The sequence below is a fragment of the Solea senegalensis genome, linkage group LG21 (assembly GCF_019176455.1).
Source record: "Solea senegalensis isolate Sse05_10M linkage group LG21, IFAPA_SoseM_1, whole genome shotgun sequence".
NCBI classification, from domain to species: domain Eukaryota; kingdom Metazoa; phylum Chordata; class Actinopteri; order Pleuronectiformes; family Soleidae; genus Solea; species Solea senegalensis.
In genome coordinates this window covers 8,430,936-8,503,024 of record NC_058040.1, presented here as the reverse complement: position 1 = coordinate 8,503,024, position 72,089 = coordinate 8,430,936, and the positions used below count along the sequence as shown (strand labels likewise).

Genomic DNA, 72,089 nt, shown 5'->3' with positions numbered 1-72,089 from the left:
AATATGATTAGCTAATCCTGCAGGAAGAGACGAAATACTGTGCCTTTCTTACGACCAAGGTAAACTTTGTTGAGGACGGGGAGTTAATTGAAGTGTCACTCCATTCCTGATTTGAATGACGTCTCGGACAAATGAGAATCACTGCTCCCTTCTCCTTCACTCCCCCGCTCTGCATAAATCTCTGTTTGGAGGTCACTGACTCTGAAAACAGCATCCGGTCAGTTAGTTCACACCAATATCGTCGACAGTCTCCAGCATGAAATGATCCCTCAGCTTTATCTGCTGCCAGTAGGCTTGACTGACATGTATATTAGCTCTTTTCTCCCAGGGCTCTGAAAACACATCATATTTTCTCCAACTTTCATTTTTTTTTCCCTTTCAGATTGTGGCCACACTGCGACGTCTTTGTTGCATACTAATTGCGCCGTCCTCACCTCTGAGAGGGAAAAAAAAACCACGAGACATCTATGCAAGGAACCAACTATTTTTCACCCGCTCTGTCGCAATAAAAAGTGTCACCTATAAGACAAGTTGCTGAATATCTAAGATCCGGCGTCGTTGGTGAGTAATGAGTGCAGATCAAAGCGCGGATGAAATGTGATTGTTTGGGGACAGAAATTCTACATGGCAATATAAACACGGCCCCCTCCCCCCCATCTGCAAACACCTTTTGCTTCTCCCAGCCTCGGGTGATAAGCCACAGCTCAACCGTTGTCTCCCCTCTCTCCCTATTCTAATTCCACAGCAATCACCTTTGCTTTTGTTTCTCAATTACATGACAAAATCAGGCCTCTCTCCCTGCAGGATATCAGACGAATCCTCTGATGCAGCACTCAACCTTCACGCTCCGACTGCCGAGATCTTAGATAATGTTATTTCTTGCCTTGAAGAAAAGATGCCTGCACATAAAAAAGGGTATGACATGTAAAAATCTGAAAATACTGTTCTGAGGGAGAGAGAGACTCACATGTGTCTCTAGCAAACGTGTGTGTGTGTATAGATTTACCACTTGATTGCAGGGTTTGGTAGAGGGAGAGAGTTTTAAAATACCTGCACAACAAACGAGCTGAATTTGTGTCATCCTCTTAATTATATCTGAATACGCGGAGACATGTCTCAAGGAGAGTGAGCCACGCGCAGAAAAGGAAGGAAGAGCTTTCGTAACCCTGCGTGTTTATGTAGTGTATGTGTGATGAGATATGGTCGGAGTTTGGCTGTGTGTGTGTGTGTGTGTGTGTGTGTGTGTGTGATGCAGCCAGAGGATGCATGAGTTGCACTGGACAACAGAGGGAATGGCATAAAAACCTCAGCAAGGAAAACTATGGCTGCAAAAATACTCCTTCTCATATTATTTTTATTAGTTGTTGAAGTATTCGTAGTAGTAGTAGTAGTAGTTTGTCTTGCACCACATGGTGCCCAACCACTAAAACTATATATACATACATATATATATCTATATATATATATATATGTATGTATGTATATATATCACTATACCAGTTATATATATAACTGGAAAAGATACTGCCTTCTTGAAACACAAAGGCATTTTATGGAATGCCTGTGTACTTCTGCACTTTACTCTAGTCACTAGTTCAACAGCACCACAAAATAAAGTGCCATCATACAATTCAAGACCTTTCTAAAACAACCACAAAGAGAGCATGTGATCGTTATTTTTTGTTGTACTAGACTGTATTCATAAACTCTGCGTACGTAATAAAGTGGCACCTGAGTATTTCGGAATAACTGCTTATTTTGTGCCGTTCAGCGCGGCGGACGGAAACACCTTGCTGGTGAGGTCAGAGGAAAAAAGGTTGGAGCTGCAGTGGAAAGACAGCGGGGCTGCTCAAACTGTGGCGAGAAGAAAATATCCTCCGAGTGACCGACAAGTCAGACTTTGTGGAGGATGGGGCTCCATCCCGAAGAAGACCACATCTGGTCCACAGAAATCTGAGGCTGCAGTAGACACACATACACACACACACACACACACACACACACACACACCAAAACATAAATAGTTGAAGACTGGAAACAAGTAGCATGGTCTGATTTCTGCTGAGGCTGCAGGTTGTAGGGTCAGAATTTAGTGTTGACAGTATAAATGGAGGTGGGACAGATTCTCTGACACACTTTGGGCCCAGTTGCACCAGTCAATCATTATTTCAATGCCAGACACAGACTTTTTTGTCCAGCTTTCAAACAGAAATGTTTCCAACTGCTGTGAGAGCAAAGAGATGCTCGACCCAGGCTTAGTTACTTATTGCCGTGTTACTATGATGTACATGGGAAGAGAGAACGTCGTCTTCCATGTCGCTTCATATTCAAGTAGATTGTGCTGTAGCTCGTACGTGTGGAGTCTACACTCACAGCACTGCTCCTGCCAGCTGTGTCTGTCTACATGACATCAGTTATAGAGTGTTTAATATATTTTATGATAAGCAGCACAACTGTTTACCCTCATTCAGAGCCAATGAGAGAGAGAGAGAGAGCACAGGGAAAGTACAGCCCACACTGTACATTATTTCCACACAGTTGTGAACTTCACAGTAAATGACATAATTATTTAGGTACAGTATCTATGACAGTAATTCACTGTATATAAATACTTCAGAAAGTTATTTCATCAACCATGAGTCTGCTTAACATCCCTGTTCACATAGCTGACACGTTTAACTGAGTCATTGTCTATCTGTTACATTTAGGCTTCACTATATTGAGGTAATGGTTGCCAGACTTAACATTGGCCATTACCTGCTCCTCCACACAACACCTATGAGAAGGAGGTGTAACCTTCTTTCCTCTGAGGAGCATCAGGGTGGAGAATGCCATAGCCTCATCCTGGTGCCTCGTTATTGATGTCTCCTGAGGGACGACCCTAGATAATATAGTCAGTGGGTCGGAGTCGACAGTTGGCAACCACCAGAACATGTGACTGAAGCCAGCAGTCTGGGTCCCGTCTGCACCTGATGCAAGTCTGATCCGAGCAGAACCTTAAACGTGATACTTATCGATGAGGAGTGCACCGCCGTAACTGCCAGTTTCTATCTGATGTGGTAGTTCCTGATTCTTCCTCCCACTGCCTCCCCAAGTGGTTAAACACACATGAACAGATAAGGGAGTGTAACCATCCTGTGGGGGGATTAGAAATTAGATGCAAATGTGCATTGCATGTAATTGCACACGTGAAAATATATCAGCACAAAGAGCACCTAGATGTGCAAAGAAACGCACACTAACTGACAGAGATGTCTCGCAGGTGCAAGAGGGGCCGAGTTGTCAGAGCAGATTCTATAAATATGAATATTAATGTCTAGTACTGAAGCTGTACTAGACATTATGCTAAAACCACTTTGTCTATCGGCACTGCTATAACAGTTCCTTGTTATTGCTCTCAACTGGCCAGTTATATACGTACAGTTTATATCTATATCTATATATATATATGTATATGTATATGTATATATATATAGTAAAGCAATACTTTACTTTACTTTGTGAATTTCTCTGTGAGATGAATAAAGTATCTATCTATCTATCTATCTATCTATCTATCTATCTATCTATCTATCTATCTATCTATCTATCTATCTACTGGATTGTATAAGACTGTATTAGTGTTTTTTTTTGTTATTTGTTCAGGATTTTTTTTGTTGGTATGACCTGTTGCACAAAGTCTCCAGGCCCTGCTGGTATGTGTGTCTGTGTGTGTGAGTTCTTGTATTTGTGGCCTTGTGAGGAGTGAGAACATTGCATAGCATGTCGCAAAGGGTGTCACATAGTGCGTCACTTAGCGCGTTGCATAGTGCGGACCTTGGTCAGGGTCCTGTAGTATCCCACTTCACCATCAGGTGGCGGGAATTGGAAGCATTCATACAAAAGAAGAAGAAGAGAATGATGCTACACCTCCCTCGGAAAGGTTCCAGCAGTTCATCAGCTGAAAGGCCTGTCGGGCAGAGGAGTCAGGGTGTCAGCCGGTTCGAGGGTCACCAGGTCGAGGCTCGGACGACTATCCTTGACGATTATCCTACGTCTTCTGTTGTCAAAATGTTTTTTTCTGCTTGGTGGGCGGGGTTTAATACTCCACCTACTTGAGTTTGCACAGGCGCTGTCCATGTGCACCCAATGCACTCTTTGCCTGGGGTGTTCCAAACCTGAGCTGCATGTGCAGCCTGCGTGTTCATGACGCAATTCATGTCACGTGCGTGGGTCCATGCGCGATGTGCACAGTAGTATACCTTTAAGGTTAGGTTAAGATAAGGGGCTATGGAATAAATGATGTCTTCATAGGGTCCTCACTGTGAATGAAGCGCAAACATGTGTGTGTATTGTGAGAGAAAGACAGAGTGGGTCGGGGATCTGACAGAGTCAGAATGAAATCGGCTAAATCTGCCCGTCAATAAGCAGCTTGGGTCTGTGCCAGGAGGGCTACACGCGTCCCTGTAGTGATGCAGCTCCACTTAGAAAAACAAGAGATACATGTGGATCTCAAATTGTGAGTGTGGGCATCTGTGTGTGTGTGTGTGCGTGTGTGTGATTGTGTGTTTGTGTGTAATGCATGTGTCACATGGAACTTGGTTCTCCTTCCAACAAGGATTAAACTCAGATATAGGCTCATCTAATCACTGGTGGCCCAAATGGAGAGAGGAAATCCAATCCCCAACACAACAGAAGCAAATATGCACCACAGATCATGGCTGAATGAGGAACCACCCCTCTGTCAGCTTGTTTCATTCATCTAAATGACTCAATACATCCTTTCCCGAGTGCATGTAACTACCGTGGATGTCGTTATCCTTTGTAAACTAGTAGCCCCCTCTTCAAAACACGGCGACGCACGATGGTGGCTTCCGTAAAACAAGGCCCTTGCCTATAATGTACACATAAAAAGCTTAGTAGCTTATTATTTTTATTAGATCATTATAGTATAAAGTGATAAGACACTTTCACAACACATATTAAAGTATATTCAATTTCTGATAATAAACTTCATGTAAGACACCGGACCTTTACGTGTGTGTGTGTGTGTGTGTGTGTGTGAGGACAGTGGCTCTAGCCTTACAGTAATGTACAAACAGGTGCTCAATTACAATAAAACACGCTGTGATTTGTGTTAATATAAATCCGTTTATAGTACAAACATTTCAAATGTGGGATAATTAAAACTAAAGAAAGTTGCTACTTGACAGGGGAGATTTGAAAACCTGATGTAATGAAGGGATGGGAATGTTAAATGGCACAAATATACTGTATGGATGTAAAGTATAGAAATAAAAGTGGTTAAAAAAATATTTATTGTTAAAGGCGCTGTAACAACAGACCACAGCAGAATTAAAAGGAATAGCACAAGGGAGGAAAAGAAGAGGGAGCTGTAGCAGATATGGCTCATCTGTGATTGAATTTTGCACAGACAGTGGCCAGATACACCTGGGTTCCTCTGTTCATCTAAATCCAGATATTACCCCTGAATATCAAACATGCAGAAAGCTGACAAGCTGCCTCCAGTCTTTCTGAGATAAGGTGGAGCTAAAAAGAGGGGAAAAAAATGCTGTCTTTGTGAGGTACTGCCCTTCTGACATGATTACACTGTATGTAAAGAGAGAGTGTGGACAGCAGGACGTGTGTGTGTGTGTGTGTGTGTACAAACATGCACAGAATCAAGAAGAAATCATACAAAAACACACACACCCACACACAATTAACGACAAAGGAGTTGTTCTTCTGATTCTTTCATTTAAAGCATCCTTGCACTCAGACCCGAGAGAGATGTGTTCATCATCAGTGGCAAAATGAATGTCTAAGAAATGTACGTAACCGTCGAACACTATAGAGCGCTTTGCTCATTCAAAGCAGATATGATTACGTCGCAGCACAAGAGCCATGCAGTTCTGCAGAACCACTCAGAGCCGTCATTGTTGATGTAAACCAAAGGCTTCACAAACCGGCTGAGTCATTAACATGCTGTTTTTTCTTTCTGCTGCACTGCTGTTGGCATAATTCTCATCTAAATTCCATCCCAGTCGACAGCACACAAATTAATCAATGCCTCGAGCTTATATATATTTAATGCTTTCTGTATAACAAATATGGGGAAAGAAAATAATGACTCCCAGCTATTTAAAGTACATAGACATAAGCCATTTCTACGTGTACCTGCAAACAGCCCTGAAACCTCACAGTGAAAGAACTGCACTGAGATCAGGAAGGTGTAAATTCAGCACTTATTTTTCCAGAGTTGTGTGTCCATGATTACTAAAGCATCCAGAAACCATTCATATTTTCCTTGTTAAATGCAAAATTAAGATGGATATTTGTATTCCTTTTCTTAAATGGGAATAGACGAGCCTGAATGTTTTTGAACTGACATTTATCTGTTTTTGTGATACACTGTGAAAAGGAAATACACGTGCAAAATATAGAAATAGTTCTTTTATGGTTGAGACATATCTGTTCAGTGTGTGATTGATTTCCTTTATCCTTTTCTTAAAAACAAACATATGACACCACATGAATATCCCTTAGTGAGTATAGCCAAACAACAGCAGATATCGCGTATCACCACCAGATGTTGGTGAGCACTAGCAGATGCTGTGTGGACACATGTTTCTTTGGTCCCTCTATCGCTGTCCTCTGCCACGGCAGGTTCACCACGGGCCGATCAAACATGTCGCAGGTGTCAAAGTCGTTGTCTTTCCTCTTCACTCTTGTAGTAGTAGCAGTTTCTTCGACTGCTCGACTGCTAGTGTCCACACCAGAGCTCTTAGTTTTCAACTTTTCCAACCTGAAAAGATTACAAAGAGGATGCATGATACCACCACATTCCTCCTTTATAACCTCAGTGTTTGTCTCTACTTCCTCAGATATTGGGAGCCAATGTTCTACCCCTGACCTGTCCAGGGTCGACCCCACCTTTGTCAGCTGGGATCGGCACCAGCGCCCCCTCGTGACCCTCATGTGGAGGATAAAGCTGTAGAAGATGAATGAGTGATTTGGCTCCAGTTGCTGATCTTAGGATAAATCTGGCACGCAAAGGTGAGGCGTTTCATAATCTGTAAATAACTCAAAATGTCCATTGGCCCACTTGTTGCTGGTTTTTCCATGGCTGGGCACGTTTATGGAAAATGTCCAAATGAGCCCACCAGAGAAGCCAGACGGAAAATATCTGGAAAGTTCTCCAGGAGTAAAACTGTGCATGCACCGTACGATTTTCAGCCCATTTTGAGCCAAATTTCAGCTCCCTCACAACCAGCTCCTGATCTGCAGTCGTATGGTGTGATGAAAATGAACGTGTTTCAAATTGTGGACGCCCCTCGTGAGAGTATCGCGTCCGAGCATCGGACCGTAAAGTGTGCGCACATAAATCGTGACCTTTGGCTTTTCATCGCATGCGATTTAGTTCAGCCGTGCAGTTTGAGCTGGAGGTTTTTTCCAGCTTAAGTGTGCAGAGTGTCCCGCCTCCTGTATGTCGCACATTGCCTGAAGTCTTGTCATTTTTTATTGTTCAGTCATGGACCAGCTCAGTAAGGTAAGAAGGCTTCATCAGCTGTATTAACAACATTGTTTTTTCCCACACTCACTCAACCACTTTCCTATGAAGATATAATAACAACACTGACTGCTGTTAATGGGTTGCACACACTCACTAAACCCTCTCTCATTATGCCTCAGTTCACACTGTCACCTCACACAATTAAACCCAATTATGTCGTAGGATGACTGTGTTCACTGCAGCGGATGCAATTTTGGAAACCCTCAAATATCAAGAAAACGGCGCCTGTCTTTGCCGTGACATTCAGCACAGACAGTCATCAGATCGATAACTTCATAACGATTTTTGACAGAACTGGGGGGAGGATTAGACCTGGGCAGACCTGTGCTGCAGCTCCGTCTCACCAATTCAGAAGACAGAAGCAGAGCGCAGCCAGAGTCTGGATCCAGACGCCGCAGCAACATTACAACCATTCCCACATTTTTCTCCGATATAATCTCAACCTACATATAGCTGCTGCAACCCCCAGCAGGTATGAGTGGTGTCATTTGCACCCAGTTACATCACCTGAAACACAGGCACCTGCCATTTGGTCATGCAAAATTTATGAAGGTAAACTTGTTTTTTTTTTTTTGTTGAGCTGACTGTTTGTTTCTGTGTGTGCACTGTGTGTGAGCATATATGCTGCAAGGGTGAGGATTAAAGCAGTGCTACCTCGGTGTAATTAGCAGAAACCCTAATACACACCAACCAGCTCCTCATTCCTCACCTGACTTACTTCACGCTCACTCACAGACCTGCACGACTGATTCACGTTATCAAATTAAACATTCTAAAATATATTTCCTATTTTTTCACTTCTTTGCTCAAAACTGTCACTGACAAAAAAAAAGTGACATTTCAATTGGATTCATTCATCACAAACTGTGAAGAACACACAATATAAATCACACAAATGTGTTTATAAAATAACAGATTTATACATTTTATGAATACTGATCGACTGCAGTTTCTGCATAGATCACATTTTCAAGAGATATCGATTTGACAAATAAATCACAACTTTATTTTATGAACGGAAAAAAAACAGTCAAGCAATACTATCAGACCAGACTTGGGGAGTGTTTGTGTGTCACTGGTCAAGTGAAAAAAAGTCAAACCGCATGAACTTGATTAGAAGGCCGCAGGTTTAAGACCTCTGGTTTGTCCCATTCAAACTTTTGAAATAGCAGGTTTTTAGGCAGTAAAATGCACCTATGAAACTTCAGGAGTGCCAACCTGTTTGCGGTGTTGATAAAACACCGCTAAACTGTCACTGATATACAGCGACAGTTTAGGCAGCTGTCTAGGTGCTGTCCCTATGCCCCTAACTGATTTTCACAGAGGGTGCAGCACCGCTTCAAAGCTGCATAAACAGCTGCTTTATGTGACTGTATCAGACTGAGTCTGTGCTCCGGTCATGGAGGACGTACTGAACAAATATGTTTAATTAGGACGTGTCAGAATGGTCAGTTATGAGCTCTGTGTGACCTTTTCTTAACAATGTGTGTGTTTGTACGTCGGTGAAATACGTCCCCTGGCTAAATACGGCAACCGCTGGCCGCAGTCTGATGCGAAGTGGTACGAACACACGTTTGCTGACTTTATCCGGCACATTAGCTTCATATATAAAATCCTCTGTAAAACACTGTGCTCCACTGTGCAGCCACCAACAGCACACTTGTTCCTCCGCGTTGACATAATACCGCTCTTCCTCCCTCGCCTGCACTCTCGCAGGGACAAGGTGGAGCTAAGGTGGAGCTCTCCAAGTAAACTTACTGGTGGGCGGTAACATTCGGGGTGAAATGCGCATGCTGCCGTCATAAGTGCAGGGAATTCAACATCGAGTGTTTTATCACCTATACTTACACTAAGCGGAACCACGAAAACATGACGAGAACATGAGTATTCTTTTTCCACACTTTGGTCCCAAATATAAGTATTCAAATGGTTAAAAAGTTGATTTTGCATAATATGTCCCCTTTAATTCTCCTAGATCTATACAGGAAACCATATCTTTTTTTTTTCTTTTTGACGCATGGAGGAGAGGTAATCACTCTCTTTGCAACAACCACACCAAACATCAGGCCCAGCAGCTTAAAGTAAAAGACTGGATAACCCTGTTGCAGCCCAGTCTCCGGGAGTGACTGCTCTAAAGCACACAAATGTGTGATAACACCTGTCTGACATAAGAGATTGAACTTTATGGGCGCAACATTTGCATAGGCAGACGAGACACTTACACTCAGTAGAGGACAGATGCATTTGATTCATTCTGACTAATACTTAAGTCTCCTTGCTAGGCAACATCTAGTGGGCGTGTGAGACAGCATTAGGAATATTTTGCATGTTCTTTTCACATGAGAGTTTTCCTTCTGTTTTGTCTGGAACATATGGTGGGGCACCTCCACCCTTGTGCCAGTGCCTAAATCTAGGCCTGAGTCATAGGCGTCCACAGACACACACACACACACACACACACACACTGCAGATCTGTCAGTCTTTGTGAGACGACGATACAAGTTCTCAGCCAAAAAGGACATGCTCTCAGAAATGCCCACTCCCACAGACACACCATTTTATTTGTCCTTATAATTTGGGTTTACCTCGACTGACAAGTGTGGTGTCCTTTCACACACAGACTGAGGGGAGAGAAACTGCTGACATGGACACTTGTCCCATGAATTTTGTTCCAGTGACTGCTGGAATCTGCTGACGCCGCCGACTGTCTCGCGAAGAAATCTCAACAAAGAAGTGAAATGAAATGCCGACAAGTTCTGTGCTTCCTGGAGTTACACCTCGGCTTTAATATTTCATACCTGCTTCAATATCCTCTGTATATTTTATACTGATTACTGACATTACCAAACTTCCAGGAGACCCACGATTTAATTTCATGGATGCGATTTTTACAGCTGGTCACTTCTCTTTATAGCATATCCTGTAGTTACTGCGCAGACGTAGTTTCATTTAAATATTCAACTAAAAAATGTACTTGTCAGACATTCTGGATGGTTCCATACATGCATGTTGATTTCATGTTTACAGACAATATAGAGACATTAGTTTCTTCTTCATTTATCCATGAAATGAACTCATTGGTACTAATGTTGGTTTTCTTTACTGAAATGTTGGATTATACCGTAAGAAGCATATTCACAAAGTCCGCACCTATAAACACAGCAGTAATTAATAGGAGTAATTGTAAAATTTGTGCAGTATGTACTGTCACAATGAAAGATGGGGTTTGAGATGAGGAAACAACCAAGTCATGTGAGAGAGGTGGTCACACACACAAAGAAATATGGGTCACTATGTTGCCTAGAGACCCGTTCTTAAGATTTGACCAAAAGAATCTCACCAAAACGAAATGCAAGAACACCGGGCCTGTCATCTCGAGCAGAACATTTCCAAACATGAATGCTACACTGGCTTTTTTTTTCTTAGATAAATGTATATTAACAGTTTTCCTAATCCCCCGTTGCGAGAAACCAAAGTGCAATGTTGACTGTAGCCTCCCCCCTCAGGATGCATCATGCTTTTCATTTATTTCTCATGATTGCATGACAGCCTTTGCAGAGAGATGAAGTGTGACCTTGGAGAAACTGTGGCACCTCGTAGCGCTGTGGCTGCAATGGCGATATCTTTTTCTTTTTATGCACTCTATCCCCCTCAGATGATGATGATGATGGAATGTTACAAATGTGTGATTTTAAAAGAGGAGCATTATCCCCACAGTTGTTTCCCCTGTGTTTACTGTGGAGATCACAACGCTGTAATCATAGAACTCAGCTCACATAAAAATCTTCAGAGGCTTGTGAAGTGCCTTTGTAAAGGACAGTAACCTGTCATCGTACTCAGTATGCTGAAAATACACACATGTGTATATATGTATATATATACACACACACATATATATGTATATGTATATACATATATATATATAAATATATATATACATATACATACAGTCAATCTGCCAGCTTAAAATAGCATGTATGGATTGATATCAAATGAAATCCTGGCATCATTCATGCCTCACTGACGACAACCTAATGAGTTTGGAGGTTTAGAATAGAGTAGTCCAGGTCCTGTGAGGCTTCCAGATCTGGTAAGATGAATTGGCCCCATATAAATGGTCAGCGTAGTAATGGACAAGGATGAGAATAAAGGAGAAGCTGCAGCAATGATATGATCAGTGGCAAAGGTCCCATTAAAGGTGGGAGTGGAGGGCGGCTTTTGACAAAGGCTTCAGGGGGTTCTGAGGTGCAACTCTCCAGTCGAGGTTATTAAAAGCACACATCTCGTGGAGAACAATTTTAATCCTGTCATTTCTTAATAGTAGATGTTGCTGCTTGGATGCTTTTGTTAGACTCTGCCTGTTGGGTACAATCAGAAATCTCTGGAAGACAGGGATTTTGAAGCAAACTGGTCAGGAGGAAAAAAAAAAAAATCAAATGTTCCATAGTGATTGGATTGTGATTGTTAGCTATTCATGCTGGTGTCTTGTTTGTGTCGCTCCTGTGTCAGTGGAGATGCTTTAAGGGGAGCTGACAGCAAAATGGATTAAATAAAGTTTGCAGATGGAATACATATCAAATCTCCAGGCTTGCAATTGTGGTACGCAGCATTTGCCCGGCTTATGACTTCCGCTGAGGCTCTGGATCTATCATGGTCCAGCCTGCTCTCCTCCTTTTCTTCTCTGCTATTCAGATGTGGAAGAAGTGAGAGGGAGAAAAGCTAGAGGGAACAGGAAAGTGCTCTTGATCACCTGCTTTGTCTGTTGTGAGTCACCTTGCAAATACATGAATAGTAAATGCAGGAAAAGTAATCTGGTGGCGCACTGGTACATCCTTCTATTTGCATACCTGCCAGCCCCTGTAGTTAGCTCTAGCATTTCAGGACTTGGCACCTCAAATACTCAGCGATATGCATATATTTTGCCTCCCTTTTTCTGCAACACTGTGCGTCCACTTTTGTGTCCCTCAATCCTGTCCATGCCTCCCACCTTTCACCCACATGGTTTTCCCTTAGTGTCCCTCAAACATCAGGGAGTATCCCCCCCACACCCCACCCCGGCAGAATGTACTGTATGACAAGGGAGCAGGTGGAACAGAGAGAAAACGACAGATCTCTCGTCCTCTGTCCTGCCAGAGGCCCTCCTTATCCTTTCTTCCTCTCTCCTTCGTCCACCTTCCCGTCCTATCTGACCACATTTACATTCAAATCTACTCAGGCTGCATTCCACCTTCTCTTGCCGTGAAGGTCTCGCAAACCCCCGGGGGTGGGGGGTGGGGGGGAGGTTTAATGTCCCCCGCACTGATTCCTAATCCACAGCTATTTGTATAAAAATGGCCGAGCATTTTGCTGCGGGTCGTACAACTCATGTATTCAGCTCACAATCTCGTGGTTAATAAGTAAATGACCCAATCCACTCATGTTTCCTGTCCCAGGCTTGTGTGTACATCACACGTCTCGCTGCACTTAGCCGTTTTCTGCAAGACAAAGTCCCCAAAGAGACATGGCAGAAGCAAGTGAGAAAAGACTGTTTGTCTGACTGTTGTTGTTGTTATTGACGTGGTCCCACATGACATGTGAGCCAATGTCTCATATCTACCCATGAGCTATCATTATCTTTGCCTTCTGCTCTCTGATGAGTCTGCCCCGGCTCCTTGCTGAGGAGCTGGGCTTTATTTAATGGGCTCTTTCAGCTGTGGTTTGCTTGGCGGAAGCCTCTTACAAACCCATTTAAAGAAGGGTCTATGGATTTCATGGCTCCCTGGGCGCTCTCTACTTCTTTCAATAAGGTGAAGTCCAAGGCTTTATCCATCCGTCAGTGGGCCAGGGGAAAAGTGGAAGCAGCAGTTTTTAATCCCAGAGATGCCACCGTCTGCTGTATGCTTGGCTGTTCACAGATAGCAAGGGTCTCCTTGCATAGCGCTCACCTGGGGACTTTCCAGTTCATGTGGCAGAGTAGATTTATTGTTGCATAGATGGAGATAAAGACTAGGCACCTTGGACTCTGCCTGCAGACAGAAAGGATGGACGGAGAGACACAATGCAGATTGCAGGAGATGATCACACATGCAAAGTCACCGGCTTGTTAAATTCTAGTGTCACAATAACAACCGTTTGTACAGCAACCTGTTATAATAGCAGCTTGAAGTGTTTTACATGAATTGCATTTACACGGCGTAAAGGTCTTTGTGCACAGAGCTAAACGCTGACATTATAATACTAAAAAGCCATTATTGACAGCGTTTGCATGTATAGCAGGTGTAATGCAGCTCGGTTAAGCCTCTTAACATGGCAACAGTTTCTTATCAGTACAAACCAGATAGTTTAGCGGAGGCTGATGGCAATAAATTGGGGCAGGTATTTTCTCATAAATGAATATAATTTATCCACAGGGTGACATAAATGTGGCTGCCAAATTTAATGCCAGTCCATCCACAAGTTGTTGAGAATCTTCAGGGTGGAACGATGAAGTGGACCGACCCACTGGCACTTTATGAGGTCACTTTAAATAAGGTAGAACTGCTGTTTACAGCAGCCGACACAGAAAAGGACGCGAAAGCTTTTTAACATGACACTTGATATCGTTTTACCATATTCCTCCGTCTCAGCCGCCCGGCATCCAAACGAAAGGCTCAGAAGGTGAGGGCCAATCAATGTATGATTCGGTTAGTTAGAAGCAAATAAAGTGTGGTCAATTTTTCGACCTTTGATATCGGGAGTGAGGAACATCCACACCTCTCAGAAAATAAAAGAATTTTCTATTCTCAGACTCTTCACGGCACCCCGGAGGATTGCAAGGCCGTGGTTAATGGTATTAGGGGCAATCACTTCACTGAGGTCAGAGAATGAGGACTTGAAAGCAATAAAAATTTCACATGATGAGAGATATTGTCTGCCTGCGTATACGGTACATGATGGATGGATGGATAGATAGATAGATAGATAGATACTTATATAGTTGGTTCAAATCTATATCTATGCCCTATAGGTTGTGCTGGACAAAATGCATATGTTTTCACATAAAAACGTACAAAGCAGCCTAAATGCTCTGTTGTCTCAGGGTTGAATTAGCAGTAGTGAGTTATTACTCACTGATGGGGTGTAAGACGTTAACAAACACGACTTTGTATGTGTTTGCACACAGATCAGCCTCGGAGAAGCCGTCACAAGTTGGTCGCCATGAGGCAGATGAGGGATGAGCGGGAGTGGCAGAGGAATTCGTCATTCCTTTTTCGAAAGGTGACACCTCCAGCCACAATATCTACAAATTATCATAACCAAATGAGCTGTGAAAGGGTTATGCAAATCACCGGGCTGCTGCCAATTTAAGAGCAAACCGGTTTTGTCACGTTTGGCCCAGTTTCTTACATTTCTTCCATTAACGTTTGTTGGGCGACTGATTGGAGACGTCGGAAGTAAAGTGCATATTATTTTAAACTTAATCGACTGACGTTTTATGTTGAAGGTCGGTGGAAAAATAAGAGGGAGTTGTAGTGTCATAAAATGTTTGGAGCGTGCTGATGTTTCCCTCCAAATTTGGACTTAACAGTAAAAGATGCTCATAAAACATTTTTGATGATGCACATCGTAAAGGAGATATTTTAGAATAGAAAAAAACAGAACAAACGGACTCTCTACACTCTTATTGTTGCCTGCTTCTGTGTTCCAAAAATATACATATATACAGTATATATAAAACACTCTGACAAGTGCATTTTAAGTTTAGACCGCTGAACATTTCATTCACATTATGCAGCAGGTATGACTTTTGCTCACTCTGTAAATGCTGCATTACGATTGTGCAGCCTGTCCGCTTTAATCTGAGGGAAAATGACTTGAGACTGAATAATGCTCATTCTGCACATCACAGTTGCTCATGTGTCATCTTTATGGCTTCTCCTTTCCCTTCTTTTTATTTGCATATTATAATTTGAAGTCGGCTCTTGCCTTTGCAGCAAGATGACCTGGAGTTTGCATGTTCTCCCCGTATGTGCGTGGGTTTTCTCCAGGTTCACCAAAAACAATGCAGATTTGGGGATTAGGCAAAATTGGACACTGTAAATTGACCGTAGATGTGAGTGTGAGAGTGAATGGTTGTTTGTCTCTATTATGTGTGGCCCTGTGATGGACTGGCGACCTGTCCAGGGTGTACCCCACCTCATGTGGAGGATAAAGCAGTAGACGCATAAGTGAGTGAGTGACCGACCTGCTCGAATCCTGATTCGACGTGTGTTTCCTCCCACAGTCCACAAACATGCAGAGGTTAATTGGACACTCTAAAATAGACTGTGAGAGTGAATGGTTGGTTGAGTGAGCCTTTTGCCCTATGAGTGAATGAGTGAGTAATTTGGAGTCACAGAGAACTGGAGAAGGAGACACAGCAGCACACTATAGTCTGAAGGGTAAACACAGACAGACACATGTGTGAGTAATTTATTATCTCCCATTCGCCTGATTTGCATCTTTCAAAATGTCGAAAGACACACACACACACACACACACACACACACATAACAGGCCAGATCCAAGTCTGGTTGTTTTTTTAACCATTTTTTACTTATCATGAAGTCATGCAGCTACATGCATTAAACATTTTAACAAGGTTATTTAAACGTAATAGTAAATTCATAAATTTACAATCATCTCCCGCATTTATAGGCGTGTGCCTTGACAATTTGCTGCATTTAGCATCTCTGTGTAACATCATAAAAATAAATGCTGTGGGTTAGTGCTACACTGGGTTATCTCACGATGACTGCAGGGTCTGAAGTTCAGTCCCCAGCTCCTATTCCAGTGTGTCCGTGCAAGACACTTCACCACACATTTCTCCTGGATGTCGTGCTGGCAAGGTGTGGAGAGAAACAAGAGCACTGCATATCGATGTGATGTATGAATACATGTGTGAATGGATGAATGGCAAAATTGAAGTTGAGTTTTATGAAACATTTGCTTTGACCATTAACCATAATTGGAGCCTGAGCACAAATAGCAGGGGCCAAAACGGCTCCGTGCATTGCACCAGGGCTCTATAGCGCTCTCTAAGGTAAAACATGGATGGAGTAAGCCAAGATTAAGTTGCACTGAATTTCACAAAACTTGGTGGGAACTTGTAATAGCCCATGATGAACAAAAAAGTAAATTGGGACCATGGCCTCAACTTAATAGGAAGTTGGCCATTTTGCATCTTTACTGTTCTCAGTGAAGGATCTGTTGGATTTCTCTTTATGATGAAGTTGAGGTGGTGACCAGTTCTCTGACAAGTGCCTCAAATGTCTTATGGTGCTACAGCAATAAAGTAAAAGTCAAAAATTAAATTTCTGGAAGTAAAAACAATTCTGGAGAGGTGGTAAGACAACTGATGAATGAAATAACATGTTTAACCATAATTTAACCAGCAGAGCGGACAGCATCAAAACACACAGAACTCGCTTTTTTAACAGTTTTTTCCCGGCCACAGTCAGACTGATGGCAAATCAAAACCACTGAACTCTCTGCAAATTACCAGACACTACCTCACCTAACCATGTGTAACATTATGTGCAATATTCCCTCCCTGATAAATGTGCAATGTCAGAAATGTGCAATACACCCCATAATCTGCTGTATAACTGTATATTTCTTTATTTTTATTTCCCCACATCTTCAACATTTTTTTTATTTTATTTTATTATTACTTTTATACTTATATTTATATTTATCCTAAGTGTGTTTATGTTTCGTACTACTGACTCGTAGAACCCGCACAAGATTTCCAATGTGCCTGGACTTTCTGTTTAAGCACAAATGGCAAATAAAAACCTTGAACCTTGAACCTTGAACCTTGAATAATGTCACTGGAAAAAAAGTAAATTTCAATTAAGAAGATAAGAAGTCACGGAATGTCTAACAGAAGAATCCTTTAATTGTACAACCTGTTTTACTTAATTATAAACGCTGTGTTAAATTACTGTGTTTTGAGGTCAAGAACACAAATTCTTGAAAGAAAATAGTAGCTGTCGATACCTTTCCCATGAAAACTGGTATTCTCACATCTCTTTCTTATCTCCTTGTATCTCTTCTGTCCTCACATGGATGTGACCTCTTGTAATGTTTGCTGACCCGCACAGGACTCCACTGTGACTCACTTTCAGTCCTGGGAAACTTTTCAAAAGTGCACATTTGAGTTCACAGCGACACAGAAAGTTTAACAGTGAATTTGTCTCTCAAATGACACAAGTCAGTGAATCACTTTTATTTGCTAATATAAAATTCACTCTTATGTATGTCAACATGTATGGCTGGTGTTTATTTTTCTCCATCTGATCAACTATAACATTTTAAGGATATGAAAGGATTTCTCAGACCTCCTGTGGATTTCTGAGTAATTGCCAAAACAGTGCAGTCTCTTTGACCCTACATTTTATGTTATGACCTAGTTTTCTCTCCCCATACCTGCCCAATGCCCACTCTCACACACAGAGGTATTCAGATTTTTGGATATATTTCCTACTTTCAATTTCTCATTCTGAGCAAATTGTCAACTTATTTGTAAACATTCATTCATTAAATCATGGTGTTTTTCCACTAGCGCTACTTATTTTGCTTTTCCATTTGCGATAGCACCTGGTTCTTTTTTAGTACCTGCTAAGACGAGGTTCTGGGCTGAGCCGATACTATGCGCGACGTCGTCAGACTGCCGTGCACTAAAGAGGTAGACGCACAAGAATCACACTGGACAATGCCGCACTTTAGATCAGTTAAAAACACTTAACAATCCTGAAAACTTTTGGCATGGAAAGGTCTAAAATCTCATCATTTAACAGAGCAGTCTAGTGTATTTAGCGACAGCACTGCTGAAAGCCTGCGATCGCGAGGGGCGAGCCGCATGCTGCATCACAACCCCTGCCCCTGACTGTGTCAGACGGAGTCTGTGCTCCAGTCATGGAGGAAGTAACTGAATCTAATGATTCAGTGCATCAAAAACAACTGATTTCCAAGTCATAAGTCACTAGTTTGTGTGTGTGTGTGTGTCGCGTACAAAACAAAGTTGCGGCTGTTTCATACAGCCGTGACTCCGCCCACGTTGAGGAAGTACTACATTGTAATGGAAAACAATGTAGAGTCGCTGACAATGTAAATAGAGTCGAGTCAAGGCGAGGCGGGGCGGTACTGTGTGGTGGAAAAACGCCATGAGAGACTCATCATTTCAACTTCTCATTCAAACCAATTCAACGCAGCATGCCAGATTGGCTTCCACTCAGGCAGAAGGCAGTAATCCCACTGAAATCTCTTCAGAGATTCTTTATGTTTACTTACACACCACAACACAAAAAAATGAATATATTGTTCAACACTTATGGTCTGCCTCTCCAATCTGCATTCTGTGTCTGCACTGCAGAGCACTTAAATATCTTAAATGGCTGTTAGATGTAATGGTGATACATCAGTATTACTGCATCCTAAAAGTCAGTGCACCTTCTAAATCTGGAGAGCATCCCCATTCCTCCCACTCCCCCACTGCTCAGACCATCTGAATCCCTGACGACACGGGCTGTTTTTAGCCGCGGTGGCTAGAGAGAGGCCTGGCCCGGCATGCGGGGGAGGCCGTACCAGTGGGGATGTCCTGGTGCAGTCTGTCCTTACACTGTACGCTGGACTCCTGGCCATCCCATATTAATCAGATTTGCCGCAGCAGCCATATGTCCGAGCAGCATGACAAACCTCCGGCTGCTACCTGGCACCACCAGGATGCACTGTCGACGCAGTGTGTGCGCATATTTCAAACACAGTTCCGCTAAACACATTCCTTCAAAGATCTGGTGAGACATCAAGTTTATTTTGAAATAATTAACACTGTTTTTATGTTTTGCTTGAAGCGGGCAAACAAGCAGACATCAGAGGAAACCCTGAGAGAGGAGGAAGTCAGCTACGAGCCAGGTGATGATTTGTCACAGTGTATGGGAAATACATGGGGTTATGTACGTCACTGCAACAAGAGAACTGGCACTACCGAAGCTCTTTAATAAGACTCATACCTGTTTCCATCTGTCACCGAAAAGCACATTCATATTCTCTCATGATTCAGCTCCAAAGTTGTCTGTATCACGTTTTGTAGCGGCGCTGTAGAGAATCACAGACACAGGCACAGACAGCCGGTGTGTGATACAAAGAGTGACTGAATATAATTTCCTCTCTGACGGTTTTTCAGTTTGATTCCATCAAATATATGTATTCCAAAATCCATAATTCATTACCAAACCTCATGAGAGGCAACACCTGTCAGACATGATTAACTGTGTTTGTATCGTGTACACATTTAATTCCTCTCAGTGTCTCTGCCTGTAAATCAGGCAACAATCACTGGGAGGCCCACTCTGATTTGTGTCTGATGGTTTTTCAGGTATTTGAGTCAAAACAGATAGAATTATAGTTATTTTTGGGTTTGAGTCAACTTTTTTTTTTTTTAATGAATGTATTAAAACTTTTACACAAAAACAAACTTGAGCACAAACAAACAGCCCACATGCTTCAGTTTTACTAGGTACTCAGTTTGACTAAGCAGGGCAAATGTTCCTATTGCCATCTACTGTCTGCAAAAGGCAAAAAAAAAAAAAAAAGTGCAGCTCCCTCACAACTGTGTACACTATGCAGTGCAATGTAATATATAATAGAATGTAATATGTGATAAAAACAGACATATTGGTTTTTATATACAATTTGCAGTAATGGTGTGTTTTATACAAGAAAATACTATAATGCCAGACAAAGACAAAAAATACCAGTGAGGAATTAATCATTTATTGTGCATTATTCATTTACAGATCAGTGGTCAACAATTGGCCCGCCAGCATCAGTATCTGGCCCGACAGATGATTTAACAAATTTGATCTTAAATTATTTACTTATCTTCACAAAAGAAATTTAAATTTCATATGGAGTATCAGAGCTTTTAATCTGAAAAAATAGAATTGACAGTTGAAAAATACAAATACCAACACTGCTGTTGTCATGGACGGCCAGGTTTGGGGAGTTAATGTCCGTAAAATAACTACTTGCATGTGTTAGGCTCAAAGAAGAAGCAGTAATTCCTAAAACTGAAACGATGTACAATAAATATAAACACAAGCTTCAGACAACATCCACATTATTGTTAGTTTAAGGCAGCAAATGTAGGTTCTTGTTTCTGACTGAAGACATTTTATGGCACTTTTCCTGATGAAGATACGATGTTTTGGCCCAATATTCAAAATTGTCCCCTCGACCACATTTACTTGGTAGCATGACCTCATAGTCATCGATAAATAACCCTCAGCTCCAAGTGTACAATGAGTCCTGCAACAGATGGTGTGGCCCCCACCACAGAGCACTGATCTCCACATCGTGGAGTCAATCAGGGATTAAGATGAGGAGACAGAAGACACGGAGACAGACTAAAACCGCACTGAACAACTGCGGCAGGTTCTCCGAGATGTTCTCCACAAGTGTTGTTGATTTGAGTCGCGTGACACAAAGACTTATGCATACTCATTTTACAACATCCTTGACATGTGTGGAAACATCTGCAGACCGACTAAGACTATTCCATATGCTGAGTCTTGAGATAGTTAGTGACAAAAGAACTCTGGAGTCTACTGAGCATTTTTATTAATAATAATAAAAAGAACATCTCACAGCGGGAAAATTATGACAAGAACACTTCCATTCTCTAAATAATAATAAGTATATTCTTGTGCAACATATAGACGAACGCTCACTGAATGCTAAATTGCTCCAGACAAAACCTTTCAGATGATCTCACAGACACTCACTCTTCTCCTCTCCTCTCCTCTCCTCACTCACTACCATCCTCTGTGTGCCACGTCCCTCCTCCTCCTCCTCGGAGCTAAACCTCCACCCGCCCTCTCATGCATCCTCCACAGTGACATACATCTGAGCAGGACCCTGCACCTTTTGTCTTGGGCTCCCTCTTTGTTTGGCTGCCCATGGACAGAGCATGCAGCCTGCAGTTGTAGCAGCATCACTCACAGTGGCCACAGTGTTATGACAACACACAGCGACACAATGATGTTTATTTATACATATATATATATATACATATATATGTATCACTCTATTTATTGATTGATTTATTTGAAAAGGGAGGAGAGTGGATTAACACTCGATGTTTTGTTTTTGTTTGGATAAAGGTGGTGATAGTCGGCGGATCAGTAAATACAGTGGAAAGCACTGAATGTCACTGATGTATATTTGTAATTATTCCTGCATGATAATCACTGGATGTTGTTTCTAAATAATACTTTTTTTAGGGGTAATAACAATAAATTGATGGAAAAATAGAGAACACATTGTCATCCATTGTAGATTTTAGTCCATTTATTTGGGGGTCAATTATCAGTTGAAGCACAGGGTGTTTGATTGTTTTAAAAAGAATATTTGGGTGATGAAAACCCTTTATTATTATGGGGGACAATAATCAGTAGGTCAGTATGTAGAGAGCACTGGATGTCACTGATGTATATATGTAATTATTTTCATTTTCATGCATGATAATCACTCGTCGTTCTAAACATTATTTTTTATTTGTGTGGATAATAATAAATGGATAGAGACATAGAATAGAGTTGTCACTGGTGTATTTCTTACTTTTTCTTTTTAATAGATGTGAGTACATTTATTTAAATTTCATTTGGGGGACAATTATCAGTGGAAGCACTTTTTTTTAAAGAATATATTTTAATGTTTTAATTTTATTTGGGGGATGAAAACCTTATATCTGTGATTTATCTTTATAAATAAAACATGTATTGTAATTATTATGGGGGGACAATAATCAGTGATGATTTATTTTTGCAATTTCATGTTTTTGTTATAATTTTTATTTGGGGATGATAATCCATAGATGTGACTATTTTTTTTTAGATGTATTCATTTGTAGCAATTTGATCTATCTATCTATCTATCTATCTATCTATCTCTCTTGTGTGGTAATGTGTTTGGGTATGTGGTTGAGGTGTGAAGCAACAGCATCTTCATCATCACCAGCACCAAAGTGAACTGCAGATAACCTCATGACGTGGCAGACACACTATGGAAAGGCTGTATATAAAATTCAGGTTGCTCCGCGTGTATCTGCTGGTGGTCTGAGCCGCAGATAAGGCTTTGCAGGCTTTTTTCACCCCTGACTTCAGTCTAGATGAAGGATGAGCTTCTCACACAGAGACGTTGTCCATCCTGCTGCTGCTGCTGCTGCTGCCGCCGCTGATGCTCCTTCCTCGTCTCTTCGCAAACTCTTGTGCACCCTCTGGTGCTTGCTAGTCTCCCAAACTTCTTTGTGTAGCCTGCTTTGCAGATTGTCTTCCTTGTCTGTGTGGTTGCTCATTATTCAGAGACAGACGGATCTCAGGTCATCTGCAGCTGCAGCAAAGGAGAAGCAGGAAAGATGGCGATCATCCATTAGAGCGGCTGGGCGCACGCATGAAATACGAGGACAAGTTTCGGGTGGATCGCTTGAGGAGAAGACTCTACCAGTGAGTTTTTATCCCCTCTTTGCACTATATGTCCAGTTTCGGCTGAGCTTTCAAGGTCTGCGAGAACGTCGGCGTGGTAGATCATGGGATTTAATTTGGAGAGCGCCTCGTGAATGACCTGGAAAGAGCTGATCCCCCCCCCTTTTCTCCTTGTAGTCCAGGTCCAGGAGACTTGAGAGAGGAAGCCGGGGAGAATGTTTTTAGTCGGGTTGGCTGCTCCATACTGCCAAAGTCAAGTGGGTTCTTCTTGCTTTCCTCTTAAATATCCCTAAACCAGCCCCACCGCGTCCTGCTCGCTATGTCGCCTTTCGGTTTGTTGTCAAAGTGACACAAGGAAATGGACGCGGCGGTGTGAGACGGAGACGAGTGTGTCTTGTTATTCTGACATGTCTGGTCAGGGGGGGAATCACTGTGCGTCCGCCAGTGCGTGTTTTGTTGCGCGTTAGCTTCATGGAGAAGCCATTGCACGGATTGCTCTGCTCTCTCAACCAGCCTCCATTAGCGACACAGAGGAGCTGGCATAACCGTTGGTCCACTCTCACACACACACACACAGAGACACACACTGACACAGACACACACTCTGTGAAAGCCATGTCCAGTACGTGCTCCCCCTCCTTTCCTGCTCCTCTCAGTTTTAACCTCATCTGCTGTTTTAACTCGGTTCTCCACAGGGTTGGAGCTACGTGTCTTCTGGTGCCGGTGGTCAAATGAATGTAAGCGCACGTATGTGATATGTGTGTGTGTGTATATATCTATCTATCTGTAATTCCAGCGTGTTGTTTTTGTTCTTGGGGCTTAAAGTGCTACGTTGTTAGCCGCCTGCTTACTGTCACTGCTCTGGAGTCAGGTACATGTCACACAGGCTACTAGTGAGGGCTTCACCATAAAATGGAGGAAAGCAGATGAGAGTCTCCAAGGAGCGAGCCCAGGAGTCAGATAGACAAGAGCCCTGCTCAGGCAATGACAAAGGTTGTGTTGTAAGACTGGACGGCCATATTCTTCTTCTTCTTCTTCTTCTTCTTCTGCTACTTCTGCTTCAGCCTCATATTCTTCTACTTCTGCTTCTTCTTCTTCTTCTTCTTTTTTTCTTGGGAGCAGTGAGACCTTGAAAAAGTGAGACTTCAAGGTGGTTTTACTTTAGTGGTATTTTAACACTCCATTTACTTGAAAATTTCACATCCTACTTATACTAAGCCTGGCTTGCAAATATCCAGAGGGCTGCTTCTCCAAACCTTGATAGTTGATTAAGCGGGAATTTTCCACTTATCCTGGAGAACTCCGTTGCAGAACCTCTGTCACCCCCCTGAGCAATCCCGAGTAATTACCAAAACAATGCCAGTGTTTTTGTCGGTTTGTGGCCGTCTCTCTTTACCCGTGCTGTAAATCTGTGTAGAATGAATCACTGCCTGTGAGTGGCGCAGGAATGTCGCCGGGTGACACGAGAACAAAACACTCCTACAGTATACTGAGACAGTCGCGTGGCGCTGATGGGCTTGTGTTGAACTGATCTGGCAATGGCCTGAATGTAACGGATGTTCACCTCTATTCGTAAGATACACGCTGCAGTTTTAAAGGTCCAGTGTGTAAGAATTACTGACATCTAATGGTGAGACTGCAGATTGTTATAAAGGAAGACTCCCTTCATGCACCCCTCCCTTTAGGACATGTGTCAGGTTACTACAATGGCCTCCGCATACCAGAAGAGTTGTCTTTGTTTTTCTTCATTTGCGTCTCTACAGTACACTGAGAAGTAAACTATATACTTTTTTATTTTAAAGTGATTATGCACTCGTGCGAATGTACTTATGTATATTACGTTTCTCTAAGAAAAGTCTACATGTTACAGACTGGACCTTTAATTAAACCTAGTGAGAGAAAAAAAGTGGCATATAAGTTGCCATGGAGATTTACTCTTTGCAGTTAGCCTACTAACAGTCAAGCTTAAGTAATCCTGGTGCTTTATCTCTTTAGATAGCATCTCTCTGATGAGATTCCAATGTGTTTTTACACTTCATATTCTTATGTGTTTTTTTCATTCATATTAAAACAGTAACATTTTAAAATGCCGCCATGAGGGTGCATGTATCTATGATTTAAACCTGACTTGATAAAGCCACATCTCCTAATCCTGGCTCTGTGTATATACAAAGCCAGAATGGTCTGATCTGGCAAGGTTAAGCTTGGATTTCCTAATTCTGCGTTGGTGCCACACACCTCTCAAGCTTTTTAATTTGCTTATTCTAGTTGATAAGGTTTGTGATGACACTTTGTGGACATGTTTGTGACTGTTTGGTGGTTGAGGGACACCAAACAGTGAGAATTTTAATGCTGGATAATGTCGTGTTTTGGGGCCATGCTGGTAGTTAATGTTCAACAAAGTAGACTCAACACATACACACACTATCTCCTGTGTGCATGTGAATGTGTGTGAGAGTGAAGTTCTCAAGATGATCCTTTGTTTTTGGTGAAATCAGGGTCCAGTCTCTGTTATCTACTCTTTGACGCCGGCAACTTTTATAAGGAGGTGTGTGTGTGGTTTATAATCTGTAGAGTCTAATGTCTTCTCTGTTTACTTGGCTGCCCTTGTGTCTCTTACTTTAAGTTTATACTCGTTTACTTTGCATTTCAAGTGTGTCGCATTACGCGAGAATGTTTTTTGGACTCACAGATTGATCATGTATTGATAGGCTCCTCCGTACAACCTCAGGTAACTTTTCCCACATTGCATGCTGAACATGTTTGTCGACCTGCCTGTCAAGAAAGTGAGTGTGTGTTTGTGAGCCTTGGTGTGTTATTGTGTATTTAGCAGTTGTGTGTGTGTGTGTGTGTGTGACAGTGGGGCTGTGCACTGCAGTTCCCCTGGCCACTGTGTGAAATCTTGCTGACAAGGAGACTGTGAGCTTGACACACTGTGCTGCGACAATGCTGGGGCTGAGAAGAGCAATCAAAATGGTGGCGATGCTCCTTCTCTGGCGTGGCAGGGCAAACAGGTTCTCCAGGAGGAGCTGAATAGAGGACGGCTGAGCAGGAATCTGCTGCGGTCGACACATTTGTCTCACAGGCGGGTGCAATGGAAACAGTCAGGTGGATGGTGGATGTTCTTCAGATTAGCCTGGGTGATGAAAACATGGATGTGATTGTAATGTGTGTTATTTTTCTCCTCGGAGACAGATTGTGTCCGACCCAGGGTGCTGTGTCTTTGCACGCAGGGTTCCTGTTGTAACTTTCACAAGTCTACAACACATTCTTGACTCTTTCTCAATTGTAAAGTGTGGTCATGCTGCAGTAGTACTTGGCTAATATGTGCACACAGGCGTTCAGGTCAGATCCACGGTTAAGGTCAGGTGGGACAGGACTGTTTGCCGCTCCTGTAGAAGAGATGGCATTTCTTGTAAGGCTGATTTACCAACAAGGTTAAGTGGGCCCCAGACGCTCTGTGAGATCCCCCAAAGCCCTCAGATTCTCTGTGTGTGACTTGTTTTATTGTAACTTGAGTAAAGAATAGCCTGAAAGTGGACTGTGGATTTTCCCTAATGTTTAGGCAGTATCTTAAAGAGGGCAGAAGTGAAAATTGTAAAGGTAAAATGATTTGATGGACAGAAATTAAACAGTTCTTCTCTACTTCACTGTAAAGGGGAGTTAACCTTCTTCTTTTGGTCATAAAAAAAAATCAGTATGAATCCAAGACACCTCGCACTGAGGTGTGTAGCCATATGTCATCAACTGTGAAAGGAAATTCTCACACCAGTGCAGGTTCTTAGACAAGAAAAAATTATCCAGATATTTAAGGAAATTATCAGCTCATTAATCAATAATGACAATAACAGATTAGTAAATAAAAAATATTGGTTTTAAATCAATTTATTATTAATAATAATAATAATAGTAATAATAATAATAATAATAACAATAATAATAATAATTAACATTGAGCACTGAGGTGTGTAGCCAAAATGTATAGAATCAATATTTGTGTTTGTGTGTGTGTGTGTGTTTACACAACACTGCTTTGTGCCATGCTGTGTACTATAAGACACAGCTCTATATATATGAAGACTTTATAAAAAATAAAGTAGTTGGTTTTTGATTTTGCCAGTTTTATTGTAAATATTTGTATCTGGAGCGCTGCACTTAACCTGTGAATATAAAAGTTAAAACTAAAACTAGGCTTTCAAACAGGTCCTGCAACCCAAATTCAAAATATTGTCGAGCATCCTCCTCAAATACTCACTACACCCACTGCTACGTACATCAGCTCAATGTGTTTACGCCACAGACTATCTCCTCTCACGTATCCAAAGCGAGATTACTTTCCTGATCTTGCTGGATTTGTCAGCTTTTTTTTCGAGATCACCCAAGTGTTCCTAATAAAGTTGTGGCCCCACAGAGTGCCTATATCCAACAACATCAGAGCAAGCCGTCACAGTGGTCTGTCAACACTGTGTCTGAGCACGGAGAGCACAGAGAGAGCAGTAAATGCACGCTATGCTTTTTGAGAAATCAGGATTTTAGGTTTAGGTATTATTCTCTGTCTTCTGTTAATCAAGCTCCATTTTATGTATTAATCTTCCCCTAATGTTAATATAACACTAACTACATAGCAATAATATAATATAATATGTACCATTATATAAAAAATAAACAGACGGAGGCTGTAAATGAAGTTTTAAAATGTGAATACACTGTCTGTATTGTTATCAATGAAGCTGGAATTTGAATTCTTTTTTTTTCTGATGGCATTTGTGACTTAATGATGACAACTTGTGATTTTGCAAGTTATTCAGGGCTTACGCCACAAATGTAGACAGAGGATTAAACAAATGAGGCTTTGGTTATGGTTTGAATATTGGAAGGAAGCGGCTATGAAGCTCATCTCTCACGTTGGTTCTCTTTCTGTCTTTCTTACTTATACACGCACACGACTGCTCTTCCTCCCTCCCTCCATCCTTCTCTCCCTCCCTCCTTCTCATTCACTCTATAACACTGGGTGATGCACTCCTCCATTCTTCTCTACCTGAAGCAGTGAAGAAGACTAGGGAGGCACACAAAAGCAAATTGAAATGCTCCAGTGATTGCTTTCTTGACATGATGCATGGCTCATGAGATCCAGCCTGACCCTGCTGCTACACTTGTAAGTGGGCTGAAACAAACGGGCCCCACATCCACAACATTACAGTCATTATACTGTAGGACGGCAAAAGAACCGCTCAGTACTTTTCCCCTCGCTTTGACTGGGCTTCAACACACCAGTCACATGTTCCCTCTTGGACTTCGCTGCAAGATGTTGATTGTGTAGTCTTGTGTTGTAGCTTGCCATGATCGACTGGATAAGTCGAAGCCACATAAAGAGCAAACACAGCATCATCTCGGTTTAAAAGGGGACAGGGAAGTGGCTTGTTGGAGGCGTCATTCCAGTTTCTGTTGTCAGTTGCCACGTTACACTGCTGCAAAACTGGTTTTCCTCTCTTCTTCTCCTCTCCATCAACACGGCCTTTCAGACTGTCATGTCTGTTATTTGGCACACATTTGCGAAGCATGTAGGTTGTTAGTGTCACAGAAACATGAACCCTTTTTTACTACAAAGTGTTCGCGGTGATGTGTCGGTCCAGTGAGATCAATTCAAGGCATCTACACACCACCCTCAGGTTTCCAGCTGAACCTTAAAGAGACACAGTCTGGAGCTGCCTGTGGTGGAAAAAATCCTGAATTCTTTGGAGACGCCCGTTCTTTGGGCAGTGTGGTGCCACTGGACAAGGCCTTCATTGAGCTGGAACAGGAGTGGTCTTACAGAAGGGATCCACACAAGCTCAGCCTACGAAGCAACGGAGCTGTCCAAGGACGATTAAATATTTAGCAGCTTGGAAAGGAGGTCTCAGTGGTAAGTTAATATTGATGGGTCTCTCATCTTTCCCTTCTCAAAGCTGTTGAGCTGCCTCAAGAGGTCAGTTTGGTGAACCAAAAGAGGAACTTCACTTCTTCTCTTTGCTAAACTTTAAAAAGACTGCCTTGTCACAGCCTGGCTTTGACTTTTCGGCTCTCACTTATGTTTTTACGGCGTTGTGTCCTCCGTTGGTCACTCCTAAATACCCCATCTTGACTAGCTTGTAACCTCACCCACTCCTTGTAACTGTAGTAGCTTCCATGTCAGTCTTACAAGGAAGTCAGCATTGCAGGTTTGCTGGCAGTTGTCCACCGAGCACCACTTGCATGAAACTCTTGAGTGCATCTCACAGCCTTTTCCTGAACTTCTTTTTTTTTAGGTGAATCTGTGAAAAGAAAACAGGAATTAAACCAATATTAGACCTTTGACTCCGATTAAGAGCATTCAGTGGAAAACTAGCCATTAGTTTGGCTGACTTTAATGTGTGGTTTGATCACAGTTCATCGTGTGTGTTGTGTGAGATCACACTGAATCAATTTGAGATGGCGGCAGATTGATTCAGGAAGTCAGGAAGAGGCTTCTTTAGTGAGATGGATGAAAAGGCTGCATGGAATGTAAGGTTTCCTGAACTAATTGTCCTTGTGGAAAAACACTTCCTGGTCTCTCTCCAAGATCTGTCCTTGGGCATCCTTCACTTTCCTCACGCTCTTGAGATGTGTTTTTAGCTCATGAGTTGCATGAGTTCAGAGATTTTTAATTTTTTTTTTGCTGTAGCCCACTTGTCTATGGTATCTGATAGAATTCATCTGAATGTTTCTGTTCTAGCTCAAGGGAAGAATCCTCTCGAGAAAGCCAAATATATCTACCTATTCTTTCGAATAGGAAATTGTAAAAATAATCATGCCAGAGGCTATTAATTAAATTAAGCACTTAATACTTTTTGGATGGAAAATATGTAGCTGAGGGTTGCACTAAGTTTGTATCTGAAATACCTTTTCAGTGTGGAAGAAATGTGTTTAGGTCTCCAAGTGAAGGCCCTAAGGTAAAGAACATCTCGCATTGTTATCTCCAGAAAAGTACACATATCCTCTCAACACACTGTATGACTGGAGGGTTGACAGCTCCATATTTAGAGGCTCATTCCTCAAATTGCTTCGGCTTGTGAAGATCATCAGAACCACACTCTAGGTGGCCATCTTTGCAGCGAGCCAAACCACATATCTCACTTCTGCTTTTGCTGACTGTCATGAGAGTCAGCAGAGGAACCGACAGGAGAGGAAGCTGCTCACTCAGGTCTGTGCTCTTAAAGTTAAACACTTCCATCTGTGTAACAAGATAGCAGGGCCAGCAGAGACAGCTCCTCTCTGCTGAGCAGGACAGTCAAAGACCTTGAGGAGCACAAAATGGTGGATGGCCATGCCCCTGATACTCCAGCATGATTGGCTGCATCGCCTTGGCCACAGTGGGGCCTGCTGTGTGAAATGGAGTCCTCTGTGTGGTGTGTTGGCCCAGCCTCAGCTCTGATGCAGAAGATAATTCTGTCAGCCCCAAGAGAGAGGGAGAGGGAGAGAGAGTGAGTGAGAGCAGCCAAGTGAGGTGGCTATACTAAAAGAAGGGTGAGCAGTGTAGACTTCCAGAGAACTTAAGCCATGCATGTCTGCTCACTTCCAACTTTTCTCCTCACACAGCTGCTTCATTTCCTGTGCCCTGACTTCCTTTGTTATCTGCACCTTTTTTCATTTGGCGCTTCTTCTTTTTTTTCATTGCATTGATCAGATACACAGTAGTTAAGGAAAGAAAGAAAGAAAGAAAGAAAGAAAGATCTAAGCTCAGACGAAAAGGGTCATTTTTGGAATTATTAACAGGAATGAGGAGAGTGACTATGGGTATTCATTATCTAATCTTCACACACAGCTGGCTTTAGCTGAGGGATTTATCAGCCCCTTGTTATGTTGCTTTGTATGAATTTCAGTCTTCAAGGTCACATAACTATCTCTGAAGGCTGATTAACAAAAAAGTGAATGCAGAAGATGTAAAAAGTGTATTTTTAATGGTGCGTTTTTTCTCCATGACAACGTGAAGACAATAATCTCTCAGAAGATGGTTGTGAATGTTCATCTCCTCTGCTTGGTTGCTATCCTCGGTGCAAAGGAGGCCAAATGTTGCCACTGATTGCTCTCTGTTGCAGCTGTCCCCCTTTTCTGGAGGAAACACAAAGGCTACCCTTGGAACAAGGTTACTTGTTCCTTGATGGCCAGCTTCTTCTTTTTTTTCCGTGCAGCTTTTAAGAGAAACGTGGAAGAAAAGTTGCATGTCTTGGGTTGAAAAGAAAAATGTCCTTTTTTATAAAGAGAAGAGATGTGTGGGGATATTAAGTATTAAAGGCTTTCTGTGTGGGTGGTTGATGTCCGGTAACCACCTGTGATAGAGAGACGGGCCGACACAGGCACTGTTTGACCTTGCAGTATGGACAACCTGTAATATAAAGTAGAAAATTATACAAATTCTTTCATTCTTTCGGGCTCAGTATTGCAACTAAATGTCACGCTAATGACATTCCTCTCTTCCTCTTTCTCAAAGGCCTTAGTCAGGAGAATACTTTGAGGTCCAAAGATCACAATCCTCCAATCCCCCAGGCTCTACTCATTGTCATTTATTACTGAGGGAATACTTTTGTATTGTGTAATACCTTAACTTTGATGTTGAATCAGATGATCTTCTGCATGACATCGTAAACCAGCACCAAAGGCAGCACTTGTGTGTAGATATTCCTTCAGTAATATGGTGTAAAAAGAATGTACTCCTGTGTCTTTTTGCCTCACTTTCTTCCATTAAACCCGCATTCAGTCATTGATGATGGTGGTGGTGGTAACCTCACATGAACATCTTGTTTACCCAGAATCCTTAAGGGTCATCTGGGCCTGCTGCAATGAGGTGTCTCTTGTTATAGCCGCTGAATGTGACACTAGTGAAGGTCAGCCTGCAGACAGATAAGCAAGGCTTGCTTGATTGCAGTGTCTGAAAGGCTCTGAACCTGTATTTACTACTCATCTGAGACAGTCTGGTTTTCCTGTGCAGGTTTCCCCCTCAAAAAACAAAAAAAGTTTTGTGGGTTTTTCTCATTCCCAAAAGAAACAAAAAATGGCTGCTTTTTGTGTAGCCCGTAATACATTTGAGATTCAATTAGCTGCATTCATATTGTGACGATAACTACTAATTGTAATTGTTGCATCATAATGCTTATTCTGCTAATACATTGTAATATTACATTTTGTTTGGATCCCTGATCTGTCTCATCCATTATGTTACACTGTTTTGGTAGTTTTGCCTTTGCCCTTTCGAAATGAGTTGAACAGTTGTGTGACCCTCTTTTCCAAGGTTCAGCATGTTGCCCAAGCAAACTAAGACATGTGGTCTGGTGGAGCCGAGGATCGAATTTCAGCCCTCCACTTAGTGGACAACCAGCTCCTACTCCCGAGACACAGATGCTCCTCCACACCTAGTGACGACTCGAGTGAATTTGGACAAACCTTAGCTACTTTCCATAGTCACCAGTAACTTCCCTGTGAGTGAGAGTTACACCTCTCTCTCTCTACGCTCCATTGGCAGAGAGGTGGAGCAGAAGTTTACTTTCCAGATGGAGGCTGTGCACTGTGGCTGACAAAAGCTGCTTTCAGACTTGCACTTCAACGCTGAACTTTTTTTAGACATTACCTGGGAGGAGCTGTATATGTGAATGGAAATGTCCAAATAAGCTAAAAGGTATTTTACCCTGCAAGTGTTGATTTATCTCAACAAAATGATGTTTGGAACAATTAACACTAAACAAAAAATGCAATCCAAGGATTCGTGCGTAGAGTTTTGACCCAGTCTTGTTCCTTGAACAATGTGAAGGCAAACTTAAAGGCACCAGGACCTTATCTAGATAAGGTCGTCCATTTATGATGGATGTCCCTGTAAAGAGGAAACACTGTAGGGAAAAACTACCAAGAGGCCAAAAGCAACCTAAAAATAACTATAAGAGTCAACCCACTACATGCATTTAACAAGAGCTATATGTTGTACGTAATTTTAAGCTCAGTAGCAGGAAAATACCAGGAACACAAATTCTGACCAAAGAATGCCTGTTGATTTAGCAAGAATGTGGCTAAATTCCCATGACAGGAAATGTAACTTGTGATCTGATGTAATTATGGTCAACTATTTGATCTCCATTCAACACAAGCATGGACACATTGAGTATAGGTCATCACCGTAAAGAAAATGCCCTCTCTAACACAAATTGACTGAGCAAAAACGGGTGCAATATTTTACTCTGGCTGAAAACGGTGCATCTGAAACGGTAGAGTAATTGTTTTACCTGAATAAATCATGTCTAACCACAAATCTATTAAATGTTTATTATGTTTCTGGGAGCTCAGTGGCCACATCAATATTAAGGATGTTGAATACATTTAAAGCCAGTCTTCCAAGAGTTGGGTTTGTCCTCTCCATCTATCAATCCTTTATGTTAGTGGGACTAGACAGAAACCTATTTTAGTAAAAGCCATAGGACTGCACACTTGGAGCTCAGCAAATGCACTTTAAAGGACTGAGAGCATAAGGAAAAATATTCTATAGCCTGATGGGACAGAAGAGGTTTGGGTAGATTATATTGTCACTATGCAAGTACCATGAGAACAATCACTATGAGATAAATACAATATAACTTAAATAAATGCAATAACTACAACAATAAACAATAAAACACTGAGACTGGGGGAAACGTTCCAACACAACAATAACCAATGCAAAGGTACAGCCAACACATCTCTTGACTGTGCTTGAGTATCTGAGCCAAAGCCCAGAACATCTGCCCAGTGCTGAATTGGCTGTCAAAACGACTCTTGGGCATAATTGGATAAATAATGGCTGAATTTACTGAAAAAGTATAGATACTTTCTGTAGCCACTCTAGTTTAACAGTAGCAGAAGTGGAGATGTCACAGAACTGGCTCAGTAAAGACAATTCCAGATCACTTTCCATATCAAGTTTGCCAACATGAACCACCACGCAAGTAAGAAGAACCCTGTCAGACTGAATACAGCCGGGTGAAGGTGTCTTGGATTGTGTTTTTCTCCCTTTTATTGAAGAGTATTTTGCTCTCAATAAGTGTCTCTGCTGGGCTTTTGATGAAGGACAGCTGGAAGAAGGTTTTGGGTTGTGACTTTAGCTGGTTCATGGTTGACCTATTTTTACAGATGCCATATGCTTCCTGAAACTGATTTGTTTTTGGGATTAACATATGTGTTTTTTTAGCCAGGTGGCTGATAACATCTCGTGACAGTTTTGATGGTTTTGTGTGCTCAGACATTATTGACCTTTGTTGACGAGTGTAGCTGGTGATTCAGCTGAACCGTTGATCGTTGAATGTTGTTACTCAATCTGGCATTTTTTCATAATTTGGCCCCAAATATCGATTATTACTCAACATCTACAAACAATATCATCATAGTTAGCATGTGCCATTCAGTCTATAAGCTCAAGATAACTTAAATCATGTATGCCTACCATCTACAGGGCAATGCAACGTTTGTACCTCCATCTCTGGTTCAGTTGTTTGGGCTGTACGGTACTTTGAGCCATTCCCATGTGTTTCATTAAATTCCAGCAGATGTCTGATGAATGTTATGACAGAGCGTTGATACCGAACATGATTGATTCCTTGCGTGTCTTCTGAAAAGAGCAGTCCATTGATCAGCCAGGTGGGATCAATGTCTCATTTTCGGTGTGTTCACTCTTGCTCAAATGTGATTATTTTAAGGAGACTTCACAGACAGGGAGGGGCGAGGGCACCGACCAGCTCGCCGCTTTTGTCATCACGCGAGAGCCGCCACACCGTTGCATTGATACGCACATGCTCTTGAAAACTACAGGATGTTCGTCTGTCTGTTTCATGAAGTTAGCTTGTGGTATTGTCATTTAATACCAGTGTCAAACCCTCTTGGATCAAATGGGGTTTTAAGCATATTACTGCAGATGTACACACTGGCCACTTTATTAGATACACATGTTCAACTCTCTTTTAACACAAATATTCAACCAGCCAATCTCATGTCGGGAAATCAAAGCAGTGAGATGTGTAGACAGAAAGTTCGATATATGTGACTTTGGCTGAGGCATGGTTGTATGTACCAGATGGTGTGAGTATTTCGGAAAGTGCTTATCTACTGAGTTTTTACAGAGAATGGTCTGAAAAAAAGAAAATATCCAGTCATCTGGAGTTCTCTTGTAAAATTGCCTTGTTAATGCTAGAGGTCAAATGAGAATAACCAGACTTATTCAAACCGACTGAAATGCAACAGTAACTGTAGTAAATGACCACTCGTTCCAACCGAGATATGCAGAAGATCAATTCTGATTGCACAGGAAGTTCCACCTTGATGCAGATGGGCTGCAGCAAAAGAAGACCACGCAGGGTGCCGCTCCTGCCACCTTATTAGGTGTCCTTTGTACCTAAAACACACAAATATACAGTGTCATCCAACAGTACTGGAACAGTGAGGGCAATTCCTTTATTTTTGCAATAGACTGAACACATTTGCGTTTGACATCACAAGATGAATATGAGACAAGAGATCAACGCCTCAGCTTTTATTTCCAGGTATTTACATCTGGATCTGATACACAATTTAGAGGATAGCATTATTTGTAATGGAACACAACATTTTAAGGTGAACAAAAATATTGGAACAGATAAACCTAAAAAGGATTAAAGTGAATAAGACAGTTGTTGAGGTAGGTCAGCAGGTACAAATGTGTGCTCTATAGGGATGAAGTGTGGAGATTGACTTGGCCAGTCTAAAAACCTCCACTTCTTGCCCCCAGATGAACTCTTCTGTTGTGTTTGGGGGGGTCGTTATCTTGCTGCATGATGAAGGATCAGTTTGGCTGTTTCTGTAGACTTCTGAGTTCATGTTGCTGCTGCCATCATGTGTTACATCATCAATGAGGATTAATAAGCCCATCGCAGAAGAAGCCATGCAAGTCCATGCCATGACATTACCTCCACCGTGTTTCACAGGTGAGCTTGTATGTTTGGGATCATGAGCAGATCCTTTCTTTCTCCAAACGTTAGCCTTTCCATCACTTTGGTCAAAGTTCATCTTTGTCTCACTAGTCCATACAACTTTTTGAGCCTCGTCACTGTAGTTTTTGGCAAATTTCAGCTTGGGCTCTGTACGTTTGTTCATGATGCGAACAGTAGATTGTGATACCGTCACTCCTGCCCTCTAGAGGTCATTGCTGATGTCACTAACAGTTGTTTTAGGGTCTTTCTTTACAGCTCTCACAATGTTTCTGTCATCAACTGCTGATGTTTTCCCTGATCTACCTTTTTCGACATCTGTGGCTTAGTACAACAGTGGTTTCTTTCTTCTTCAGGACATTCCAAATGGTTGTACTGGCTCTGATTGATTTCCCATCTTCTCTCAAATTCACAATTGCTTGTTTTTCACCCATAGACAGCTCTCTGGTTCTTCTAGGTGCAGTCTCCACAAGCCAAACCTATCCTACCCAGACTGAAACTGAGCATAGACGTTAAGGGCTGTTTATTGTTTGAAAAAACAATGTAATAGGACACACCTGGGCAATGCAACACCCATGTCAGTCACATGCTCCAATACGTTTGCTCACATGAAAAATGGGTGGGATCAAACAAAAGGTGCTATCTTCTAAATTGTGTATCAAATCCAGATGAATTAAAAGTTGAAATGTTCATCTTTTGTCTCATATTCATCTTTTGATGTCAAACACAAATGTTTTCAGTCTATGACAAAAATAACGGAATTGGCTTCACTGTTCCAATGCTCTTGGAGGGCACTGTAGATATTGCTCAAGTCCATGAGATATTTAGGGTAACCTAAAAGTATAATTGTTAGTGATTTCTATGAATGAAAAACTTGTATATACTTATGAAAAATAATAAAGGTGGTCTGTTATTGCAATCCCCCACTGGTGCTTTCCTCATTATCTGAACTTGCCTCGTTGCATGATGACCCTGTTTACTGTCAACTTGGTCTGTTCTTGTAGAAGGAATCCAAACTGCTAAAGGTGCGAGGGGACGTAGCACTGGTGTAAAGGTTAATTTGCTTGTACGTACATGTCTCTACTTTTACATGTGAAACTAAAATGACACGATACTGGAGCAGTGTTCCATTTGTGTTTGTCAATATGTTATTCTTCGGTGATAGGATGAGGCAGCAGCAGCAGCAGCACAGTGTTGTACAATGAAGGTCAGTCAGGTCGGACCAGCTTTTCTCTATGGAACCAGTGTTGTTATCTGCTACAGTGCCAAGAGATAAAAATCTAACCATGAGCCAAGCAGAGCGTGAGTTTGCACTCGCACCAAAAGGAACTCCACACACCAGATAATGTTAATTTGCCTTCCCTGACATTTGAGGAGTCCATTCCTAGTCAGAACCAAAACAACTGTTAAAACATGAATAAAGGCATTCTGTGAACATCCTTTTTAGGGAATAGTGCACTGAGAGAGGGTTCATACCTGAAGGCTTAAATATGTGTTCTGAGACTTTTCGAGAGCAGCTATGCAAGGCAAACAATTGGTGTGTGTGTGTGTAAGATGTTGATGGAACTTGACTGAATGTCCATGCCAGTAAATGAAGGTATTGGGCTGGCTCATCTTGCTGTTTTCTTTCAGGTTTTTTTTTAATACGCCTTTTATATAACTTTTTTATCAGATTTCACAAGTTCAAGTTTTTGTGAGTGTGTGACGATGTTGCAGGTGAGGTTTTCTGCAGGTGATGCTTCCATGTCGACACTGTTTGTGTGTCAACATTGCACATTGCCAGTCTTCTGCAGTCTTCTCTGTTTGCCTCTCTGTTCAGCAGAAGCACAGTTTGTTGGTCTCCCAGACCTTGACTTGACCTCCACAGCTCTACTTCACTGCCATTTTCCACAGTTGCAGTGACTTCACTTCACAGGCTCTTCCATAGAAGTCTGAGTACTGAACGTTATTCTGCTCCATTGTTTAATTAAAATATGTAAAATTCTGTCAGAAAGGGACTCAATAATGACAAGATTTTTGCGATTTCTGCAAATTAATCTAAATTTGAAAACAATTCTGACTCTTTATTTTGTTCTCTGTAAACGTCTCTTTGGTGGAAGATCGCTTGAACAAGTAATGGCTTGAAACTATCCTAGAGAGGCGTGAAGGCAAAAGCAGAAAAAGCAGGTAGTGCTGTAAAATGTTAACTTAACATGAACCATAAGAATGAGAGCTCAATGGTGGTTGGGCAAACTTGTAAAATAAATGACTAAAAGAAAAACATGAGGATGAAATGTCAGATCTCCATATACTGAATAGTGTTAAATAAACTGTCAATGGCATTTTCTTCCACGTTTGAGCAATTCACTCAACAAAGTCACCGATGTGTCAAAAACAAAAAACTTTCCAATTGCGAAATCTGAATATTTAGTTATTTATTCAGTCAGCAGCAGCATGTGAAACCTGCCAGGCTGCCACTGTATAGCTCTTTAAATGTAATTAGGATTTGAAAGGCAGGTTTTCCTGTTCTGTTATTAACCCTCTTTATTTATTTTGTAGAGAGCTCTTCTGAAAGTATAAGGTGCCGTTATAGTTCGGTCCATGGCTGTAGTTTGTTGCATCTGTTTGTTGGACTGCGTTATGTTGAGCCCTGTAGACCTGGTGTGATGAATTCTCCAGGGCTGCTGACATCAAGGAATGGGAGTAGCCATCTTGATCTCCAGCTCTCTATCTCGTGTTTGTGCAAGAGGCCAAATTCTTACTGCTCCTGTGACGCAGACTTTCCTTTTGCTGGCACAGTGAGATCCTCCCCAGTCGTCTTTTTTCTCTTCAGAGTGAATCAGGTGAACACAGTGGGTCAAAATAGATGAGGATTTTTGAAGTATTGTGCTGTTACCTCTGCACTTTTCTCTCTCTTTCTCTGGCTCATAACTTTCTTGAAACTAAAATTGTATCGATTTCTCTCTGATGTTGTCGTCTCATCTCTGCAAAAAAAATCAATTTCCATAGCTCGGGCTCCCTGCTGTTATTGCCACTGTATTTTTCCTCTAAAAAGCTCTCTGTCATTTCCCATCAATGGCTCATTATTTATTGAGGCTGTGACGATTGACAAGATGCATGTTCTGTCTTGTTTGCCAAATAAATGATCTGTACCTCGGACGCTGGCCACATAATAATGTAACACGTCTATGGATGTTTTTGTGTGAGATAGCAGCAGTAACCAAGAGTTAAGGACAAAACCTCTGTGCTCCTAATCAGCTTAATGCTGGCTTTTTCAAATGCCCTCTTTCAGACTAAGCAGCTGCTGTCAGCCAGTTTGAGTAGAGGGTGTGACTGCTGGCAGAGCTCACCGATGCAGAGAGACCGGTTGGTGATTAACAAATGTCAGTAGACTTTGGAATCTGGGGAGCCCAGTCTGATGGCTTTGTCCTCTGTTGCTCACCAGTGAAGGTCTTCCAGGTGGCTCTGTCATGCTCTCTCGCTGCCTCCCTTCACCTCCCACCCTTCCCCTTCAGCCCGGCTCTCTCCTTCTGCTTCTCTCTGCCCCCTCGTCTTCTCCTCAGGGCTCCGGGTTGCAGAGCTCTGAGATAAAGAAGTTCAGACATGCCTCACATTTTTAGACCCCCTTGTGGAAAGTAGTTGGCAGATCCTACAAAACACAACGGCGGTATTTCTCTGCTCAAAGTGTCGGTGCATGCCGATTGCGCCGACCTATTCTGCCTTGCGCTGGCGCGCGGTTTCTTGTATTTCTCTGAGCATTTCTTGATGTGAGAGATAATGTCTGTGAGGAATTAAAGGAGCAAACACAGGCTGGCAAGAGTCTGAGATGTTTTCTGCTGAGCAGTGTGAGAACAGTGCCTGGGTACAGTACCGTGCATCTGGCAGATTTCTGTCAGCAGCTTTCCACTGACAGGCTGCCTGCCTTTGAGGAACAGGATCAGATCCGTGGGTCCATGTTGTGTGCTGGCTGAACACCTAAGCACACATAGTCAGCTCCTAAAATGGCTGCCCTTGAAGCTAAGCTCAGAGGAGGATCTGAGCAGCTCAGCCGCTGCCTGTCAGAGCCCCAGCTGACTAGATGAAAGCAGTGACACAATCTCACCCATTAACTTGATGTGGTGTGGAGTTTGACTGGCTGAAAAGACACAGCCAACTCTTAGGCAGATGGTGATTGTGTCGGAGGCTTTCCTCTCTCTCTCTCTCTCTCTCTCTTCCCCAGCAATTCATCTCCCCTCTTTCTCCTAAAGGATTCTCTTGATATCCATGTCAAGGTATCTTTCATTAGGAGGCAACTTTGTTCAAAACGGCTGTGAACTGCCAAGAGGGCAGGGTGGGGCCTCGTGGTGAGGCTGTAACCTGACCCTGAACAACAATGGATCCCCTGGTTGCTCAGGGACACACTGGCGGCTTGGCCTGCTCACATGGAGCTTTCCACTGGCAGGCTGGTAGGGTGTGGGAAGCAGGGCGGGATTCCCAACTGTCTCTGGCTGGATCACATGTGAAATTTCTTGGTTTCAGTATCCAGAACAGTGGGCTGAATTACATAGTGATAAAGTTGTCTTCTGATAAAATCAGAGCTGACTTTGTGAGACGGTATCTAGTTTGAATTCTTTGTAATCGCCATTAAACAATTAGAAAACAAGTATTGAATCAACTTGAAATTCACCCGACATTCACTTTGTGGTTTGTTTGTTTTTTGTGTTTTTTTGTGTGCCAAAACTTCTAAAACTTCATGACTATATTACCAGCAGTGTTTGCAACTCAACTGCAAACGGTGTGTGCTCAGAGTTTCTGGTTGGTTATGTGTCAGTTGAAGCCTCAAGGTGATGCCCTCAGGCGATGATCAGGTGCTCCACACCACCAGATTTGTTTTTTTTAAGTCCTAGGCTTTGGCTCAACTAAGTCTGCCTCATGTGACATCTCTCAAGGCTCTTGGATTTCACGCAGCTCCCTCCGGAGCCACAGAAGGTTTTACATATGCAGACATGACGGATGTGTTCATCAGAATTTATTTACGCTTCCAACGAGTGCCATCTTTCATTTAGTCCCGTATTTCATTGGATGAAAAAGTAATTGCCTTGTAATTGCTCAAGAATATAATGGCGAGCAGGGAAAACTGGTTCAAGCTTTAATCTTGAAATGTTTTCATCGAGGGTCTTTTAACGGTGTGACACTTTGAATTAGTGAAGGTGGCTGTGCATTTTACCACTCGTAAACTTCGGGTTTAATGGTGCTACTGCCCTAAAACAAGAAGACATGATGAAGGACCTGTGTTTGTACCAGAAGGTGCACATTGTCATGTAAAATGGCCAACATTATAAAACTGTGATGCTGCGGTGTTGGAATTGTGACCCAGCACGAGAGGCCGGACATTTTGAACACAGACAAAATGACGATTGATTAGAAAACCATCATGAAAGAGCTGTGAAATGATGGCCACATCATCAGCTTACATTTTTTTCTGGACAAACCCAAAGACATAAAGCCTTCATCTCTCAGTTGATTCATTCAATCTTATTTCAGAGCAGATGATACATTCTGATGGAATAGTCTGCTCTAAATACTGTGCTGTGGAGCTGCTCTCCAGCTGTTGCTTATCCCAAGGTAATAAAAATGGGACAAATCAGCCCATAATCCCTCCTCAGTCCCTCCATTGTTCTTTGAATGATGTGGGACCTTCTTAGTATTCCGTGTAACATCAGCATCACTCGATTTCTCCTCTTTGTCATGTTTCTAGGGGCTTTCAATCAAAGTTAATGGACAGCTCCAGTCATTTTAGGGCTGTAAAATCATTTTTACATGAATTCATGACACACCAGCCATGCGGTGCATTGTAATGCGACATACATTTATTTTAGTTATGCAGAAAGATACCAAGTCTTTTTTGGAGACAGAAAATTAAATAAACAAATTTGCATGGTTCGTTTAGGAGGTGTATTGCTCCTATTTGAACAAGCCGCATTGTGCTGTTTCAGTTTCAATATTTCAACTTTGGATTTAAAGTGATCAATTTATCCCACCCAGGTTTCTCGGCAATAAGTTATTCTTGGAAATGTAAATGTCTATTCTCATTGAAAGAATAATAACAACATTTTATCCACAAAATATGTTCCCTAATTAATGGACCCTTTAAATCAAACTCTTGGCCTGCTGGCTAAATGCAGCCCACCACTTAATATAGTTGTATAATCTATATATCTATAATAAGTTATTTCTATATTTCTGTCTGTATTATTTACAGATTCCTTTTGCGTCATACATATTTATATTATGTGAACAACTGCGATAGCATGATGGAATATCTCTGGATATCATTTTAAGTTTCTACAGCCTGCCTTTACTGCACGGTTCCTTTTTCTCAAACAAATGGACTGACCAGATGAGACGCTCAGTTATTTCAGTTTGAGACCTCTGCAGTAGAGGAACTGCAACCTGCTCTGAGACTATGCTTAAATCTTTTGTCTCATAACTATAACTAGTACTACAGTGTATCCAAAAGTATTGGATCAGTGAGGCCAATTCCTTTATTCTTGCCGTAACCTGAATACATTTGGGTTTGACATCTAGAGATGAATATATGACAAGAGATCAACACTTCTGGCTTTTGTTTCCAGGTATTCATCTATTGATGTCAAACCCAAATGTGTTCAGTCTATGACAAAGTAGTAGCAGTAATTGCCATCAGTAATCTAGTAATATGAAAAGTTGGCTCATTTGTATCGAAGGGCATGGTACTGGCAAAATATTGAAGTGTAATGGGATAATTTTACTGTAGTATCAGTCCAGAAAGAACTTCAGTCTTACAGTTTTGTTATAGTTCTGTATATACGGGTCTCCCTGCTATCGTAGACACTCTTTGAAAATAATTGCTGTCCTCATGATCTCTCTCTCTCTCTCTCTCTCTCTGCAGATTTCCCTGATTTTCCAGGGAGTGCTCCCTCTTTTCAGTGATGGAGGTATTGCAGTGTGATGGCTGTGACTTCCGTGCAGAGTCATATGATGATTTGAAAACCCACATTCAGGAAGTGCACACTGCTTTCCTGCAGCCTGCGGATGCAGACGAGTCGGACTCTTTGAAAGATGAGGATGACGACGACGAGGAAGAGGAAGAGTATGAGAATACGGATGACAAGGATTATCCATCTTCCAAAGCTGGAACAAGTATGTCTGTCACATTAAGTCAGATGTCTCTCTTGCTTTGCTTAGGATTAGGACAGAACACTTAATAGCAGAAGTATTTATATACTGATTATCATGTGGCTACATTTATTACAAAAAGACTAAATAGTGGCAAGAAAATGTACATTTTTTTAGTGTTCACAACTCCTATGCTTCTTTTTTCAGGTCCCAACTCTGCTGACACTTCCAACCAAACATCAAAAAAGCAGACAGCTGAAACCCATCTGCAGTTTTACCAGTGCAAGTTCTGTGTCCGTTACTTCAGATCGAAATCGCTGTTAAAAAATCACACCAAAAAAGTGCATAACGTTGTGGAGGACGAGTCCGACGCAAGCATCTCCTCGCAGACGGATAAGCAGCCCAGCTACACTGTAATCACACACAACAACCATTCAAAAGTGTATTCATGTCAGTATTGCACATACAAGTCTCCGCGCAGAGCAAGGATACTGAAACACCAACTTATGTATCATAGCAAAGTTCCCCCGGAGAATGCTGGGGATGCTTCAGAATGTACTGAGATGGCAGAGGAGTCTGACAAAGCGGACGCACGCATGAAGGGAACATTTGCCTGTGAATGGTGTGACTATCAAACAGACCAGAAGGATAGCTGGACTAATCATGTAGTGAAGGAGCACGGTGACAAGGTCAAGGTAGTTTCCTCCATTGCAGAACTGGACGGCGAGGCAGTTGGGAGCTCACCCAAACCAGATTCTCCCTCCTCTTCCCATAGTCCAAGTCGATCAAAGACAAGTTTTGCTGATGTTCATGGAGAGGTAGAGGACTCAGGAGGGAAGACACCAGAAAACACCTTTGAGAAATCGGTCCCAGAGATTGCATCCTTTCAGTATGCACAGATTAGCGCAGTTACACCCAACAGCACCGGTTCATCTATTTTGTCCAAGAGGTTTGCTTCGTCCGATGTCTCCAACAGTGTCATGGATATGGATGCCAACCTACTCAATGAGGAAGACTCGAGAAGCAGCTTAGAAGACGATGTCGATGATGAAGATTTGGGTGACATCGATGATCCCAGCTACAGTGGAACCCTGTCTGCTGACGCAAAGCAGCTTTTATCTGATGAAGATAACAAATTACTGGAGACGAAAGGAATACCTTTCAGAAAGTACATGAATCGCTTCCAGTGCCCCTTCTGCTCCTTCCTCACCATGCACAGGCGCAGCATCTCCCGCCACATTGAAAACATTCACCTGTCTGGCAAAACCACAATGTATAAATGTGATGAATGCCCATTTATTTGCACCAGCTCTCTTAAACTAGGCACACACAAGCAGAGCCACAATTCCTCACATTTAGAGACCTTGGACCTAACAAGTGACAGCCCAGAATCGCAGAACGACAGTGGTGGAGAGCCAGTTAATGGGGGTAATGTAAGCTCCAAAGTGAACGGGAAAAAGATAACCAGCACACCGAACGACCAGCAGAACCCTCATCGCTGCACACTCTGCAGCTTTTCTACCACCACTCTAAAAGGCCTGAGGGTTCACCAGCAGCATAAGCATTCCTACTGTGATGACCTAGATCCCTCTGCCTTCGAAAGCCAGCTGACTGACCAGCCAGACTCTGAAATGGAGGCTTCTCCAATCTTTCTACAGAAAACCCAGACCTCAATTTTAGGACTTGCTACAAAAAAGCCCCTAGTGCCAGGAAAAAGAGCCAGGAAGTCCATTAATGACTTGCCTTTGGACTTATCCTCAGTAAAAAAGAGAACTAGAATTGATGAAATTGCCAGTAACCTTCAAAGTAAGATAAGCCAAAGTCAGCAGGACATGATCATAAATCTGGATGACATGGATGATGAGGAAGCGGGAGAAAATCATACTACTGCTGATGACGAGACCGGAAACCATGACAGCAAACACCCACTTTTTGCCTACAACACACAGCTGCTCTCTCACGAGGGAGGTCGAATAGGAAAAAGAAAAAGCAACCCCAAGTCGAAACCTAGAAACATTCCCATATCACTGACTCTCTCAGATGACAGTGAAAACATCTCCGCTGATCCCAGTGACGGCACGGTGCACGAGAACAGTGACTATTCAGAGGAAACCGGAACTGCACGTTTCTACTGTAAACACTGTGATTACCAAAACAAGTCGGCTCGTAGCGTCAGCACCCATTACCAGAGGATGCACCCGTACATCAAGTTCAGCTTTAAGTACATCCTGGACCCTGAAGACCAGAGTGCTGTCTTCCGCTGCTTAGAGTGCTACATTGAATATACAAATTACAATGATCTACACCAACACTACATGGATCATCACCCTGAAGCAAGTAATGTTCTCAATTTCAACCAGCCACATCTGTTGTACCTGTGCCGCTTTTGTTCGTATACAAGCCCCAATGTCAGGAGCCTAATGCCCCATTACCAAAGAATGCATCCCACAGTTAAAATCAACAATGCCATGATCTTCTCCAGCTACATTGTAGAGCAGCCCCACAAAACGGGTGAATCACAAACTCTAAGGGAAATACTGAACTCTGGTCCCAAGACATTTAACTCTGCCACGTCAACGCCCAGGTCCTCCTCCAGCCCCGTGCTGAAACCTGCTTCCAAGCCCCCTGAAACTAGTACTGAGGTAGACCCACTGAAAGACACTGTGGGTGGTAATGTTGTCATTTATGATTGTGATGTGTGTTCTTTTGCTAGCCCCAACATGCACTCTGTTTTGGTCCACTACCAGAAGAAACACCCAGACCAAAAGGCGTCTTATTTCCGTATTCAGAAGACCATGAAGGTCATGTCAGTGGATCAGTCACAGCCTTCCACAAACTCTTCATTTAACCTCAGCATGTCTACATCTCAGAAACAGTCAAGCGCGGCACTGTACGGCTCAGATGAAGAAATGTACTACTGTAAACACTGTGTGTACAGCAACAGATCTGTTGTTGGTGTGTTGGTCCATTATCAAAAAAGGCACCCTGAAGTAAAAGTAACAGCAAAATACATCAAACATGGTGCTCCCACTCCTGGTTTGATGAAATTAATGGATGAATTGCAAATAGCCACTCCCAAGCAATTTTTGAAACCGTTTCAAAATAATGGTCACGATGGATCTACCAACTCAAGCCCTAAACCAGGAAGCGGTGAGAAAGGAGAGGATGAGTTGTTCTTTTGTCAGCACTGTGATTATGGCAACCGCACTGTAAAAGGAGTGCTTATTCATTACCAGAAGAAACATAGGGAAACAAAGGCCAACGCTGACCTTGTCCGTCGTCACACTGCAGTTGTCCGGAGCCAGCGTGAGCGTGCACAGATGGTACAGTCAAATAATGCCTCCTCTACTGCAATCCCACCTCCCCCTGACCCTGAGAATGCTTCGCCCCTGCGGTCCCTTAAATGCAGACACTGTTCCTACACATCCCCCTATGTCTATGCCCTGAAGAAGCATCTGAAGAAAGAGCACCCCACTGTGAAAGCCACATCCATGACAATTCTACACTGGGCTTACCAAGATGGCATACTGGAGGCTGGTTACCACTGTGAATGGTGCATTTACTCCCATGTGGAACCCCAGGGCCTGCTTCTCCATTACCAAAGACGCCATCCAGAGCACAATGTCGATTACACATACATGGCCAGTAAGCTATGGGCTGGTCCGGAGACCACCCAGCAACAAGGAGGCAATATGGAAACAAAACATTACAAATGCAGAGACTGTGCTTTTGAGGCCTGTACAATATGGGACATCACCAGTCACTACCAGGCAGTCCATCCCTGGGCTATCAAAGGGGATGAATCTGTGCTCTTGGATATCATCAAAGGAAACGGCTCAGCTGAAAACCAGCAAGTTGCCAAAGAAGATGCGTCTTTCAATTGTCAGTCCGTGGAAGATGATGGTGCGTTGCTCATTGCCACCTCACATCAAGAAAGTAGTCCCCATCCTCCCCACCCACGCCTTTCCATCTCTAACAATCCTTACCAGTGTACTGTGTGTCTGTCAGAGTACAACAGCCTCCATGGCCTCCTCACTCACTATGGAAAGAAACACCCTGGCATGAAAGTAAAAGCTGCAGATTTTGCACAGGAGGCAGACATCAACCCGAGTTCTGTGTATAAATGTCGTCACTGTCCATACGTTAACTCCCGCATCCATGGCGTCCTCACTCACTATCAGAAAAGACACCCATTAGTGAAAGTGACTGCAGAGGATTTTGCAGATGATATCGAGGAAATCGCTGACCTAAATGAAGGAGATGACAAGTGCAAAACTCAAAGGCAGGGCTACGGCGCATACAGATGCAAGATGTGCCCGTATACGCATGGCACACTGGAGAAACTCAAAATTCATTATGAGAAGTATCACAATCAGTCAGCCTCCGAAATGTTCACTCCTTCTCTGACTAATTTCTGTTCCGGTAGAGACACAGAGCCAGTGGCTGAATGCAGTGCGAGTAATATATCAAGTACGGCAAAAGATGTTAGTGAATTGGACCTCACCCTCTCCCCGTTACCCATCAATAAGACAGAAAAACATGCAATATTCAAGTGTCAGCTCTGCAAGTACTGCTGTTCCACCAGAAAAGGTATCGCGCGACACTACCGCATCAAGCATAACAATGTCCGTGCTCAGCCTGAGGGGAAAAACAATGTCTTTAAATGTGCTCTGTGCGCATACACAAATCCCATACGCAAAGGCCTGGCAGCACACTACCAGAAGCGCCATGACATTGATGCTTATTACACCCATTGTCTGGCTGCGTCCAAGACTTTAACTGAAAAGCCCAACAAAGTCATAGCAACCCCGTTACCGGAAGCAGAAAACTCCGAAATGAGTGCTGACCTGCGTTTGGCAGTGGAGAAACGAAGATGTTCTCTCTGTGGCTTCCAGGCCTTCAGCAGGAAGAGCATCGTCTCGCATTACATTAAGCGCCATCCAGGTGTCTTCCCCAAGAAGCAGCATGCTAGCAAGCTCGGCCGCTACTTTACCGTTATCTATGCCAAAGAACCCGAGAAGATTGAGGCAGAGGAAGACAAGGATGTGCTGGAGGTTCCGCTTGAACCCGAAGAGGACAGAGACGATGACTGGCTGCCATTCAAGTGTCTAAAATGTTACCGATTGTCCTTCAGCGCAGGCGAGCTGCTCTCTATGCACTACAACGACCACCACAGCAATGACTTGAAGAGGGACTTTGTGATGTCGCCCAGTCCTGGGGATGAGGACTCTGAGTTGTACCAGTGTTCCCACTGTGAGCTGAAGTTCCTGGCTCTGCCGCTTCTGGCCCGGCATCTGCTGAATCACAATGACGAGTTTCAGAAGAGGGCTATGAGGCAGGAGAGGAGGAAGCAGCTCCTCAGCAAACAGAGAAGCCCAGAAGTGCCTGACTGCAAACCTGAGAAGGTGAGCAAAGAAAAAAACACGACTGTCAGTCAATGTAGTCTCAAACCACGACACTTTATCATACCCAGTTTGACTCCCTGAGGTTAAATGCACCCATGTACATACACAAAAACATCCAATAGAAACAGAATTAGAGAGTACAATAATAATTAATCATAACATGACTTACATAAGCATACATTCATTGCAGGTTTACCCAAAGTAATTAAGTGAAAAATCAATTAAAGAGATCATTTTACATTTCAATTTGGCTCTTCTCTGTCATCAGGTGTACACAGTATAAAAGCACATAACAGATAATGAGGTGTGATAATTAATTTCACAATTAGTTCATTAAAATGCCATTGATCTCATTTAATGCACTGTGTATTTGGGAACAGTGGTCGTCTTTAATATAAGGTTGATGGGGTAAATCTCACAGAGACTGTGGCAGATTCCTAATAAATGACACTGTTATTGGCTTATGAGAGGTTAACCGATGGCCTCTGTGTGATAAACGTCTTCCCTACTCTCCTTCAAATGCAATTAAAAAGCAAAATGTGAGCCTTTTGTTCTAATTTAAACTGCTTCGTTTCATACTTCTTTTCTCAACAGGAAAACCCTGTAAATAAAGCTCCCATAGGATTTAGGTGTAACTTCTGCGTTGAAGTGCACTCCACCCTGCGAGCCATCTGCAATCACCTGAGGAAGCACGTGCAGTACGGAGAGGTCAAAGAGGGTCACGTCAAGGTAAATAGAGCTGGAATTATTCATGATGTTGTTGTTGTGGAACCGGTTCATAGAGTCCGGAAAATGTTGTGTCCGCAAGTTAAAAATGATAAATGAACTCTATTGGAGATCATTATTTCCTGTATGTTTATTTGCTTTGAAGCAATAATTGTAAGAATAATAGCACACAATTTGGGAAACCAAATCAAATGCTGAGAGTTAGATAAGAAGATTAATGTCAATTCCGCATGTCCACATACAGGGTGTACCTGCCTTTTCGCCTAGCATCTAGCAATTCCCCCAGTTTCCAGGCTGTAGCTTCATATTTAGTGTGCAGACAAGCCTGTTCCCTGAAATGTTGAACCACTTCATTATTAAATCGTGTCACAGCTGATTCTGAAATCAAACACATGTACGTTATGTATTATTTACTCATCTTTTTCACGCACCAACAACTTGAAAGGTGGACATTTTCTTTGCTCACATGTCACGTCTCACTATCAAACGTCCGGCTCTGGGGTGACCTTACGTCTCTGTTTCCCATTTTGGTTAACAATGATGGAGGCTTCTGTGTTAGACTGGTGTCAGAGAAAACAAACAAGGCTGTCCCATAGCAGTGGAGTATCAGAGAGGTTGGTGAGCCATAACTTAAAGGGCAGTGGCGGGTAACCATTCAAACATTAGTATTCCACTGAGGCTGCCAGTGAAGGGAATAGGCCAACAGATCCAACGCCTCAAACGGAGGCCTGCTTCTGTCATCAGTCGCTCACTCTGGCTTGTATGTGTTAAAGATGAGCTTGTTTGGAGCCGCTGAGAATGGAGACTTTCTCTTAAATTAGTGGGGCAACAGATCTGCCAATAAAAAGGGAGTTCTGTTGCATCTTTCAGGTTTTAGGAATAAAATGGTATTCTGTGAAGCTGGTGGTAGTAACCCGGTTTTATCCGGTTTGTTTTTGGGTTACTGGTAATGTATGTTTATTTCCACCAAATGAGTTGTATACACAGGATGAGGGTACACATAAATGTTGCTTTTAATAGACTTAAGTAGAATTTAAATTCTTGAGCTGCGTGTGTGTTGTTGTGTTTTGATAGATTTGGATGAAAAACAGGGTGACGGCACAGTTGTGGCAGACTGCATGGCAAGGTTGGGCCTGTGGATGTTACATCTTATTTATGGCTGCATGAAGTGCAGGGTCAGGTCCTTCTGCAGAAAAAGAATGAGCTTCCTTGGGGCAATAAAAAAAGTCAAGGTGATTGTGGCTTGAGTCAACTGCAGAAGCCAGTCTGCAGCAGCTGGCGGATGCAAAACATGATGGGGACGTATTGTTTTGCAGTCAGCTCTGTCTTATTGTGAGTAGATAGTCAAGTGTGTAAGGTATTGTGTGTTAGCTCTGTAGCCAAACAAAGTGCATTAGTATCTCAGAAGAATGCTTGTGGTTATGTTCCACAATTTATCATTATTCTTTTGATTGGCTTATATCTTCCTGAACCACTGTTTACAATCAAATACTGAGTAATGTGTCTAGTTAACTGTTTGCTAAGCTTACGTTTACTTTTACTTTTGAGTCAGTTGTGTTTGTCACCTTTTTTTATTACTGTATTAATTCATTGATGAAAATCCTTGCACTGCACACTGTGGCTCAGAGCATTTGCTGTTTCTCGTAACAACAATTTAACTGAAGATGATTCATTGTACAAATGCAGCACAGGCGGAAATATCAGACAGCTTACTGATGCTTTTAAAGTAAAAGGACTTAGACTCTAAAGGAGAATTTTTGGTTTTTATCCACATGGAACTGGCATTTTGGGACACCACCCTTGTATTTCTGTATAACCAATATGCAGATTTGGGGAAAAAGATAATGTCATAGCCCAACCTTTCTCTTGCTCTTTTGTATTTGCTGCTCTCCTCTTCATCATCATCGTTCTTCTTGACTTTTTACTTTGTACACAGTGCTTCTCTTTGTTTCTGGAGTATTTCTGTGGCAGTGTTATGGCGCCATGTACGGGGCCATGTCCTATCACGATGTTGTGTTTACAGAAAAGGACGAAGAGAAAAAGATTGTTCAGGGAAAGTTCTGTTTCTGTGGCTCAAGTAATATTCCAGCAGCTGTAGTCACTGTGCCACTTACTGTAGTTCAAATACTGGCAGCTAACAAATCACCAGGCAAAGCCATACTACAGAATACCGGAATATCTCTTCTATTGCAGCAGGAGGTCAACGAGGTCCCCCTCACCATGCCCTCAGAGAGCCTGACTAATGGCGACCTAGAGGGCGACGAGGCAGCCGAAGCTGATGACCTCGAGAGGCCCGAGGCCGCCGCGATAGGGCCACACGTGGTTGCCGCGGTGTCCGGTGGTGCCGCTGTTGCCACGGACATGGTTGAACCGGAGTCGGACGCCGTCGACGGAAGCGCCGTGGCCCTTGAGGCCGCCGTATCGGAGGGACCACCGACGCAGTGCTTAGCAGCGGGGGGTCACCCGTGTGCCCAGTGTGACCGAGTCTTCATGTCCATGCAGGGACTGAGGTCCCATGAGAGGAGCCATTCAGCCATGGCTCTGTTCAGCAGAGAGGACAAATACAACTGCCAGTACTGTCAGTTCGTCTCACCTTTCAGGCACAAGTAAGTGGGGGGGGCAACACGGTCTATCTTCTTCAACTGTTTCCACAGTAGAGCCTTTTTTTTCATGTGGTACATTATAAGCAGCACATTAGAGCCTGTTAGGCAACTTTGCCCAAAGTAAACTCATATTCACCAGAGTTAGAAGGGACAGAGACAGTGTTCATAAACTGAACATAGCTCTCTAATGAAAGTATCATTGTATCTGTAAAAGGAACGCATTCACAACGCTCGATTCCTTTAAGGGCATTTTATGAAAATATGAAACAGAGCGATGGAAGATAAAGTAGTAAACTTTATTTGGTGAAAATGATTGACTGAAGGAGTAGGAATTATGCAGAACAATATTAATGCCGTGCTCAGTTGGTGCACTAATGAATATTCATGTGTTCTGACAGAATTGCATTGAAGACCTGGTTGATTTGTGGTTAAAGGTGATTAGCAAACCACTTAAATACTGCAGCGAGGACTAATGGAGAAGCCACCGTCTCCGAAATGCAACACACAACCAACTGCCGCACCTTTTTATAACGCAACCAAACAAAGTTGTGTGTCACTTGTGTGTCATTTCAACTTCAATTGTTTATCCTTACAGTAGTCTGTTATGTCTTTGGCCAACATCTCTGCAAACCGACTAAATATTCTTAACAACTTAACATTCAGTTGGTGCAGAGCACGGTTTTGTTTTACACCTTGCTTTCTTCATCCTTGTCACCACTTCTTCAATCTCTCCCCCAATTTCCTGCCTCTGAGGAGAGTGAGACAAAGAAGGTAGACAGTGGGCAATTTGTTTTATCCGCAGCATAGATTCAGAGAGGAAAAGGAGAGCACGAGGGTCCCCGTCACCTCCCAGGTGTAATCCCTCTGTACTAAATGAGCCCTGACCCAGAAAGAGGCAGCATTCCCATGCCACCTAGGAGACAAGAGTTAAAAACACAGCCACTGTCCCTGCTGGCACTCACACTCTCAACCCCTCCCCGGGGGATTATGGGTAGATGAGTTCACTCCATGGCTCCTTGTTTTGTAGTCATTGGAAATCTGCAGCTGTTGTTTGTGAGCTAAACAGAGTCGAGTGCTGTAAAACCCTGCTGTGGAAATCATCAAAGTGGATGCTGTAGTGCTCCCTCCTTCCTTCCTGTGCACTACTCTTATCACTTTCTCTATTTATCTGCCATCTCTTTGTCCTCATTCCGTGAATTGTATTTATTTATTTTTGGTTTTCATCCTTTTATATAATATCCTCCCCTGTGCTTTTTTTTTTTTTTGCCAGTCTGGACAGACACGTTCAGTCTCATCACGGGCATCACAAGCCCTTCAGGTGCAAGTTCTGTCCTTTTAAATCTGCCTACGCCAGTCGCTTGAAGAGCCACCTGCATAAGGCACACACAGGTAGACACACACACACACACACACAATCACATGTTACAGCTGTGTGCATGACTAACAAGGTACTCCTAGGGAAGAATAGAAGCCTCCTGTTTATCGTCTTCCACACTGTTCCACTGTTTCCTCTGTTTAATTCTGTGTGTGTGTGTGTGTGTGTGTGAAGTGCTTTACACACACACAGAATTAAATCTACGTCAATGTTTTACCACAGTTGTTTTTAATGTTGCGTATTTGGCAATTTGTAGTACACTTCAAAGATAAAGGCACTCAGGTTCATGCAGTTCTGCATCTGTGATCCTCTTTGTCTTTGTCAGCATTGATCCAAAGACATTCAACAAAATGCAAAACCCAACGAATATGCTTCACCTGAGCAATCAATGCACGAGCAAAAGAAACAATCGTACAACTGGGAAAACTTTGAAAGCACTCCCCCGCTGCCTGATTGGAACAAGAAGCAGCATTCGGAGTTAACAACTGCTGTGGAAAATTGACACAAAGCAATTTTGAGTTGTGGTTACCTTTTTTTTTTTTATAAAAGTGGAGCTGCTTTTACTCCGGCGAGCAAAACAAGAAGAAAAAAAAACAAGATTTGGATTGACACATCCACGCCCAACAGCTGCCCTAACAATACAGTATGTTGTTCCTCGAAGCAGGAAGGTGTTTATTATTAAACCACGTCTGAGCAGAATATGTTACACACATGTCCAACGTGCTTGTAATGGCGTCTCGCAGCAGGACGCCGCTTGAAAGAAGTTGTTGACAGACGCAGTTTAAATCGGTGAATGACGTCTGTCGCTTGTCCTCACCGAGCTGCACCGCGCGCAGTTCAGCCGGAGTCATTTTGTGAGGTCAACGGCTTCCTTTGAGAGCGTACACGTGCATTACATTACATTACAGTACGGTAACAATGTTCTGTGGTAATTATTTAGTAATATTAAGGTGAATATTGTATCTAATTCAATTTTTCTAGCTTGGTGATAGAAATGGTAATAGTGTTGTAATGAAGAGACGATATCGTGGTAATAACATTGGTGAGATCCAGGTAATCGCATGAAATTGTGAACCTGACTGAATATTTTCAGATTTTTCAAATTCTCTCCTGGAATTTTAATTGATGAGCTTTAAATAAACAAATAAATAAATAAATAAATAAATAAATCCAGAGGGAGTGCCACGTGAATGGGAGGTAATATTCTTGTTAGCGGTTGCCTCACAGGGGATTTGCTTTGTTTGTGATTGAGCAGGAGTTCATCATTACCGTGTATTGTCTTCAATGATTAACACTCTGCACTGCTGGTAATGTTCCTGACTCTCCCGACTCTGACTCTTGTTCGTCCTCCAGGTGAGCAGCACATGTACAAATGCCTGTCGTGCTCCTTCTCCTCCATGACCATCAGCCAGCTGAAGGAGCATTCTCTGAGAGACCATGGTGAGGCGCTGACCCTCCACAAACTGCGGGCTGCTACCCAGGCTGCTCATGCCACCCTCAGGCCCTCCCGGCTGGCCACTAACACAGAGCAGGCTCCTCTTGCTTCAGATGGTACGAGATCACATGTAATATCATTTCAGTGGATAACATGTCATATGAAATGCTTGTCAGGGCAGCCATGAGGGAGAGCTCAGCCATGCACTGAAGCAGAATCATCTGAAAGAGAAAGTGTCTTTAATTTACTTTAATGCCTGGAGTGTCACACTTTGCATCGAATTCCACCTCGGAGCCACAACACGGAGGCAAGATACACACAGTCCTGTGTGAATGACTGTAATTTACACTCTTTGAAGATATCATTATCTCCGAGGTCCATCATCATAAATAAAATCCATAAATCTCTATTTGCATCCCAAAGGCGCGATTATCCACAAATCAAAGCAAGACAAAGAGAAAACTTAAAATGACAGAAACTGACAGAAACTATTCACATTATCTGTGACTCTCTTCTGGATACGGGTGTAAATTGTTCGTTCTTAACGTGTTCCAATAGTTTGCTAAAACTAAAAATAGATCAGAACCTCCCATTTGAGAGATGCAATATTTGTAATATTCTAATAATGTAATTTTTGCTCATGTTAACTCAACACAAATGGGATTTACTGACTCCTTATAAGTCAGTAAATGATTCATTCACGTTTTGGCGAGTTTCGTGTTTCTTTTAATGATGAATACGACCTTTAAATCGCTGCACATGTTCCGTTCGCGAAGCACCTTCACTGTGACGTGATGCCATGATGTTGTAGGTGTTCCAGTGTCTTGTGCAGCCACTGCTGTAGCTTGCAGATTGTTCTTGGCAGCAGCTGTTACCTTGCCGCTGGTGCTGTGGAATCTTCCCTGGAGCTGGAGCAGGGCGGCATTCCTCGGCGCACCAACCGCCACTGTCAGCTGTGCCCCGCCGAGACAAATGAAGCATTGAGAGGGTGCAGAGCTGACGTATTGAACATTTCACTGCCGTGCCAAAGCGGCTACCTTCAGCTGAAAGTCTGATCTTTGCCGTGGAATAATCGTTTTCTGCCTTTTTAATTTGTTTAAAGGGGGATTCATATGTGGTCACCTCTAATTAGCAGATGTGGTCACATATTGACAGCTGCAGTTTGTTTCAACGTTTTCACTTGCAGTGGTCCAAAACTTTGAGGATTAAACCTCCTCCTCCTCCTCCTCGTCTGTCTTCTCCAGCTCCTCACTCATTTGTATAATGGAAAAAGACCATTTTAGCCATTAATCCACTTAGGAAGACACATCACTGCCGAGCTTAAAAATTCACCCTCCTTCTGACACCTCATTTCCATACGTCTCCACAGTAAAAGCAGGAGTTAACTGTGTCATTGTTGGATTCTTGCGGCTGTACGGCGAAAGTGAGGAATTGAATCTTAGACGTTTCATTAAGTAAAAGTTAAAGAGACAGACAGACCTGGGGGGTATCCCTCTCCATGTTTCTTTACACGGCTGAGTGAAATGTTCTCGACATGAACAGATATTCTTTATTAAATGATGAGATGATGAGCTGGGCTCATGAGTGAGGGTGCGAGGAAAGGAAAAGGTATAGTATAGGGAGTGTAATGCAATTCAACAGAGATGGACAGATCCATCTCTTTATGACATATTAAAACTATAGGGGCCACACTGTTCGTGTAGTGGTTCATCACCCGGTCGGAACAAGGGCCTTTCTGCATGGAGTTTGCATGTTCTCCCCGTGTGTGTGTGTGTGGGTTTTCTCCAGGTTTTCCAGTTTAGTCGCACAGTCCAAAAACATGCAGAGGATAATTGGGACACTCTAAATTGCCTGTGGATGTGAGTGGATGGTTGTTTTGTCTCTATGTGGCCCTGTCCAGGGTGTAGCCCTCATTTCCCCGTGGTGTGATGTGGAGGATTAAGCGCTAACCAATGAGCAAATGAAGTAAAACTATGAAGTATGAAGTATAAATGAAGTATAAAAGTATATGAACTATTTTCTGTTTGAGGAAATAACCAAACCCTTCTAATTAAAAGAAAATACACAGCTGATATGCGGCTATCTGGAGAGGGAAATAAAAAGCATGAAATAAAATGGTAATATATACTCACATCCTGCTGTGTCAGAATAAAATGAGTCTTAGATTGGTGAAAAACTAGCACCTGAGTAAAATACATTTTGTACTCTAGGCAAAGGAACTCGCTTTACAGAAGCCTCCCTCTAGCTAGAGTTTAATGCGTCACTGAAGAAGAACATCATCTTTCTGGTCTCAGAATGCCATCGTAGTCACCTGATGCTAAATATGCAGGGCACTTAAGGAGAAGGAAGACTTCTCCTGCTCTGTCAAACAACAAACCTCTTTTCATTCTCTAATCATCGCATTTTCTTCTTTCCATTACATTTAAAATGGGACCATGGAAAGGTTGATTGGGGGGAGATGTCCTTTTGTCGCACTGCAAACACAAAACCTAACAAATTCACAACAAAGTCCTTAAAGCTTCTTAAATGTGTGGAGTTGCTTGTTTGTGTCAGATATGTAAATTCAAATGTAGTCATCTGCGATGCGAAAAATAAGCAATTGGAAGGTGTTATAAGGCCATTTAATCTTAAATGATGTTCCGTAGTTGAAAATGATCATTGTAGTGGAGAGGGTGCACTGTACAGATACACTATACAGCAGCTGCTGCTCAAATGTTCTGTAATTCTTGTTCACAGTGTCCACATGTACCCACACCACTGTCCCTCCCTCAGATCCATCATACCTGGAGCCGCCTGATGTTCGTCAGCAGCTTAGTCACTACCAGCTGGCCTCCCGCAGTCAAATGTCCTCTATCTCAACACCGGTGGCTGACAATCGTCCAGACGGCATCCTCACGTGCGAGTTCTGTGAGTTTAGCTCTGGCTACATGCAGAGCCTTCGCCGCCACTACAGGGACCGCCACGGTGGCAAGAAACTCTTCAAGTGCAAGGACTGCTCCTTTTTCACCTGCTACAAGTAAGAGAAACGCACACCCACACCGAGTGTCCGGAAACATCCCAGTTTTTGTGCTCTCTCTGAAAAAAAAGTGATGCTGGAGCGTGTTCTGTCCGTGCGTCTGTCTCAGGAACAACTTCACCATACACGTGGAGGCTGGACACAGCAACGGTGTTCAGGAGGAGCTGCCCAAAGACCTGCGCTGCCCTCTCTGCCTCTACCACACCAAACACAAGAGCAATATGATCGACCACATTGTCCTGCACAAAGGTACGTGGCAGACTTCTCTGCTCTTTCTGGTGTCCTCACTGTGGCAAAACACCCACATTTCTCACATTTCTACATACTTTCTCATAAGCAACTTAACTTTTACTTTTTTTATATATATATATATATATATATATATATATATATATATATATATATATATATATATATATATATATATGTATATATATATGTATATATCTATACATATATATGTATATATACATATATAAATGTATATATATACACATATGTATATATATATATATATATATATATTCATACCGTAAACCACATTTTTTTCACTTGACTACATTCTCTGTTACTATAATTCAGACACTGAAACATTCCTTTTCTGCAAACCTTAAGGGAAAAGCAGGTAATCATTGTTTTGTTTTAAATGATGACGTCTGGTTGACTGCTTTAGGCCCTCATCCATCAAACAACAGCAATGAGCGTCTCATATTGAATTATAAAAGAAAATAGGAATATAATAATAACACAAGTGACAAATGGTTATATACACAAATGGAGAAGAGTAGTTTACTGTATATGGGAAAAAGTTTACTCTTATGTCATTCCATTTTTAATTTGTCATAAGTTGTTATGAGGTGTTTGTGTTGAGAAAATGACAAAATTGGCAAAAGGCATCAGCCACTGAGATGACTTTTTGTAGTCTGTGTGTGTGTGTGAGAGAGAGAGAGGCAAATGTCATTTGATACCTTCCTCCATCCTTATAATCAGCATCTCTCTCTCTCTCTCTCTCTCTCTCTCTCTCTCTCTCTCTCTCTCTCTCTCTCTCTCTCCCCCCCTCTCTTCTTCCTCCATCAGAGGAGCGAGTGGCTCCGCTGGAGGTCAGCCGCTCTAAGCTGTCGCGCCACCTTCAGGGCCTGGTGTTTCGCTGCCACAAATGCACCTTCACGTGCTCCAGTGACCAGGCCCTGCAGCTGCACCTGCAGAAGCACGCCGAGATCAAGCCTTACCAGTGCCAGCTCTGCTACTACGACAGCAGTCGACGGAGTCAGCTGGAGGAGCATCTCCGCCTTGAGCACAAGGTCAGCTGGATTCCAGACGTGAATGATGCACTTGAAGTTTTTTTTTTCCATGACTAGTTTTGATAAACCTCATGGGCAAATGGTTTCCCCGGCAGAAATGGGGAGAATAGGGCCATCGCAGCGGCGAACGTTTCAGCACAAGTTCACACACTCTTGTATTTTAAAAACTACAGTCAATTGTCTATATTGTATTGTAACGTTTTACATTTTAACATTTACTTTTCTGATTCTTTTCTGATGACGTATATGAATGCAGCAGCTACAAAACGTGAAAATCACGTCTGAAATGATTCCTTCCAGTGGGTAAGAAAAGGGAAACACAGACAGAGGGAAAGTACAACAGAGCAATCTCCAATAAGATCAATTCTTTGTGTTACGTTTGTGCCGCAACCGCACAATAGCTTGGTTATTTCACTCGCTAAGTGCCGGCAGTTGTCTTTCGTTCATACTCACATGTGTGAAACTGATCCCGCTACAAAAATTAAATATAATTATCCGCGTAGACTATTTAAAGGGTCCTAAGAGGCGCATAACCGTTAACATTAGTTAAATGTAAATAATAAGCATCGGCCAGTGAAGTGAACACTTCCTGCAGCGGATTCTCATTAAAATCCAAATCAGTCCACCTTGAAATTAGGCAGGGTAAAAAAAAAACGCTGTTAATGATTCCATCACGGCAAACGCTTACATGTACATGTGGTATTTTTTTTAAGCACGTGTAATAAAACTTTATTGGATGAGAACTCATTAGAGGATTCCAATCACATTAAGTTCATGATGGATTTAATTTGACCCACAAGCGCCTCTGTTCCCGCTTGTCTTTTTATTAAATTTTTTTTTCCGTCTTTAAGACACGAGCTAATAAATCCAACCTTGACCTCTGACCTGCACCTGGATATGCAAGGAAAAAAAACACACGTGAGGGAAATGTTGCGAATACAAAGGAAATAGTGAGATGAGTAGGTGGCTCAATATCCCCAAATGTGTAATCTCAAAAAGAGAAGCTTTTTCTAATGTTGAGCGGCGCACTCTGCGGTCAGCACAGACTTGAGACAAACGATGTTACCGTTTTGTGAAGAAGTGCGGACATGTTCCGTGGATGAAGGTCACAAAATCGTAGACAACAGCCTGTAGATATTTCTAATCGGCCTTGAGTGTGACCGCTACCTTCAAGATGGCAAGCCATAATTTATAAGCTCTGAATCATTCATCATCCTCTACACACACACAGCAATCACTCTGCAGCGCTCTTGCCCACAGAGTTTGGACTCTTAACTCCGCAGCAGGCAGTGAATTCCTCTTCTTTTCTGGCCATTGGGATGCTGTGATCCACGGAAACACTCTTCTACCTGGTCGTGAGGGTATCTGTCGTTTCAAAGGCTTTCCCTGCAGGAGGGCCAGAGGGCCACGTGCTGAGATGTGGAGCACAGGACCATGGTTCTGGTTCTTTAGGGAGTTAGGGAGAAGAGTGTAACTCGGAGTCGGTTTGAACGTTTCCAAGCACTCTATAGCGTTCAGTTGGACCATTGTCCTTGTCCCGGTATACAAGCACCAGTCAATTCATTGAATGAAGTGTGTCCACAGTGCTGCACTAAAGGACCTTTCACCTTGTTGGTATAAGGCGGTTCCTAGTTCCGAGCCTTCCTGCCATCCATCTGTCTGTCTCCTTGTTTCCCGTCCGAGATGTTGCCGTTTTTTCACTGCTGTTGTCTCGTTTAACCACGTACAGCTTCCTCCATGATTCCAGTGTGTTTCAGTTTGAAGTCTGGTGCGACTGAACGTAGACCTGCAGTTGCAACTTCTCTCCACTCTCCATCGTCCTTATCTGAGAAATTCAGCTTAGCACAATTGCAGTCGGATTCACGTGTTCACATGCATTTTAAAAGGTAGTCGGACTAATAGTGATAGAAATGATAATACACTTTATTTGTATGGCGCCTTTCATACAAGGATTGCAGCTCCAAGGGTTTCACAATAAACGTAAAATACAAATTTAAAAAGCAAATGCAACAATCAAACACAACACAGGATGGAATGAAAAATCTGAAGTCAAAAAGCCGTGTTTTAACTTTGAAATAAACAAAAAATGCAAATGAAACACAACACAGGGTGGAATAAAAAGCAGCGTGTTGAAGTAAAAAGACAAGTTTTAAGTCGTCTTTCAAAAATAGGACTAACACAAGATTCATTATTTGTTCCAATGTCTTGTCATAATTGTCTATATAACGAGACACTCAATAATAACACATCACATCTCTATAGTGCCTTGCAGAACACTTACACTAAAGAAAATAGAACAGTAAAAATAACAATAAGAGGAATCAGTTGTGTTGTGTCCTTGTGTCTGTGTCAAAATCCCATCGCTATATGTTCAACTCATACTTTACCTCCTGTTTGTGAACAGGTTCTACGTAACTTTGAGCTGATGGGCCGGGTCAACCTGGACCAGCTGGAAATGATTAAGGAACGAGGGAGCAGCGCAGAGGAGGAAGAGGAGAGGGAGATGATGCAGATGATGGTCGATGAAAAAGATGCCGCAGACGAGGAGGAGGAGGAGGAGGAGGACATTGATGAAGACGACGACTACGAGGGAATGGAGATGTTGGAAAACACAGTGGATGACCGGCGAGATATGGATTATGAAGAGAGAGAGGACAACATCAAAGAGGAGGAGGAGGATGAAGAAGAAGCAGAGGAAGAGGTGGAGGAGGTTAAGGAGATGGATGAAGAGAGGGCTGGCCAACAAGGTAAATACAAATGATCAGGATCATGAAATACTGTTCTATTTTGTACCTTTTATTTATTATCCTCTCATAAAGTCATATGAAAGTGGGATGTGTAAACTAAACTTGAAATGCTGCCACAGGAGAATGTAAACGTGTTGACATCAGTTTGATTTATACAGAAAAAAAATAAAGAAAGAAATATTACTGGGATTAAAACTGTAAATGTGTATCTGTGCGGAAAAACCTCGACCGTGTCTTTTTTGTTTTTTAAGCTAAATGACTATTTGCTCAGGTTTTCATCTCTCAAAATAGACAATCATGTTGTTATTGTGAATTGAGATTATTTTAGCCTATAATCTGTGAGCCCCTTAAACAAAATACTAATCTACAAAGAACCAACATTCACATTATTATATTAAGCATTTAATAATTGAATTTACTCATCATGTAATTATTCTGAAATACAAGAAAAGGCTGTTGGAGACAAGTAACAGGAAAAAGTCACATGGGCTGTATGTGCGTCTTTTTGTCACACACATGACGCAGCAAAGTATGGATCTTTTTTTCTTAGCTAAATTCATTCATCTCGTCAGCTCCCAGGTTTTGGTCGCTTGGTAACGACAGACGCGACAGAGCCTTGGTTTAAAAAACACTCACTCGTCACTTCTTCCACTCATTTATTGATGCTGCGTGTGAACGGCCCTTGAATTAAATATTGTTTTAATAGTTTAGAAATGTACATAAGCGTCTCGGGCTTCTAGACTAACCATTGATTAGACCTCTGTTTCCCAGAGGTCCTTGCATCTCCCACCAGCAGCAGCACTGGCAGTTCAGGGCCAAGCGGTGCAGAGAAGCGTCTTCCCTGCGAGTTCTGCGGCCGCTGCTTCACCAACAGCCTCGAGTGGGAACGGCATGTTCTTCGACATGGCATGTTAGTATTCTTTCCCTTTTCTTGTCTTATCTCTGCTCTCACTCTCTCTCTTTGGGTGTAAGGTGTTTGTTGGATTAAATTTGGCACAGGCCTGTCTTGTTCCCCCTGAGGATGAAATATAATAACTTTGATCCCCTGACTTTTCATCCAGCACCATCATCGGGTCATTTCTGCATACATTCTTATATAAATTCTGCAAACGAATAACTGGAACAAGGATGAAACTGAGTATTGAACTGTAAATACAACACAGTGCATATTTGACTTCCTTTGCTGTCTTAGACAGGCTGCATGTACTGTACTGCCGTGTGTATTTACAGTTCTGCCCCCTCTGCCTGTGTTTTCAGGACGGTTAACAGCGGTCGGATGGACACCAGCTCCACTTCAGCAATGGACGCTTCAGCTTCATCTTCCACTGGCTCCTCTGTCTTGACGGACACTGGACTGGATCTGTCCGGCAACAGCCAAGAGGAGGGCGACCCTGCTGCTGATCTGACACCAGGAGGTCCAAACCAGCACGTGGAGGACAAAGATATGCTTGACACCAAAAAGGATCAACAGTTTGGTTGAACAGATTGTGGCCTCTTGGGACGCTGTTCTCGACAAATGAATTAAGCACTGAGCTGGCTGTTTGAGATGGAAGGAAAATGCGAAGGAAATGGAAAAAAAAAGAAAAAAAAAAGGTGACTTTTTATTTGGAACATTATTAGATTTTAGATGTTTCATATGTAAGTATTAGGTTGTGCTGCATAAAATGGCTGAGCTCTTTAAATGAGCGGTCCCATAGGACAGATCTTAATATATTGGTAACCAATAGTGAACAGAACTCTTTATATCTGACATTGTGGTCAAATCTACCGTGAAAGATCCCACCTAGATGAAATCTTAAGCTATTTATAAACGGATTTTGTCCCAAACTAAATTGAAGCATTTTATTATGGAAAGCACCTTTTACACCTCCCCCCTGCTCGTCCAAAAAAACAGGGTTACTGTAAATTACCGCAGAGGAAACAAACACGATATGAAAGCATTTACAAGCATGGCCCGCTGTCTTTTATTGTTTCTTGTTGAAATCGGAGACGTTTTGACATCTTAGCCGTGTGTTAACTGTGTAGAAGTATTCCTTTAGGAAGAGTCGCACCTTATTTAGATTAGCAAAAATCATTCGTAGAAATACTGACAGTTCCCCCCGAATGTTTGTAGCAAATTGCTATACTTTAGGCCCCTTATTAATATTATACTACGTATAAGCCTTCAGCCTGTGGCGCCCTCCATATTTTGATTTTTTTTTTAATTGCCTAATAATTTCACTGATAAACAAACCGTGGAAACAACGGTGATACTTAAAGCGTCCTTTCCCCCAGTAACATGTCGTTTGTGGTGAAGTCTGTTGTGACCCGTATGAAAGTCAAATTCTTAGTGACCACATGCATTAAAGGAAAACTTGAGAAATTGTGCTTCCCCCTGAGTCGAGCAATATCATATATCATTCTTTTCTTTGTTACGTGCCCACCAGTGACACTTGGTCCGAGGCTTGAAACTACAATGCTAATTCCGCACTTTTTAGACGGGACCTCATTCCCAGAATGTAAACAGTGTCCGCCGTCTTTGCTAACAGTTATGCTAACAGAACGTGTCACTGGTGGGCACGTAACAAAGAAAAGAATGAAGATATTTCTCAACTCAGGGGAAACTGAGGTTGGGAAGCACAATTTTTCAAAAATACTAAACCTATTCTCATAATACAAAGCTAAATGCAAATCGGTGAAGTGTTCCTTTAAGTCTGCTGAGGTCTACGTTAGCGCACAGCCCCCAAAATGTACGAGTCAGACTGATGTGGACCCTCGCACAAGTACAATTAGAACAAACACATAACATGGAAAGAATCGAGTGGTATCCTGCAACACAAACACAGGTTTTTCTCAAAAGTATCGGCGCTACGACCACTTGATACACTCGGCTTTTCAGTCCAAAAATACTGTACGTGATTAGACGCGTCAGAATCCAGCTCTGTCCACATGAACTTCTAATAACAGACGGTGACCCGTGCGGTCCGAGTCAGTGGGTGTGATCTGGTTTACTGGATTTTTACTGACTGCACTTTGAACACCGTGTCAATCCGCCATGTGTGAGTGCTGAAGCCAGCGTGCAAGTGCCTTAAAATGCAGTCCCTCTAACGGCCACATTATGGTTTTAATTACTCACAGAAAACCGTTAGAAGCAACTCGGAGAAAAAGAAACACCCCCTACGCCAGGTTTCCCACGGGAATGCATGGCCTCAACAGCAGCTGTTTTCACTTCTCCTAATGTGTGCCTTAGTGGCAAATTTGGGAGTCATTGTTTTAATTAAGGTCAGATCAATTACCTCTGACTTCATGGTAACAGTCAAATATGGCTCCGTGTCAACCCTGAGCAGAGCGGAGAGGTCCGTAAAGATGGTGAAACGGCTCTGCTGTGTTTGCGTGACTGTCTCGTTCAGGTTCTATCACATGGTCCATATTTGGATTTTCAAACTTGTGTCAAATCCCCCCGCCCCGCCCCGCCCCCCCCAACGTGAACCCCTTTAAATTTCCACCCTGTGTTGGCACAGCTGTCATAGCCTGCGTTAGTGAGCTTCTTTTTAGGCGTAGTCGTCTTTTAGTGTTGATATTGACAATAGACAGAGATTGTATTTGCTGGAATTTGCTGCTTGAATGCCCTAAAGCCTTATTAGAAGTGAAGAGCAATTAAGTCAAATTTATATCCGATTCCAAAAAAACTAAAAACAAGCTACGATGAACAGTCTGAAATTTAAGGACTGATAGAAATTTATAGAGGAACACGGTTCGTCTAATTGTGTTCTTGGTACCAAAATATTTACCAAGCCTGCTGTACTTCCTGCTGTGATTGTCTTTCCCAAGCATTGAACCTTTAATGGTAATGGAAAAAATCTGGGTCTGGGCCATAGGATTTTAGGAGTAGAATTCTATGTGTGTAGCCCAGGTAATCTACATGTCTGCAGCCATGTATAGAAAAACAAATCTACTCATTAAGTGTTTGAATTGTGGTGTTTCAGAAACAATAATTTAACCTTTTTTTTCCGTTAGGTGTTATTACTTTAAAAAAAAAAAATGAGAGAGAAAAAAAGAAATCTGAAGATGATATGAATTAACCCTTAGGGACTTTTAAATCCCCCATTCCAACAATATTATACTGTTGTACAAAGTCTGGTTACAGTGGAAAAAAAAACAACTCTTTTGTACTGTAATAGAAAAGAGAAGATAGGAGGTGCAGTGTGGTTGTACAATATTTAATCCCATGAAGGGAAAATGATGCAGTTTCCGAGTAAAGAGTAATAGCCAGGGCTTTTATTTTTAAAAGAGAAACATGGCAAAGAAGGAGAGGAGAAAAAAAATGTGCTCCGTTAGGAGCATTGTCTTAAACTGCTTGTTTTTATTTGTTTTTTGTTTTCTGGGCTTGACCACTATCTGAGTTGACAGTCGACCTGTAGATCCGTATGAAATCTAGCATGTTCTTGTCTAATGCAGAACCTTAACACTCCAGTCTCTTTTACCCCAAACAGCGGGACTGTCTTAGTCCAGTTGGTGCTCAATATCAAAGCCCTTTTCTTTTCTCTGTTTTACCGGACCAGCTTGTAGCTTTTTTGAAGTTAAACCATTGTCGTAGTAATAAGCTTTGTGAGGCATCTTGAAAGCCCGTTGTAAACCAGATGATATAAATGGTACAATCTGGGTAATGAAGCTGTCAACCCAAAATTGTCTGTTGTTCTGTGATCATTTTAATAGAGAATGACTATGAATCCCCTCACTGTGTGCAGTCTGAAGACTGTAAGACCCCCCGAGTTTACCCAAAGTTAAACCCCTGTTGAGAACACACTGGATACTTGTATATATGTTTAGTTTTTTTTCCGAAGCATTTCTCTTTTCGGACTGTTGTCTCCATAGTTTGACACTAGAATCTCTCCTTCTTGCCTTTCTTCCTATACAAATCTGATTACCTGATGGTGGGTTGTGATGTTGCCTAGAATGATTGTTTACAATTTTATTCCATTTATCTCTGGATATTCTGTAAATATTGTAATTCATTGTCTTTTTTTAACTTGATAATAAAGTTATCAGATAATGGTCAGTGTGTTCCTCCTTTCTCATCAGACGTAATATGATATGTTTTCCTCGATTTACCCTGAGACTGAGTCGCTATGATCAGAAATATGATATTTTATAATATAAATACATTTTCTAAATAGCTAATATTCTGAGCTTGTGGAATATTTAGCTCCCACAGCCCTCTAAATCAGTTAATTATGCATATCGGCACAGATGTTCATAAAAAAAAAAAATCTCTTGTAAGCAGGTTTCCTGAAGAGCAAAAGGAGAATGAGGCAAATGTGAAAGTATTAATTACCAGAGATTGAGGTGAGACGCAAAAAGATGGGCTGCAGATTTTTATTTAATCATGTATTTTTTGTAACCAGCCATTTACATAAGATTTACTTATATCTGCAGTACACGTCTGAGTCAGAGGAGGGAGCCTGTTAGTTTCTCACCACAGTCAGTTTCTGCAAAAATAATCCATGATTCAGCAGATTATAGCAACAAGCTCTGGATGCTTTGCTCAGTGAGAGTGAAGACCAGTGGTCTATCTATTTAAAAATAACATCAGGTGTTACAGAAATGACAGCCAAAATAGAAATGTTTTATTATCTACCAATGTAGCACTATGTATATTGTGAATTGAGTCGCAATGTTGTTTTTAAATCAATAAAAGGTGTGGAAAACATTGTATTATTCATGAAAATATTCATGATGATACTTCACATAATATCAAAGTAAAAGCACTTGTTTTGAAATGGAAGCATATATACTTCAATAATAATAATAAAAAACATTATTTTACAAAATAAATCTATTGGTATCAGAAACAGACAGAAATAAATATAAAGTTAAGTAAATAATAAAATGGACCCCTGTAATGAAAACACTAAACAAGCTTATATAAATGTAATATTAAAAGTATGTATGTATTATATTCTGTCTATATTCTATTACCTTGCTGGCAGAAAGTTGGCGGTTTATAATGTTTTCATTATAACATGATATTAAGTGTTGGGCTGCATTTAATTGAATGGGGGGCTTCATGTGGCCCAGGGGCCGTCAGTTTGACACCTCTGCATTAAGGCATCACTAGTGTTGCAGCACCAGTGCATGTTTGTGTGTATGGCTGAGGATTCTCATACAGAAAAAGGTATAAGAAACATTTGCTGTTGATTTGTACAGTGGAAACATTGATTCCGTCACTCATGGTTATAAATTCTGTCTTTTGTGCAACGTTTCCATTTCCCAATGACAGTTTTCTTTGCAACACGTCCCCAGAGACCTTGGAACAGCCAATAGAAGCGAGCAGCTTGTCCACAGGAAATAGCTCTGGGCTGAGAAGGCATCTCAGTGGCTTAACTCTACGTTACACCCTTCCATCTGCACCCTGCAAACGTTCAGCTGACCAGAACCACAAACCCCTGCAAATGGCAGTTATGAGTGTGTACATCTCTGTGTGTCTCTTTTATACTGTACATGCAGAAGCTCTTGCCTTTCCAGCTGTATCATAAGACCAACCAGCACTAGTCTTCTACCTTGTCTTCTTGATGAAAGTACCAGTTTCACAGATGCCTTCTGCATTTCTCCTGCCAATTTGAGAAGGGGCTAAGTTTTTATTCCACATGTCTAACATCACCACTTAAAAATATCTCCAAGTCACTAGAGATCAGTCTGCAAAATCTCTGAGGCTCAGCACTTCAGTGGGGGCCGATGGCAGACTGACGACCCCTGGAGACAGGAGCAAGAGGCACAGCCACAGTGAGGATAGGGGGAAAGGAGGACACTGCTGCTGCTGCTGCTGCTGCTGAGTAGAGCGACATAAGGAGTGTGTGGTGAGATTGTGTTCAGGCCACAGCAGACAAGTGCACTGCTCTTATTGTACTACAGAGACTGGGAGGAGTAATGAAGAGAGGCAGAAGGACTAGGAAAGACAGTGAGTAACAGACATGGCAGCATCAAGATGTGAGACTCAAGGGTTTGTACTAACGCCAACACTGAAGCTACTTGCCTGCATGGATGAGTTGTTGCTCAGCCGCGTCTTCAGCTGAACTGGAGTCTGCTTGAGGGCAGAGTAGTGTGTGTGTTCCTGAGTGGGTTAGGAAGAGTGTGTAGATCAGGCTATATTTGTACCTCCATCCCAGTGGAGTAAATTAACACCATTGTTCACTGTTACATCCTGTGTCTGTTAATATGTTACATGAGGCACACTGACTGACTGAGGGGCTGTAAAAACATCACATGCTATATTTTATGATTATTTTATTCCAACTACAGTGGAGTTGGAAAAGAACAGAATGAAAAATTAACTGATAATATAATAATTAACTCATAATAAAATATGATACATCACTGTAAGTAATAAAGATAATAATAATAACAATAATAATAATGATAGAAGTCGAGCATTTTTATTAAATTGCATCATGAACATACTATAATTTCTCCCTAGTGAATTGAATTGAGATGGATGGATGAACTGAATTCAAACGTCGCTGTAATGCTAAACTTAACCAGCAGGGGCGCTGTAGATTGACTGACTGACATAGAAGAAGAGAAGGGAGGAAGAAATGGCGGCTGACAGTTTGTAATGAGCCAACAAAAACAGCTAAGACTCTTGCAAGTTTCACCCTTATCGTTAAAACCAGGCGCGGGAATCAAACACAGGTCGTCAAAATGTTGATAACTCTGAAAACGTTGCAACAGCAGACGTTCAAAGTCGAGATCGATGAAGAGGAGACGGTAAGAGTTGAGAGCATGCATCTGTGGAAGGGGGTGGAGTGGGAGTGGGTTATGTCCTGGAACCGAGTCCTTCAGTTTTTTACCGTTTCACTATCAGCAGATAAGCCTGTGCAGAGGACACTTATTTATTCAACATGAACTATCTGTTCTATCCAGTTGGTGTGGTTTATTTGTGACGCGGAATTCCGTAAAATAACGACTTATTAAAAATGTATGTATATATTTGTATAAGAAAGTAGTTTGTATGCCCGTAAAGACTGCCACATGAGCACAGTCAGATGTTATATTTCATCGAAGAATGAATTCACCCTACGACATCTCAGACCGATCAAAGCAGTGTTTTTAAAGGGAATACATAAGCGCTCAGGCAGATCCTTGACATGGCTCTGCAGCTCATGCTCGGCACTCATGTGTTGCACTGTAGCAGCAAGCAAGAGAATGTGTGAGGTGAGCAATTTTGTGGATTTGTTACCTTTTTTTGCCATAAACACTGACCTTGTCAGAGCCAATAGAGTGTATGAGACCAAAACCTGGTCCTAATGTTGCAAAACCAATCATTTTTGAGGAAGTTTAGGAAAGACAAGGGTGCACTAAGCGCCGCTCAGCAAGCAGTAAAAACTGTTTGACAACAGAAGAAGTAGTCGCTATACAATAGTCACTGAGGCGGTGGCCATTGATAGCTCTGGAAGCAAAAACAAAGTCTGCAAGGCCGCCAGTCACATGCCATTGGCAGCAAGCCTGCATTAGTATGAGGAAGTCTTCTATAGAAAGATTAGGTCATGTGGGGGTACAGCCTCTTGCTCCCGTGACAGAGAATATCATAAAGCACTTGGGCAACCTTTGTATGCACCTGTCTACGACTGAATCCCCGCAGTCTGCTCTGCTTTCATGGTATATTGGTTTGGATTTAATCTTAGTCTGCTGGAAGGCTTCCACTGTTGTTACTGCTGCTGCTGCTGCTGCTGCTGCTGCCAGCAATGTCTCCCACCACCTGTTATCGGCCTTAGCTGCTGTTTGACTTCACCAACTGTCCCGTCCCCTGAGAATCAATGAAAAGACCAGTATGGGATTACATCCTCATCCCATGATCATTCTTCAATTTATGCTGACACCTGGGATTCTCTGTAGGAATAGGGGAAATCCTACTATATAGGACATAAGTCCTATAATTAAATTGTACAAATGTTATTTTGTGGAATTTGAGTCTGTCCTAATAAGCTCGTACTTCCAGCCATGAAAGATTGTAGAAGATGAGAAGATAAGATTTAAACAAATTACCCCAAGACAAATGAGCTGTTATTGTTATTCAATAATATTGATTTTTGTCTCTTTAAAGGTTTGGGGGGCGTAATACAACTTGAACAAGGCTGTAAGAAGCCTTTTGTTTACCCTAACCCTAAACCAGACAACCATATATTTCTCAAGGGATGTCAGAGGAGTCAGAAGTGGTTAAGTCTGAAGATAAATCTGGATGTGTGGCATCACCAGACCTCAGTAATCCTCTCCGCATGATGCCAACAATATGAATCTTTATTTGCAGTCACTAGTGCAGCAAATCAAAGACCACACTTTTGGAGGTTGGTTTGTAATTTGAGTGGAGTTAGTACTATTTTGTATGACACAAAAGCAGAATAGATTGAAATAAAAGTATTGGTATAGGTTGGAATGTTAATATAGAAATAACCCTTAGGAAATGACCATCAGTAAAGTGAGTTACCATACACCTTCAAACACAATGCCATTGGTCTCTGTTTAACTATATTTACTCCTGCACATGTTCAATCAAAAGTGACCAATATCTGTTTTAAGTCTACATGTACTACAAATCCGTGGTTATAAATAACATACATTGGAGTGGATTACAATTTGCCCTAATCAGATTTAAAAGTGAGATAAATCTATGGCTTCCTCGGATGAACAGTAACCCCTTTAATCCCAGACAACCCCCCACTTCAGTCTGCCCAGTCAGCTGTCTGACACAGGCTCATGACATGCATCCATCTATGTATATATGGTGCTGGGGTGTCAGAGGAGCTGGAAAGGAAATCCTGTAAATATTCCGACCGGACAGTTCCATCTAAGAGCACGTTTGTGAATAATATGCGGCCATGACTTTGACAACCACAGGTCACGCCCACACACACCTCTTTAATCATTCATAAAAGGTTTCATTTAAATGTTGTGAAAGCTTCATGGCTTCAGCATCATAAACACAGCCAGGGGTCTGCATTACATGAGTAAAAGAGTGCGGGCGGGGGGTGTAATCCTTGCACACCTCTGGAGTTCTGACAGTCGCAAATCCATCAAAAACCTCTCTTGCACGAAGAGTCCCGCCCCTCCATGCTCCCTTTCGTCATCCTCCTTTCTTGCTCATAAATCAACCCATAATTATAAGGGAGGACGGTGACTAAGTCCTGGGACCATGTGGCTCGACAACTGCTGACCACAGAACAGGAGACTGGGCGCGTCTTGACACAGGCTGACGGACTCGTTTCTTGCCAGCGCAGTGGGCACAGTCATACGAAGCCATAAAAAGAAAAGCACGGCAGAAGAAACAAAAGAGACAGGAACGCATCTGCCGGAAAATGGCATTGTGGTGGAGATAATCTTTTTCAGT

At 42.2% G+C, this 72,089-nt stretch overlaps 1 protein-coding gene across 4 annotated transcripts; it reads left to right on the top strand.

Annotated features, from left to right (window-relative positions):
• The first annotated feature begins 22,736 nt into the window (after positions 1-22,736).
• znf462 (zinc finger protein 462) lies at positions 22,737-66,767 on the top strand. Of its 4 annotated transcripts, XM_044011734.1 has the most exons (14): positions 22,738-23,055; positions 23,730-23,771; positions 42,895-43,145; positions 43,329-48,526; positions 49,121-49,255; positions 51,446-51,858; positions 53,126-53,244; positions 54,584-54,781; positions 57,438-57,681; positions 57,791-57,930; positions 58,759-58,982; positions 61,387-61,729; positions 62,486-62,639; positions 62,987-66,767. In XM_044011734.1, the coding sequence occupies exons 3-14, from the start codon at positions 42,935-42,937 to the stop codon at positions 63,207-63,209; spliced, it is 7,602 nt and encodes a 2,533-aa protein (XP_043867669.1). In that variant the 5' UTR covers positions 22,738-23,055; positions 23,730-23,771; positions 42,895-42,934; the 3' UTR covers positions 63,210-66,767. The 4 variants fall into 4 exon arrangements, with proteins under 4 accessions (XP_043867670.1, XP_043867669.1, XP_043867671.1 ...); XM_044011735.1 differs by lacking the exon at positions 23,730-23,771 and having other exon boundaries at positions 22,737-23,055; positions 51,449-51,858; XM_044011736.1 differs by lacking the exon at positions 23,730-23,771 and having other exon boundaries at positions 62,501-62,639.
• Positions 66,768-72,089: the final 5,322 nt, after the last annotated feature.

Excerpts from the sequence above, each read along its gene's own strand:
- znf462 (XM_044053730.1), top strand. The coding sequence starts at position 42,935 with ATGGAGGTATTGCAGTGTGATGGCTGTGACTTCCGTGCAGAGTCATAT. Across the intron at positions 43,146-43,328 it reads ATCTTCCAAAGCTGGAACAA|GTCCCAACTCTGCTGACACT; the intron begins GTATGTCTGTCA and ends TTCTTTTTTCAG. Across the intron at positions 53,245-54,583 it reads CCTGCATAAGGCACACACAG|GTGAGCAGCACATGTACAAA; the intron begins GTAGACACACAC and ends TTCGTCCTCCAG.